A 58,628-nucleotide genomic window follows, 5' to 3' on the forward strand; every position below is an offset into this window, starting at 1 on the left:
TATTTTCTTTCTCCTTGACAGTTTATGAACGCAGGCTTCCATTCTGGAAGTTGGGCGAGCTCATCTGGGTCAGGGAGTGGCCAATACAAGTGGCGAGTCAAGGAATCTACATCTACCATCACCACCAGATCAAGATTGAGGACGAAGGATCCATTCCCGTTCGAGTCAGAGAGTGGAGAGGAGGACCCGGAGTCATCAACAGAAACAGAGCATTCCGAGACCGAGGAGGAGGAGGACCCGAATATGGCTCATCTAGTAGACCCTGATCCGGAGATAGGGTCACTCACCGCACATCTCGACGGTGAACCCGCCCATGCTATAGTCTCAAACCCACGCCGGAGGTCGATTGATATCAAAACGAATGTACTCGGAGTTCTACCTACGTTCTCTGGACGAAGGAACGAATGCCCTTATGAATTTTTGAACGAGTTCAGTAAACTATGCAGCATTCAAAAGCGACCCAACGAGGCGACGGAGGAGGACTACCGTCTACGAGCAATCCCGTTTGCTCTCAAAGGGGAGGCGAATACTTGGTTGCTAAGGCTCTCACCGGACTCGATCAACACATGGAAGGACTTTAAACTAGAGTTTTTGGATTACTTTTTCCCGTCCAACAAGACGAATGCCTTGAAGAAGGAGATTCAGGAGTGCAAGCAGGAATACGATGAGTCTCTGAGTTCTTATTGGTCCCGGTTCAAGGGGCTGCTGGATGCTTGTCCGAACCACAGGATGATAGAAGCGGAGACCTACTATCTGTTCTACGAAGGTGCAAATCCTGAATCAAAGGACTTGATGAACTCCTCGAGCGGGGGAAATTTTACCAAGAATAAAGCAAGTGAAGCTAGGGAAACTTTGGGAAGGCTGATCGAGGCGAAGAAGGCCTATGATAACCCGCGAAGCATATTGAGGAGAGGGTCAGCCAATGCAGTAATGGAACAAGATGACAAGAAGGTGGAAGATAGGATCGATAAACTGGAGAAAGCCTTGCTAAATGCAATTGAGAAATACAATCCGCATGCTCCAGTGGAAATTGAGAAACCCCCTGGTCAAGAGGAAAGGCAACTTCAACCATACTACAGTCAGCCCTGCGAAGGGGAGTGCCAAGCTCAGGCAAATTCGATGGGAAGTTGGAATCCCGACGGAAGTTGGAACCAAGGAAGACAGAGGGATGCTCCATGGAGGACTCACCCAAACTTTAGGTGGACTGACCATGATCAAGGCCAGCCACCCCCACTTCAGCTCACGAATTATGCACACCCTCCGGAGAGGCAATCCAACTGGTCAGGGAAAGGTCAAGAGGGGCAATTGCAGCTGGGGTACAGGAATCAGGACCATACTAATTGGGGAAATAGGAATCAGAACAATCCAGGGAGCTCCTATGTGCCACCTCATCAGAGAAACAACCAAGGGAACTACCAGAATTCCCAACCAAATCATCAAGGGAATCAAGGGTCTGGTAACCAGTACAACAACCATCAAGGAAATCAAGGGTCTAACAACCAATACAACAATCATCAAGGGAATTATCGTCAGAACCAAGGTCAAGGACCAAATTCTAATCAATTCAACTCCAGAGCCACAGAGGAGTTTGGATGACATGGTCCACGACCTAGTGAATTCACAGCAGTTCATGCAGAATAACCTGCACTCCAACAATGACGTGGTGCACAAATTACAAGACGCTCAGTCTGAACATAAAGCCGCCATGGATATGATGGCAAAGCAACTGTCCCAGATCGCAGTCTCCTTGAATGAGATGCGGGGAAATGAAGGGAAACTTCCTGCCACCGTCAAACCGCCAGACCGAGCAAACATTAGTCAAATCACCTTGAGATCTGGGCGGGGTTATGAAGGACCGACGTTGGAAATTGATGAGGAAGTGCCTATGCAGGCTAGTGAAGGAAAAAAGAGTCAGCTGCATCAAGAGGATAGCTCTAGACCCAGGGAAATCCTTGTTCAGGAAGACCTCCAGAAGGGAGATTTAGGGGGATCCCTACCTCGACCAAGAGACCCATTCTTCCTAGACCCAGAACCTGAAGAAGTGAGCAAGGAAGGAAACAGGGGAGTTGATGAAACCCAGGCTGGGACTTCCACAAATGCAGTAAAGCGAGCAAAGCCATTTCCATACCGAGGGGAAGCGAAGAAGAAAAAGGATGATACAGAGGATCTCATGGAGATTTTTAGCAAGTTGGAAATCAACCTGCCATTCTTGCAAGCCCTAAAAATGCCTGCTTTCAGCAAGTTCATCAAGGAGTTCATTGCAGGGAAGACCAAGCCAGATGGGAAGATTGTGATCGGGGAGAATGTGTCTGCTGTGATACAAAAGAGAAGGATGCCCTCAAAATGCACCGACCCAGGTATGTTCACATTACCCATCTCTCTAGAGGACATCAAAGTCGAGCATGCTATGTGTGATCTAGGGGCGTCTTTTAGGGAGACCATTTTTGCTTACCGCTAAGACCATTATCGATGTCTTCGGGGAGATTATAAGTATACTTTTAGCATAGATGAGGGGATGAAAAGGCCTTTAGATGTTGAGAATCTCTATGCTATTGATGTTATTAACCCCCTAGTCCAAGAATATCTTGAGACGGAATTGATACAGGAACAAATCGACAACTCAGAGTTGAGTCATTCGATTGACAGAGAAGTTGTAGGATGGTGTGCAGCAATGAACACAACAGAATTGACAGATGAGGAACTCACGGAGGCCATTATGGAGTTTTGCAGAAGTCCCGAGTCAGCCAAATCTAAGGGATCGGCTCACGTGGCTAGTCTGGAGAAATCTCCTGGGTCTGGGAAGGAGGCATTACCAGAAATTGCGGACAAAAATCCCTTGCCCCAGGAGACGAATGGAACAAAGAAGGAACTGAAGACACTTCCACCAGGCCTCAAGTACGCTTACTTGGAGGAGAATGAGACATTTCCGGTAATAGTCAACAGTAACCTGACCAAGGAGCAAGAGAAGGGGTTATTGGAAGTCATCAAAAGAAACAAGAAAGCAATAGGGTGGACTCTCTCGGATTTGGTAGGAATAAGTCCTGATCTTTGTATGCACCACATTCGTTTAGAAGAAGGTGCGAAGGCTCATCGAGATGCACAACGGAAACTGAATCCGAACATGCGAGAGGAGGTCCTAAAGGAGGTGTTAAAATTGCTTGCTCTAGGGATTATCTACTCCATTCCGGACAGTGAGTGGGTCAGTCCTGTCCATATGGTGCCAAAAAAGTCTGGAATACAGGTTGTTAAGAATGAAAAGAATGAGCTGGTGCCCACTAGACTAGTGACAGGGTGGAGGATGTGCATCGACTACAGGAAGTTGAACGAAGCCACGAAGAAGGATCATTTCCCTCTACCTTTTATTGATCAGATTAGGGGTGGCAAATCGTGCGTGTCGGGTCGTTATCGTGTCGACACAATAACGACACGAATACGATAACAACAAACACGAACACGACCCGTTAAGAAAACCTCAAACACGAACACGAATACGACCCGCTACCCTCAGACACGAACACGACACGGACACGACACGAACCCATTAACGACACGAACCGTTTCGGGTCAACACGACACGAACCCATTAATGACACGAAAATAAGTATTGAAAAATAAAAATAATAAGAATAATAATATTAAAATATTATGTGTTAATAAGAATAATAATATTAAAATATTATGTGTTAACGGATAACACGAACACGACACGAACACGCATTGTTAACGGATAACACGAACCCGACACGAACACGACACGAACACGACACGAAATTTTCGTGTCCTTAATGGGTCGACCCGATAAGGACACGAACACGATAAGCTCTGACCCAAACCCATTAATTTCGTGCCGGTTCGTGTCGTGTTATCGTGTCGTGTCAAAAATTGCCAGTCCTAGATCGATGCTAGAAAGACTGGCTGGCAAGCAGTACTTTTGTTTCCTTGATGGATACAGTGGCTATTTCCAAATCTACGTTAATCCAGAGGACCAAGGGAAAACCACATTCACGTGCCCCTTTGGTACCTATGCATACCGAAGAATGCCGTTTGGATTGTGTAATGCACCAGGAACTTTCCAGCGGTGTATGATGAGCATTTTTTCGGATCTGCTGGAAGTATGCATTGAGATATTCATGGACGATTTCACCGTATACGGGAACTCATTTGATACTTGTTTGGCCAGCCTTGATCTAGTGTTACAGAGATGCCAAGAGAAGCATTTAGTATTGAATTTCGAGAAATGCCATTTCATGGTGACTGAAGGCATTGTCCTGGGTCACGTGGTTTCTGAGAGAGGTATACAAGTAGACAAAGCAAAGGTGGATGTGATATCAAAGTTACCATACCCTACGAACCAAAAAGAGGTGAGAGGCTTCCTAGGTCATGCAGGGTTTTATAGGAGGTTTATCAAGGATTTCGCAAAAATCGCGCAACCACTCACTCGGTTGTTAAACAATGATGTGGAATTCGTCTTTGACGAAGGATGCAAAAAGGCATTCCAGTTGCTTAAGGACAGGTTAGTGTCAGCACCGATTATCAGAGCGCCAGACTGGAACCATCCTTTCGAGATAATGTGTGACGCGAGTGATTTTGCTGTGGGAGCTGTCCTAGGACAGAAAATTGATGGAAAAAGCTATGATCTTCTATGCTTCCAAGACGCTGAATCAGGCTCAGAAGAATTATGACACCACGGAGAAGGAAATGTTGGCTGTCGTATACTCGTTTGAGAAATTCCGACCCTACCTCCTTGGGTCGAGGGTTATAGTCTTCACGGATCACGCAGCAATAAAGTACTTACTGGCTAAGAAGGAGTCTAAGCCGAGATTAATCCGATGGGTGTTACTCTTGCAGGAGTTTGATTGGGAAGTAAGAGACAAAAGAGGAACGGAGAATAGAGTAGCCGATCACTTGAGCAGAATACATCAAGGGAAAACAGAAGAGGCCATACCCGATGCCTTCCCCGAGGAGCATTTGTACTTTCTGGAGAAATTTCCTAAACCACTTAATTGGGAAGCAGTTTTAGCTTTAACCGGTCTAGGGGAATCGGATAAAGGGAAGCGCACACTGAACGCAGAACCATGGTTTGCTGACTTAGCCAACTACTTGGTCACGGGAGAAGTGCCAAGTTCAGATGAAGTTTCCCGGGCCCAGAGGATGAAAATTAAAAGCGAAGCCAAATATTACTTTTGGGACGACCCTTACCTGTGGAAAATGTGCTCAAATCAAGTGATTAGACGCTGCATTCCCGAATGGGAACAAAAAGATGTGTTAATTCATTGCCACACTTTGGCATGTGGAGGTCACTTTGGACCAAGGAAGACAGCGAGGAAAGTTCTGGACAGCGGTTTTTATTGGCCGACGCTGAATAGGGATGCCTTTGAGTTCTGCCAATGTTGCGAGAGGTACCAACAGACAGGGGGAATTTCAAGGAGGGACGAGATGCCTCAGGTCCCGGTGATCATGTGTGAAATTTTTGATTTGTGGGGAATGGACTTTATGGGACCGTTCCCATCTGTTAGAGTTTGTATACTAGAAATCACCTTTCGAGTGATTGAATACTGTTAAAACTCTTATTTTATTTTCCAAATGAATAAAAAGATTATTTTTGTCATAATGTTGTTATATTTTACATTTAATGGATGTTAATTGCATATTTAAATGTATAAGTAATTTAACAAAGTCTAAGTCTTTGTTTTAGTAGACCGGTTGTGGGCGTCGTCCACTTTAAAGTAACACGGTCAGTTCTAAACAAAGAAAAAGAATTATTTCACAACCTAGATAGGCTTAGACTACCTATCGTGAAAGGTTGCAATGTCAGTCCGATTATTTCTAAGCCTTACTGAAATAAGATGACGTTGGTGTGGTATAGCACTGAATGGATCTAACAAGCGAGACAGTCTTTATGCTATCTACTGAAAGACGAGGTCTCGTAAATTATTTCTCAATCAATGTACGTTAGCATTGAGCATACGGTATTGATTATGCACTACTTTGACTTACCAAATGGTGCGGGTTTTTCGTAACCCAATAAGCCTGGTATATTGGGTAGTGGTGATTAGTATCTAGCGGTGCTAGGATTGCTATTATGTTGAATCGTGCGCGAGGTGAGTCTTGTTTGATAACATCCTCAAGAGAAGCTTGAAATAAGGTTTTATTATTCGGAACCTAGCTAGTTGGAGTTTAATTACTCTATGAATAATAAATAAGATTTTCTTGCTGAGTCCTCTCTTGGAATAAATAAGATATTAATTAATTAAGTCCATAGCAGACAATAATTAATTAATGGATGTTTCTATCTTAAGTGCGGGAAATAAATATAAAGTATTGGAAACCCGAAGTACTTGTAATTTCGGATTTGGATGGGGAGTGCAGTATTACTTCTGTAGTGGCTGCTCGTAATATTCCAATTTTAAGCTTATATTAAATTGGGTTTAATTTAATTAGTAAAAAGCTAATTGGAGGAGCCCATATCCAAAGCCTTCCATAGATCCCTGTCTGGGCCCAATATGTGACTTATTATAAATAGGAGAATAAAGGAGACAGAAAATATACTTGATTTTCTCTCAAAATTTTCGGCCCTCTCTATTCCTAGTAGAGGTCGAATTTTTCTCCTCCGTGGGAAAGGATTTCTGTCTTCTCTATTTAAGTCCTAGTGCGCTGGTGAGATCAGCCCACCCTGATATCAGTTCACAGTCCGGGAACCAGTCAGAAGATCCGTGGTTTTGTACTAAAGATCTTCACGAGGAGAAGGCGCTAGCTATCTTCGATTCTTTGGAGAATCATCAAGGTATAATGGCTAAACCCTAGAACAGCATGTTTTAGATTTCATTTAATTTAAAGCATGTGATTATTTGAGTTATGAGCATGATACGTGAGATGATTACGCGAATAGAATTTGTCTAAATAATCCGCTAAATAGATCTGATTATTATGTAATTGATTTATGTATGCGCTTCCGCTGCCAACCCCTTCACCATCATCTTGTGGGAACACGTATATATTGGTTGCAGTAGACTATGTGTCCAAGTGGATAGAAGCTAAGGCCACCACAACATGCGAATCGAAGGAGGTGGCAAAATTTTTGAAGGCCAATATTTTCAACAGATATGGAGTTCCTCGGGCCATCGTCTCGGATCAGGGAACTCATTTCTGTAATCGCACCATCGAGGCTCTGATGAAGAAATATGGTGTTCACCATAGAGTGTCGACTCCGTACCATCCTCAGTCTAATGGCCAGGCAGAGATTTCTAATCACGAGATCAAGGCGATATTAGAGAAAACAGTTAATCCGTCAAGGAAGGACTGGAGCAAGATGTGCCACTTACCTGTTGGTATTGAGCACAAGGCGTACTGGGCAGTGAAAGAGTTGAACATGAAGCCGATAGCTTGCGAAGAAGAGAAGAAGTTGCAATTGCAAGAATTGGAGGAACTTCGGCTGGAGTCATTTGAGTCTGCCATGTGGTACAAAGAAAGGACGAAGTTATGGCATGATAAGAATCTCCGGGTCAAGGAACTTCATGTGGGACAGAAGGTGCTCCTTTTTCAATCGCGACTCAAGCTAATGCCAGGAAAATTGAAGTCTAAATGGATCGGCCCATATACCATCGTCGGCATCCGCGCAAACGGAGCAGTGGAGATCCAGGGAAGTGCTCCTAACTCTGTCCCTTTTCTTGTCAATGGTCATAGAGTGAAAGTCTATAGGGATAATTCCGAGTTGTGTGTGGTGGACGAAGTTCCACTACATGCACTCCCAACTATCGCCTAGACGGACGAGGAGGAATTCTCGATAAATTCCTGGGTCAAGTAATAGGTTAACAATTTTAAAAATACAAACTGAACCAGGGAATCTCGGGAATACTCTAAAGAAGTGTGTAAATAGTTTAATTATTTTTCAAACTAAAGAAAATCCAAAAATATTTTCGAAGCACCAGACTCCGAAGGAAACCGATACTTTATACTCTAACCTTGACCTGGGAGTCTGGAACCTTCAATTTTTTTAATTGTATAAGTATAGGATCATGATCAAGGGAATCATCTAGAGGAGAATCTGAAGGAAGAAGTCAAGGAAAGCTTGAAGGAAGAGGTCAAGGAGGGACGGAGATAATTTGAATTTCAAAATCTACCGATAATTATGGAAGTTGTACGGTTGCTTACATCATGCCTGCAACTGCACCATCCTTTCATCAGAAAAGCAACCGTCGCTTCTCTCTCTCCAATAATCCCAAATCGACGAAAAACTGAATTTACTCTCCCTTCTCTCTACTTTCATTCTCTCTCTAGAAAACAAACCCTAACCCAAATTCGACCCAGATTTTTTTTTGTCAATTTCAGATCTGCAGTGATGGATTCAACCCAACTCACCGGAAGTTCACAAAGAACGGTGTACGACCCAGCCCTGTTAGCGGAATTGACGCAGAAATTGGGGAGCGTCGAGAAAGCAAAAGAAGTATATGCCATGTTCTCCGCTAGCCTAATGACGTCCGCGCCGGTCGTACCACCACTGACGATTCCGGCAGACTCGGCTGCACAACCGGCGAATCTTCGTGGAAACAGGCCGCAAGATTTTGGATCTCAACATGCAGAAACCGCTTCACAGGAGGTGGTGCACGAACGGCCGGGGGAGGATAGACCGACAAACGGCGGAACAGATGAAGAGACAGAGAAGCAAGGTAACGAGAACCCTAATTTTGAGGGAAAGGAAGATGGTGAGGGGGAAACCCTTGTTTTAGATGAAGTTGTGGAGGGGGAAACCCCTATTGTGGACAGTACGATTGAGGGGGAAACCCCTATTGTGAAGGATGTTGCTGAGGGGGAAACCCTTATGGAAACTGGGGATGAGACCCCAACTGATTTCAGGTGTGCGACCCCTGAACTCGTGGAAGAGTGGGCGACCCCAATTGGTGTCTGGGGGGAGAACCCCATTTATATTGAGGGGGCGACCCCGATAGTGGAACATGAGGGGGAAACCCCGGAAAAGTTGTTGGAAGAAGCAGATCTACTTGCGACTGGAGTACCGGAGCCCGAGGGAGGGCTGAAATTGATTGTGGACCTGGTGGGTGACCAGGAGGAAGATGAACCCAAGATAGACGAGAGGGCAGAAAGGAGGCGCACTAGGAGGAGTCTCCTCGATGAAGTCGATGACTTAGTTCCTGATGCTGCGGAGGCAGAGGAACGCCGCCTGGCCAAGGAAAGGGCGAGAAAAGGGAAGGCGGCGGCGACCTCATCTACTCGGTCAAGGAAAGCTCCCTCCATCAAGGAGGTCGAGGAGACCCTTTCCCCTATGACCGAGGATCCCTTTGTCGAGGAACAAGACGAGCCTATCCCTGAGCACGACTATGAATCTGAAGAAGCTGAAGAAGAGCCTATTCTAGGACGTCCAGAGGTCTGGTTGACTAAAGAGCTGCTAGAGGAGATGAGGCAGTTCGACGATCAAGCAAGGGAGTTTTTCTCCACCTTTCGTTTAAAAAACACCACTAATCTTGACGCGGATTCAATAACGTTCAGGCTTTTTAATGAAGAATATGAGATGAGCATCCAGGAATGGTCTCTGCGGATGGGATTGTTTACCCAAGCCGAGGATGAAGAGGGGGCATGGAATGACAGGATGATCGGTGTGCCGAAGAATACACCGGGTTTCAAAGTACAAACGGCATGGGAACTGATCACTCACCCCAAGGCGGGAACGTTTAAATCCAGCTACTCCAAAGCCTCCCACATCGAAGACCGAATTCTCCGCTTTGCTCAGACGTTTGTCAGTTACAACTTGATGGGAACCGCTAATTCAGCTCTTACAACTACCGACCTCTACTTCACATGGTGCATGGCGAAAGGCGTGAAGGTGCACCTAGGCTATTGGCTGGCTCAGGCGTGCCACCAAATGACGAGCAACCCTGCGCATCATATGTATACCTGCCACCTCCTCGGCGCCTACCTCCAACGGAACATAGAAATGAAGATTGCCAAGGCCGCTCCATTGGTAGTCATGTGCGACCCCCCAGAGGTGTTCAGTGTTGATTATTTTTTCAACAAGGGGTTGCTGCAGACTCATGGCGCCAAGACCCTCTTCTACTCGTTAGGAGACAAGGTCAAAGCAGAGCCTGAGGAAGCCGAGGAAGCCATGCCAAGTGAAGAGGTTGAAGAGCTACGAAAGGAAGTCCAGGATGTGAAGAAGGAGATGCAGTTGATGAGGAAGGAAATGATAAAGGAACTTGGTGGGATCAGAAAGGAATTGAACGGGAATCGGGAGGAAGTGAAGACCCTGAGGGGCAACATTGCAGATTTGGCGGTGAAGTGCGCCAAGCAAAATGATCGAATGACGGAAGCGGTGGAGCTTTCAATGAAGATGTTGAAGTGGTTGCAGCAGACACTCCCCTTGACCCAGTCGAAGGTAACTCCTGGGTCCAGCAGTGAGGTCAAGCAGCCCATCCAGAGCAGTCCCTCCGTCAAGCAACCGCAGCAATCGCTCAAGCAGTTGATCTCCCCGCCCGTTCCCAAACAAGTTCCAGCCCCATCTAAATCAAAGTCTATAGTGAGGAAGCCAGTACCCGAACAGCCAGCACATGAAGAGGAAGAGCTGGAGCAGCCAGCAAAGAAGAAAGTAAAGATGACCCGACCCGGAATCCCACCTCAGTCTGGCTCTCGAGGGAGCAAGCCCCAGAAGTAAATCACCCCCCATGACCAAGTAACTTTTAATTTTCTTGCTTTCCGTTATCTGTTTTTTTTTATATATTATTTTGTTACCTTTTTGTGTTCTGTAGCTTGTCTGTGTCTTCTCCCACTTAGCCCACTGCGTGGTCTAAGTGTGAGAAGTTTGTATTTTCTGTTTGATGTGTTTTTCTCCCACTTAGCCCAATGTTTGGTCTAAGTGTGAGAAGTTTTTGTTTTTATAAACTATTGATATTGTTGCATTGATTTCTCTATTTCCCCCCTTCCGACGATGGCTTGGAGACAAGCTTGAGTGAAGTGGGAGGGGGAGAGGAGTCAATGCATGAATTTGTCTGCATGTTAAGAGTCTTTAGGTCTAAGTTTTGTTGTGTCGCATGAGCCAGTGAATATAATACGACATGATTCTCTTGGTGAAAGTAATTGAAAGTAGGAGGCATTTCAACTTAGAAGCTTTTTCCTTTAATAAGCCAAGTCAATCTGAGTAAAGTGAGAACGATGGAGGATGCCTTTGCTTACTTAGTTGTGAAGCCCTACTATAATAGCGAGTTATAAGCCTTAAATAACTTCGACCTAACACATGTTTAAGGGCCGCCACTGAATGCTTAGGGAGAAGAGTTATGAAGGAGAAAAAAATAGGAAATTGGGTTATGAAGGTATAAGCTGGACGAAGTCCAGGGTAAGGTGTTATAAGCTGAACGAAGTCCAGAAGAGAGGAGGAAATGGAGGAATAAGCTGGACAAAGTCCAGAGAAAAAATATAATAATAAAAAAAAAAAAAGAGAAAAAAGAAAAAAAAAAAAAAAAAAAAAAAGAGGAGAAAATAAAAAATATATAAGGAGGAATAATTTGGACGAAGTCAGAGGGGAAGTTGTCTAAAGGGCGGGAACAATAATAGCTGACCCAGGAAAAAGGAGGAACTCTCATAACCCGACGCTTCAGGTGGTGTGGCAATAACTTAAGAGAGAATCGATCCTAACATCCCTAGTGAGGAATGAGTGATCGAGTGAATCCAACAATTGGGTAAGTAAAAGGGCTATCTTGACGAGCTGACAGATTGGCTAGGTAGAGGAAGGGAAAAGGCCTATTTGGAGGAGTGCAGCCTGTTGGATTGACCTTAATCTTGTGGGGACGGTTGCCAAAAAGTTGAAGCTAGCTCATGCATATGTGTTTATGTGTTTTTTTAAACTGTTTTAGTTTTAAATTGTGTCTAGGTCTAGGAGTCTGTCTAGAGTCTAAAGAGTCGGTCAGGGGATAACCTTGCTTGAAATTCGCCTTATTCCTTTTTTTCTTGTCTTTATACTTGAGGACAAGTATGGTTTAAGTGTGAGCAGTTTGATAAGGTTAATTTCATGCATCGGTTATATGGTGAAAAGCGTTACATTTTTTGGGTCTAACACGGTTTATAAGCCAGGTGTGTGACAGAATCGCTAGATCAAGGAGGTGCTGAAGGAAACAATCTAGCGAAGAAATGAAGTAAAAATGAGCAGAATCTAAGGAAAAAGAAGGCGTGAAGGAGGGAGTCAGTAGCTGAGGGCAACAAAGTCTATCTATACCTCGATGGCCCCACTCCAACGCCTATAAATAGAAGAGCATGCAACACACGATCAGGACTTTTTTTCGCTCACTCTTAGCTCACACACACAACACACACTTGGGAATGGGAGATTTTGGGTAGTTTCAGTTCCGAAGGGGTTTATTTCTTCAGAATTTCAATCGCAACACCGTCCGCTTGAGGGCGAAGATACAATCTCTTTAAATTTTAGTTTGTTTTGCACTTTTACGGTCGAACTTCACTTTAGGGAGTCGATTCGGTTGTTGATGCTACTGATTATCTATTCACTTCTGTTTGTTTGCGTTTATCTGTGATATTTCAAGTTGATCCACGTAGACCTTGCTGTTGAGAGTTTATTTTTTTTACAAGTTTTATGTCGATCTCTGTTTTTGCTGCGGTGGTACTCGATCTGGGAATTTGGTGATAGATCTGTGGTTTGTTGATTGATTGGAGGTTGTTGTTTGAATCTGAAGTTATGAAATGTTTCTTTTGGTTAGATTTTGTGTCGGACGCTTGGATCCGGAGTGGATTTAGCGTCTGAGGTTGGATCCGAAGTGAGGAGGTTGAGTTGTGCATGGATTTTGAGTTTTCCGCTCGCTTTCTGTTTTACTTCGTCTAGCATCTGTAGATCTGTTTGGTTCTTCATTGTTACTCATTAAAATGGTTTAGATTTAGTCTACTCTGTTCCGATTTGGTTCATGTTGTTTTTATTCTGAGTTTTTACGCAATTTGGTTGAAGAAGATGATGTCGCTGTTCGTTAGTACCAGAGTTAGTTGTTTGCCAGCTTTTCGTCCGTACTCTGCTTTTTCAGTCATGGTCCCCACAGTCAGTTTGTTTCCCAAGTCTAGGTAATTAGAGTAGTTTCTTAGATCTAGTGATTGTTCGGGTAATTTTCGTGCATGCTTTTGTTGTTTCGCCTAGGTCTAGCTGTTAGCGTAGCAGTTTTAAATTCTCAAGTTAAGTTTATTTTCCTCAACCCAAGAAAAATGCGTGGCAGCAGCCAACCCCAAAAACAAGTCCAAATCCTTGAACATGATTATTACGCATCCATCTCTGTGGGATCGATCCCTACTTCCCTATGCTAGGTTTAGTAAAGTGGTTGAGGGTTTTTTAAAGAGTGCTCTGTGTGTCCGACGACCAACGAGTTCCTAGACGGCGTGATCTAGAGGATTTGCTGGACCAAGGAAACCTGTTATATTCTTTCTGTGTGCACAGCGTGTTTACACACCAATAGCTCTTTTCAATCGGCGAGCGGGATTTTATTTTATTTTTTCGAAACTCTATATATATGCGATTTTAACGTCATTTTCATTTGCACCACTTGTTTTTACGAGTTTCTCTATTTCTTAATTTCTGTACAAGATCAACATCTCGAAATAGAGAACAACAACTACTATACTACAGTGACGTGCGGGTCGGCTACTCCCACGGTACCCGTGGGAAGTGGATGGAATCCGATAGGCTGGTACTACAATATGTACCCGTGGCCAGGGATGATGCCGGGGATGGCACCCGAGGGTAGTAGTATGCCGGTTTGGCAGGGCATGCAGGGGGTGCCGGGCATGCAGAGGATGCTGGTGATGCCGGGGATGCCGGGCCTGCAGCAGGGATGGCAGCCGAGGATGCAGGGGGTGCCGGGGGGGAGGAAAATGTCTATCGCCCCAGTCTTGACTTTTTTACTACGTCTTCCCACACATCGACCCTAGTGGAGACTCAATTCACTGGAGATGACACTTTCTCCCTAGAGGAGTTGTTAGGACAAGTCGATCGATACGACGACACTCGCATTCATACAGGGGGAGTAGGTCGGGGTCGGGGCGAACCGAAGAAGAAAAGGGGCAACGGCAAAAGGGTGGTCAGCGAGTCGTCGCAGCCGGCTGATGACGAGAACGTCAGGCTGTCCAAGGCTTGGGTGACTGTTTGCGATGATCCTCTCCAGTCGAACAATCAGAAGATCGGCAACTTGTGGCTAAGATTGCAGCAACCTATAAGACACATTGCCCACATGGGAAGCCACACAGCGGGGAGGAGTGCCGAAAGTAGTGGGACCGAATCGGGGTTGCGGTCTCCCGATTTTGCGGGGTAGTACGCCAACAACCTCGCATGAAGACCAACGGCCAAACTAACGACGATGTCAGGAGGATGGCGGAGGCGCAATTCCCCTTGACGAATGTTTATAAGGAGTTCACCTTCTGGAACTGCTATGAGGTGCTGATGGATTCTGAGAAGTTTCGGGCGGATGTCGAAGTTGGCTGGCCGAAGAAGCGGCGGCTGAACCTCGCCGGTGACTACAGCAGCAGCGGTGGTTCCCACGAGCTCCCCAAAGATGCTCAGGAGTTCCCGTCCCCTCCATCGTTTGCTCGCCGCACCCGCCCGGTTGGTCAAAGGACGGCGCAACGAGCCCGTTCAAGGGGAGTCACCCAGGGGTCCCAGGAGGTCCAGTCGGCATCCCCCCCTACTGGCAAGTCGACAGCCGAGCTCGCCGAACTCGCACGTCAACAAACGGCGATGAACATGTGGAAAATCGTCAATCAATGGAAGGCGGCAGATGACCCTGTGGAGAATGGGTTCTTTATGAGCTCCTTCAAAGTATGTAGGCCGATTTGGACCACGCACGTAGGGCCATGGGAGACGAGGGGGACTCAGCTGCGCCAGATTTGGGGTTCCCGAGTAGCGGCGACGGTGGTGACGAGGAGTGAGACGAGGATCGTGACATGAAGCAGGATGGTGTTTATTTTTTTAAAAAAATTATGTATTTTTTTTTTGTACTTTTTTTAATTTATAATAAAATTATCGCATTTTCCCGTATTTGTGTCGTAAATTTAATTCCTTAATTTGCGTGATTGTAATTTATTTATTTTTTATAATTTTGCGGGTCTATGGCTAGGCTATTGCTTGTCCAGTTTCTTGTCCTGATGATGTGGCAGGAGGAGTTTTTGGCTAGGCTATGGCTGGCCTATGGCTGACCTAAAGCCATTGAATATGCTCGAATAAGATTATAAAAAAAAAATTGTACTCGAGATGTGGGATGGCGTAAGCCTATAGGCGTCTTCCCAAGAGTAGCTTTAACTTTTTCAAGATCTACAGGTTCCATTCTCTCTCCTTTTCCTTTCTTCCTCATTCCTCAATGTTGCACACAAACAAATTCACTCAGTCACATTTCTGGGGCGGCCATGAAGAATATTGGTCCGGCGCCAGCCAAGCCCCGCTGGAGCGGCGGCTTGGCCTACGCTAGGTCCATCCCTGGGTATTTTCATTTTATAGTCTATAAATAAAATAAAAAATCGAGCATTGATTTTTAATGAATTTATTTAGAATCAAACAAATATATAAAATAAAACATGCATGCGTCGAACGAGATGTTGCTCCTATAAGGTATGTAGTATGTAGCATATCATTTAAATAATTTCACATTTTATTCACAATTCCTCCTATAAGCTTATCAACTGTAACTCCAAATAATGTCGCATTTGATTTCTATAATAAGTTTAATTAATCAAACAAAATATGTAAAATAAAATAAAAAACGCTAAACATACGTTGAATGAAGATGATACTCATAGAGCTCACACAAGGTTTACAGCATAACATTATACAAACTTTATATATATTGCTAGACTTTTTAGATTTAAAATATGTTAGATTATCAAATATTTTCTACTTCAAGTATTGAACATCTTTGTATACATGGTATTATAGGAATACCCTAACGACTTTATGGGCCTTGTTCGATCTTTTAGGGGTCATCTTTTCCAACTTCGTAGTGAAATTTGTAGAACATTCGAAACAGTCTCTTGACGGATTGATGGATCGCCAGGATGGGGGCTAAGTCGGAGCCTAAATGCAGGACAACTCGGATGAAAGTGGTCACAATTTCAGCCTACTCCAGGGCACACAACCAGGCTGCTAGGTCGCTTCTCAGCTTGTTTGCAGCATTTTTGAACGTCACAGTGGCTTGGGTTAATTTTTCTTTTTTCTATGCAATTTAGAAATTTCGCTACTGTAGTTTAAGAATTTAAATTATATTTTAATTTTTAATTTCTCTCATATATTTTTAGAAAGTTAAATTATGAAATTTGGGAATTTCACCAATGTAATTTGGAAATTAAATTATACTTCATCCTGTCCCTAGATATCCCATATTTGACCAGTCGGATTCAAAAAAAAAAAAACTGAATGAAATTGAGTGGAAAAAGTTAAGTGGAATGTGCACCCTACTTTTATAGTATTAGTTTTTTAATAATAGCAAAATGTTGAATATGGATCTGGAGTTTTCGAGCCAGCCAGCGGTCCGCTGCACATCAGCCAGCAACCGCTGGCCACCATCGACTGCCGCCCCTGTAGAATCCGCTTCGAAAAATAGAACTGAAAAGAATAACACGTCCAGCTACCGCTGGAGTGTGCGCAATGACCATTGTTCGAGAGTTAGAAGCTACTGAGTTGATTGCCAGCGACCACTAAACAACGTGCAGGCGCCGACTGGGAAAATGCGACGCACAGAAATTGCCTTTTTTTCTCCAAGACTTACCATACTATGCCAAAGATTTACCATATCTAGGCACATGACTTAAAGGCTATAAATACCCCTCAAAGCTTCATCAAATGTACCTTTTGCTAATTAATTAACAGAGCTTAATATTTGAGAGTTCTTTCCCTTGTTCATCAAAGATCCAAGACATCTGAAGTGAGGATTCAATAGAAGATCAAGACTATATCATTCAACCTTTGGGTTTTATTGTTTTAGTTCTTATGTTTCCAACTTTTTCCCTACAAATTATATTTTTAGATTATTTAATCATGTGTAACTAAACTCACAGAATTCTAAGGATGTGTTAGTAACGACTTTGGTTTATACAGTTCCTATTTATTTAATGTCCATTTTTTTCATTACTTCGCATCTATTCTAAGTGTTGGATAATGTTAGAGTTTTGTATACTAGAAATCACCTTTCGAGTCTTTAAAACCTCTTATTTTATTTTCCAAGGAATAAAACATGTTATTTTGTCATAATGGTGTTAAGTTTACATTTAATGGTTGTTTTTACATGTTTAAATATATAAGAAAACATAATAAGTCAAAGTCTATGTTTTAGTAGACCAGTTGTGCATCCACTTTAAGATAACATGGTCGGTTCTAAACAAAGAGAAAAAAGAATTTCACAACCCAGATAGACTTTGACTACCTATCGTGAAAAGTTGCAATGTCAATGCGTATATTTCCAAGCCTTAACGAAATAAGATGACATTAGTGTGTTACAGCACTGAACGGATCTAACAGCAGGACAAGTCTTTATGCTATCTACTAAAAGACGAAGATCTTGATAAACTACCATTTTTTAATCAATATATTTAGCATTGAGCATACGTTATTGATTATGCATTACATTGATTTATCAAATTGTGTGGGTTTTTCACAACCCAAGAACCTTATATTTTGGATAGTGGTAATTAATATCTAGCAGTGTTGGGATTGTTATTATGTTGAATCGCGCCCCAGGAGAGTCTGGCTTGATAATATCATCAAGAGGAGCTCGAAATAAAATTTTATTATTCGGAACCTAGCTAGTTGGAATTTAATTATTCCATGAATATTAAATTAGCATTTCTTGCTGAGTCCACTCGTGGAGTAAATAAAACACTATTAATTAATTAAGTCCATAACAGACTTCAATTAATTAATGGGTATTTAAATCTTAAGCGCGGAAAATAATTATGTAAATGAAGAAACCCGGATTACTTGAAATTTCGGATTTGAATGGGTAAATCAATATTATTACTGTAGTGGCTGATAATAACATTTCCAATCCAAGCTTATATTAAATTGGGATTCAATTTAATTAGATAAAAGCTTAATTGTGTGTGGCCTGCATTCAAACTTCCATAGATTCCTGATTGGGCCCAATGTGTAACTTAATATAAATAGAAGAATAAATGAGAGACGTAGATAACTTTTTCTCTACAATTTTCGTTCCTCTCTCTCTCAGAATAGGGGTTGAATTTTTTTCCTACTTTGTGTGAGAATTCTGTCATCTTTATTTCAATTCTAATATTTGTTAGTGTTTACTTATAATTTAGATCAAAATAGTACTTTACTCTTTGTTACGTTACAACTACAATGTGCAAAATGTGCATTTGACGTCTTTATAGACAGGTTGTCTTAATTTATGGATGTGTGGTAGTTACTGAGTCATTGATTGAATTTTAAATACAAACCTACCTATGGAGATGAAGTGTACTGAATATTTGCAGACCTCATAAATTGTGGAATTATTTTCTTTGTTACATTACAACTACAATGTGCAAAATGTGCATTTCACGTCTTTATAGACAGGTTGTCTTAATTTATGGATGTGTAGTAGTTACTGAGTCATTGATTGAAAAATAAATACAAACCTACCTATGGAGATGAAGTGTACTGAATATTTGCAGACCTCATAAATTGTGGAATTATTTTTTGTGATCATGGTCCTGTCTGCAGAGTGGCAATGATGTATCAATGTGTATAGTACATATGTTTTCATATAATGATAAAGGGAATATTATGGAACAATGCATGATTTATATTAAAAACAATAAATCATCTATCAACGAATTCGAATTCATGTTCTCCGTCCAAACGTTTTATAATACTTTGCACTACCACAAAATTTTCGAGAAGTGAAGTCATTATAGTAAAACCAATTGAACGTGTATATGCTTCAATTTTTTAGTACTCCTAACAAATTTTAGCTACACCAATAATGCTTATATATATGCTTTTGGTGCACATTAAAGTTCGAAGTAAATTTTATTACTCCGTAATTAATGCACCCTTAAATTACGTCTTTAAAATTTTCGACAATTTTATAATGCACATAACAGTAACTCATACATCATATCACAATTTTAACAAATATTCCTTCTGTCCCAACTTAATTTAATCGTATTTTTTTTGAAATATCACAACTAAGTTGACTCACTTTCTTATTTGATAAAAAACAAAATACTCAATTACTCTTACTTTATTACATCACTTATATTACTCTCTCTTTATAATACTTACTTTACTCTCTCTTTATATCTCATATTTTATTTGTCTCTCCTACTCTTTAACACAATTTATTAATCTTTGTGCTCAAAAATTTTGACTCAACTTAGTTGGAACATAGGAAGTAACACTATTTTTGTGGGTAGTAGAGAACAATTTCTTATCGTTTTTAGAATGATATATTTATTTGTTTCATCATGCCAATCAACATATAAGCTACTTCCTCCATTCCTTATTAATAAAACACTTCTTTGTGGCACGAAGGTTAAGTATAGTATGTTTAATGGATGGTAAATAAAGTAAGAATGAATAAAGAAAGAGAGATGAAGAGAAAATAAAGTAAAAAAAAGAGTGTTACATTTTGCCAAAAATAGATATGACTCAATTATCTTACAACATCCTAAAATAGAAAAATGACTAAATTAACATGGAACAGAGGGAGTATAATGATACGATCATAGGGAATCGTATCGGGAAAACCGGAAGCTTTTTGATGAGGAAGGGACGAATATGGAGCTCGAGAAGAGTTATGGCATGAAGACGGGTGCGAGCATGGTTCACATGAGAGTTCACACGTTCTACCCGAGCCGGGTAGACCCTCACACTAGACCATCCCGGTCGGGTCACTTAACCAAGGGGTGACAGAAGATCCACCCGGGCCGGACGGCTCCATACCAACCTCATCTAGGGAGGGTTCGAAGTTCTGACTTTGTGATTCCAGAGTCGTCACCCAGGTTGGGTGACCTTTGTGACAACCTTACCTTGTCCAGGTCACTTCAACGATCTTTCCATATTTACCAACTTATGTAGTTTTTAATTCCTTGTTTAGGGACTAGTATAAATAGACCAGACCCCTTAGTGATTTTGCACATTAGACTTTGATAAATTGAAATTGTATCTCATTTGTGAGTTTTTCTCCTAAAGAGAATCTATCTAATTCCAACTTAATTTGAAGGTTGCTTGTTTCATTTTATAGATTTAACCATAGTTTTTGTATCCATGGAGTAGTGGAGCCATAGAGTGATCTAGCATGGTGAAAGTTGCCTAGGATCGCATTTATTGTTTTGGAGGAGTCTTGAGGTTCCAAGTTAGATCTTTCATCATATACAGTTCTCACATCTCCTTCCTTTCATCCAATCCTTTGGGATCTAGGTTTTGTGCCCGGATCCAATTTATCCTTTGGGATCTAGCATGGTGAAAGTTGCCTAGGCATGCCATTATTGTTTTGGAGGAGATGTTGATGTTCCAATTTAGATCTCTCATCGTATACGCTTCTCCCATCTTTTTCCATCCATCCATTCCTTCGGAATCTAGTTTTTGTGCCTAGATCCAATTTATCCTATTTTGTTTGTTATTAATTAGAGATCAATCACTAGTTGGCATGTCTTGGGAAATTATTATGGATCCCCTTATAATATAATCATGGCGGAATCTATTGTAATGATACTATTTCGCCATTGTTCGCTATCAAAATTTAGTGGCTGAAACATATTTGCCAGTAGGTAGGTATATAATGCAAACTCATACTCCCTCCGTCCCAATAAATATGAAACGTTTGCTTTTCGGCACAAGATTTTATGTAGTGTTGTTTTATGAGTTAAAGAAGAGAAAGTAAAGTAAGAGAGAGGGAAAAGTAGAGATAAAGTTATTTCTATTTTAAGAAATGTTTCATTTTTAATGGGACAAATCTAGAAAAAGGAAAACGTTTCATTTCTAGTGGGACGAGAGGGAGTATATTGTACAAACTCCAAATTATGATCTGGACCATTAAAAAATATCAACAAATGACAAAATAGTAGCAACAGAAAATGTCAACACAGTATCAACACGCATCGATCGTTGACATTGTGTTGACATTTTCTGTTGCTGCTATTTTGTCATCTGTTGATATTTTTTAATGGTCTAAATCATAGTTTGAAGTTTGTACAATATTTAGAGTTTGCATTTGATCACATTCTTTCTGCCTGTAATAGTGTCAGAAATAAGTCTTCTAATCCATCACTATTTCCAATTTCTAATCGCAGAATTTCTCAAACTATTTTCTGTGGCAAAAAATCCGCCACTAATATATACTGACAAAAAAATTGTTGTGATTCACTTCTACGACTAATCCGCCACTAAATCCTTATGTTGGCGGAAGTTTGAGATTTAGTAGGTAAATATCTGCCGCTATTTGGTGATTTTTTTTTATAGTTAGAGCTTGAATAAAGTTGTACCTTAAGCTAGCTTATACGATGCACTACAAAAAGAGGACATTCAGTGAGCACCCTGTTTTTTAGAAGGAATACCTCAATTATTAGAATGAAGAAATTGAGAACCCAAACTAATTGTGAGTGGGGAGGTTTTGTGTAACATAAAATACAACAAACATTTGTTACATTTGTATTCAGTGAACGTACATTTGTCCCATTTATTCATACACATTGAACGGAAATAGAAATAGTACTCCAAAAATAATAGACTGATTTTGGGTCCAAACTAAAACACACATAGAAATACGAGACACGCGAACACTCACCCACACACACACATATGTAGCAGATCTTAGCCGATCACGGGAGTCTTAATGACATCACCGTCGTCGTCCACAAATACCCACACACGAGTGCAATCGAAATTCCCGATGATGGGTTGTTGTTCTGGAAACACAATGATGGCAGTCACCAATGAGTTTTCTGCCTCGATCACATGTTTAGCCTGTATACTGAAAGTCCCCACCAGCTCTGGCCACGAGCTCTTTCCTAAACATACATACCATCAAATTAATTAGTTGAATATTTGAAGCCATATTCACTTACTTTTATTACATTTACCTTGACAAATACTCGTCATTGTAGTTGATTGAACTAAACTGATGATGATATAGGAAAATTGGTTTGTGGGGTTTCTAGTGTTAACACGAAAGGGGTATTTATAGGGAAAAAATGCAATCACAATGACACAATGTGCATGCAAAACGTGGCTTATCTTCTTTTCTTTCTCTGTGCTCTCAATAGGTATCTTCATTTTGTGGACTATAAATAAAATAAAAAATCGAGCATTGAATTTTAAGAATTTATTAGAATCAAAAACAAAATATATAAAATAAAGCAAACAATGCTAAACGTGCATGCGTCGAAAGAAAATGTTGTTCACACAAGGAGCTCTCATAAGGTATGTGCTATGTAGCATATCATTCAAATAATTTCACATTTTATTCACAATTCCTCTTGTATGCTTATCAGCTATACCTCCAAATAATGTCACATTTTATTTGCTAAGATATCTATAATAAAATTGTTGAAAAGTAAATTGTGGAAAATAAAAGACACTAAAAGTTTTATTTGACTACATAGTATTAGACTTGAATTGTTATTTGTTGATACATAGTACATAGGTATTTATAGGACTCCACTCTAGATATAAATGTAACTAGGAACTATACTATGCTATCCTCTTTCCAATACACTAGGGACTCACATATTCTCTTTCCAACATACTTGGGACTCACATATTCTCTTTCAAACACACCCCTCAAGTTAGTTATTGAGTTTTTTCGATTCTTAACTTACACGATCTTCACTTTGATAAATAGTTTATATCTGTATTCATGAATCCTTTAATTTTCATTGATAGTTTATGCTCGTATCATAGAGCTTCTTCAATTCATCATTGATATTTTATACTTGTATCAAGGAGTTATTTTTACTTCATTGAACGTTTAGACTCATTTTAAGGAACTTCTTCATTTTTCTTCATTGAAAGTTTAGGCTCTTATCAAGGAGCTCTTCAAGTTTTGATTCACAGTTTTAACTCGTGCCCGGGAACTAGTCTAAACTATTTTTACTACTATTTAGGAGCCATCTTATATAGTTTTTGATCTTTTTCCTTCTTCACACAATTCTTCAGTCACTAACAGAGTTGATTGAATTTTCTTCATAATTTGTGGGCCTTTCTTCCTTCCCTAATTTGCTATCTTCTCTGCTGCCTTTCTTCACATTCTCTCCGGTCATCAGACTTACATTACCAGCAAGCATACAATCATAGCCTATCGCAGTCGGGTTTCCACCGCCGTTGCCATCGCCTTGTGCTACCACCGCCGCTCGGTGCTGGCACAGAGTTGGCGCCTTACTGCCTTCGCCCAGCCTCCTCGCCACCAGCGCCGCTGCGACGCCCTCTCGCCGTCTAATGTTTCAGGCATTTGCTCAGTCATCAGTCGGCACTTTCCCGACCATTGTGCGCCCCCGTCTCCGGCTCTTCTCCGTTGACGATGACCACAACCTTTAATTTCTGGGTGGCTCCCTCGACGCCCTCATCGAGCACACCACTGTTTGGTTTGAACCATTAGAAATCCCACTAGTTTGAGATTAATTTTTCACTTTGGTTTATTTAGGCAGATTCTTGGCTGTATATTTGGGAGGGTTTTGGTCTCTTTTTTTTTCCATAGATACAGGTCGATCCATACAAAAGGACCCAATCTGCTCACCTACTATATTAAAAAGTAGACTGCGGAAAATAAAAGATACTAAAAGTTTTATTGACTACATTGTAGTATTAGACTTGAATTGTTATTTGTTGATACATAGTATTCCCTCCGTCCCAACTAAGTTAGTGCAAAACTTTTAGACACGGAGATTAAGAAATTGTGTTAAATAGATTAAATAAAATAGGAAAGAGAAAAAAGTAGGAGAGATAAAGAGAAAGTAAAATAAATGATGAGATAAAGTAAGAGTGATTGAATGTTTATTTTTTGTCGAAAAGGAAAATGACTCAACTTAGTTGGGACGGAGGGAATACATAGATATTTATAAGACTATAGATATAAATGTACCTGGGAACTATATTATGTTATCTTCTTTCCAATACACTTGGGACTCACATATTCTTTTTCCAACATACTTAAGACTCACATATTCTCTTTCTAACATAAAGAGCTCTCATAAGGTATGTAGTATGTAGCATGTAGCATGTCATATATCATTCAAATAATTTCGCATTGTATTCACAATTCCTCCTGTAAGCTTATCAACTATACCTCCAAATAATGTCGCATTTTATTCCCTAAGATATATCTATAATACCTGAAGGCGCTTGTTAGGATGGACCAGCTGGGATATCCTAACTTCGCTTCCGACGCAGAGATGTGGATTGATTTTGACTTTAGAGTGGTTCTTATTGTTTTTCAATTGGTTCTTCCATTTGTTCATATTTTAGTTTTGATAGCATGGAGGATCCCGACTTGTGGGATCTTTAGTTTGTCCTATCATGTTCTTGCTTTGGATCCATAGTCACTTTTGGGCAAGGATCACGTTTTGGAACGTTATATTTTGATTTTATTCACGGCTTGGGGTCTCCCTAAATCCCCCGCCCACTATGAGTTTTTCGATTAAAAAAATAAAAATAAAAATATCTATAATAATTTAATTAATCAAACAAAATATGTAAAATAAAATAAAAAAATGCTAAATATGCTTTGAACGAAGATGATACCCACAGAAGTCACATAAGGTACATTACATATCATTTCCATGTGAATGAGATAGTTGAAATTATAGACATTAAATTTGTGGACACATTAAAAAATTAGTCATTTACTTTGTATATGTGATTGGTATATAGCGGTGGATCCAGACGCCGGAAATGAAGGGGCTAAATTTAATGTTTTTAATATTAAATATAATTTAATATTATTTTTAATAATAAAATAAATAATATTATATTAATATTTAAGTAGCACTAGTTTTGTTAGTAAAATATAAATATGCATTAGTTTGAAAATATGTACTTATTATTTATCTAAAAATATAAACTTATTGTAATACATTAAAAATCATTGTAATATTATATACAAAAGTGATATAAGTAAAGTGGAGTAGTAAATATAAAGATTACATAAATACCTGAAAATGTTCAATTTTTTTACATAGAGAATGAGATCAAATATGGATCACAAATTATAAGTACTTTAGAAAAAAATATTAACATAAGTATTATATATGATTTTTAACTAAAAAATCAGTATAACAAAATAATACTATATGAAAATTACTAAGAGTTTTGATTTCATAAAGTATTTAAAGGTTTTATTTTGGTAATAAGAACAAATATTAATTGATAAAATAAAAAAGTAAAGAATGAAAAAAATAAATTTTTCTTGAGGGTTGAATTTTGGACCTCTTAGTTAAAAGCCTAATAACTAAATCATTGGACTATACATTTTATATTATATTTATTGAAAAAAATATATTTCTACACTCCACGAAGAGGAGAGAAATACTATTTTCAGCTAGATTCGAGGAAAAAATTTTGGCTCTCTGATGGATGGGAGGGGTGATCGGCCCCCTCTTGCCCCCCTAGATCGGCCAGTGTTGGTGTACACTATACATACCTACAAACTTTAGATATATTGCTAGTCTTTTTAGATGTAACACATGTTCGATTATCAAATATTTTTCTACTTCGAGTATTGAATATCTTCATATATATATACATGATATTATGGGAAATCCCTAGCGAGTTTATGGGAATCGTGAATTTAATTTTTTAGGGGTGACCTTTTCCAACTTCATAGTGAAATTTGTAGAGCATTCGAAACAGTCTTGATGGGTCGCTAGGATGGGGGTTAAGTTGGAGCCTAAATGCAGGAAGGACAACTCGGTTGGAAGCGGTCGCGATTTCAGCCTACTACGGGGCAGACAACCGGGATCGGATTCGGGCGCTTGTTTGCAGCATTACTTTGAACGTCACAGTGGCCTGAATTAATTTTTCTCTTTTCTATGCAATTTAGGAATTTCGCTACTAGAGTTTAAGAATTTAACTTATATTTATTTTTTAATTTCGCTTATAGTATAATAGTAGGTTAAATTATGAAATCTGGGAATTTGACTAATGTAATTTAAGCTTATAGAAGAAGGCATGTGAATAAAATGTGAAATTATTTGAATGATATACTATATACCTCATGTGAACTCCTTATGTGAGCATCGTCCTTGTTCGAGCATGTATGTTGAAAGTTGATTTTTTATACTCCCTCTGTCCCATAGAAATATGTCATTTGGAGTTGGCATGGATTTTAATGTGTAATTGGAAATTTGTAGTGGATGGTGGCACCCATAAATGATAAAGTAAAAATGAGGGAGAAAAAGATTTCTATAAATGGATATGGACTATTTCTATGGGACATATAGATTACATATTTTGTTTGATTCTATTTATTCTTATAATTCAAAGCTCGTTTCATTTATTTTATACATTTATTAAAATTAAACAAAATATATAAAACAAAATAAAAACCGCTAAATATGAATTTAACAAGCAGGGACAGAACCAGAAAAATTAATTTGCCGGTGCTGAAATTCATATACTCCCTCCGTTTTTTAAAAATAAGGACATTTGAAACGGCACGGGTTTTAATGCACAATTTGGTAAAGTAAGAGAGATAGAGGGAAAAATTGGTAAAGTAAGAGAGAAAAAAAATTTTGTAAAGTAGGAGAGAGAGAAAAAAAAAAGTAATTGAATTAATATTAGTGGGTTATGGACCCACTTTATTAGGGAGGTGTAAATGGCATAAATGGTAAATAAATCGATATATAAGGGTGTAAAGATTTCCAAAATTAGAAAATTTGAAAGTTGTTATTTTTAAAGAACGGACTAAAATGATAAAAGTTGCTATTTTTAAAAAACGGAGGGAGTATAATACTAGTATTATTAAAATATTTAAAATAATAGTAATAAAATTATTGTATACTAGTATATAATTTGATTTATTGTTTGGTTTAATTTTTAAAAATCGAATCAAACCAATAAATAAAAATACGCACTCAAATTTAGAAGAACTAATATTATACTATTTGAAATTTGAAAACAAGTTATGATGAAAATAGAGAAATATTTTATTTGTCCTTTAAAATAAGAACTGTTTTCATTTCGTCCGTGAAAATACTACTCCCTCCGTACGTTACATTTTTTTTTTAGTTTGTCCCAAAAAAATGTCATATTTTCATTTTTTTAAAAAAGTTCTCTCTTATATTAATATAAAAGTTATATTTTATCTCTCTATATAACATACAAAATAAAAGCTCTTAAAATTTCGTATCATTCCACAAATGTGATATATTTTGCGGAATGGTGTGAGTATTAAATTAAAGATAGTGATTGAAATTATAATGACTGCAAACTTAATATTCTAAGAATTAAAATCTGGACGACTCTTGATTTAAAAAATATAAATAAATGTGAAGAATAAAAAAGTAAACTAAAGAAGGGAGTGAAACATGAAAAAGAATTTATCGTCTGATGTTGTGGCATGTGGGGCTAAAATATTTAAACTTGGGTTTGTTTTAGAACGTGCAAATTGTATATAAAGTCATAAATTTTTAAAATAGTTTAGTCTTTTTGAATTTTAAATGTTGTATGAAAAGTTATGAATTTTATTAGATTGTGTAAAAATTCTATTTAATCCGACTCGATAAATTTTCGACACAAACTTATCCTACGTGGCGCCAGAGGTGTGACTTGACATCTAATTATAATATTGCTTATAATATTATTAAAAAAAAAAAAGAATGAGTTGATCAACTAATTATTTTTCAGAGAATGATAAAAAATTAATTCCCTAGGCTGTTCAGGGGTTATGGCCATTCCATCAAACACATGCATCTCAAGACAACAAACCATGTCCCATTCCATCTTATGCATGTGTTGCTTCCTAAATCAACTAGACCATAGAGGCTCGTAGAAATGGTCCAAATCTCTTTCTCCTCAATTACTCCAGCTCGCAACAGAAAGGTAACATCCAAATTGGGTTAAAAACAAAGTCAAGTGGAACCTGAATTCTACTTTTATATATTAATTTTATAATAAATGTGAAAAGAATAAATTAGTGTATTGTGAAGCCTATTATTCAAATAGTAAAATGCATGTAAGTGTGATAAGTATTGACGAACAACAAAGAAAACTAGGGAGTAACAAATAATGACGGACAAAGGAAGTAGAATTTTAAATTTTTAAATTGGTCTAATTTGAATCAGATATACATAAAATAAACAAGTTAGGTAAGAATTATACTAAAAAAGTCATGGATGTGTAATACAAGTTAAAATATTCTTATGGCTCGTTTAATAAGTTAGTAATGCCTAGATATAGATACTTGTATGACTATTTCTAAGTGTTTGATATCATAGTTAACCTATTATGTCAGCCCGTGGTTTTCTCTATGGCCCATCCGAGCCCGCAAATTTTTCCTTAAAATACAAAGATATGTATCTCACAAATTTGGTCGGATAGCATTTCTACCTCATTTATTATGATTTATTAATACAAAATCTAGATAATTTCTTGTCTACCAAACAACAACGAAAAAACCTTCAACCGAGCTTATCTTGACACGAAGCCCGCATTTCTTATCTTATTTAACAATTCTTGTTATATCTCGTCTTTCTTATCAAACGAACCCTTATAGTCCAGCTAGAGGTATTAGCAGTACTCCCTCTATTCGTTGATAATAGACGCATTTCTTTTTGGCACGGAGTTTAAGAATAGTGTGTTAAATGGATGATGAATATAGTAAGCGAGATAAAAAGATAATAAAGTAAAAGAGAGTTACTTTTTGTCAAAAATAGAAACTACTCAATTATCTTGGAACTTCTCAAAATAATAAAATGAGTCTATTAACATGAAACGGAGGGACTATTAATTTAGTCGTTGGCGCCATATTCTCTTCTCTAGCTTGCAACTAGCCAATCATGTCCCAGTTTCTTGACTTTGATTAATTTATATAGACTTTTGCCAATTCATTTCATTTCAACTGCTAATTATTTTTCTGCAAGTCGTTGCTCAAAAATGTCCATCTCCGAAAAGCTTCTCCTAATCGAACCTCAAGAGCTCACCTTCTGCTGTCAGTAATTCCATTTTATGCTTTGCTGTTTAATTAATTTGATTTTTTCAGTTTCTTGAATTGTTGATTTTTGTTTGTGTGTTTTGGTTTGCTCAGTTGAGTTAATGAAAAATGCATCTTGCGGGATTCGATTGTGTAGCAACTCCTCAAGGCATGTTGCTTTTAAGGTAAAAATCAAATTTGGATTTCTTTCATTTCCATTATAATACTCCCTCCGACCTAACTTAATTGTCACTCTTGGAGTGGGCACGGGTTTTAAGAAAGATAAAGAAAAGTCGGTTGGAGAAGTTAGTGGAACGTGAGACTCATATTCTTATATTGATTTTATAATAAAATATGAGTGAAGTGAGTTAGTGGAACGTGAGACCTACTTGTCATTTATGGTTTAAAAAAAATGAAGTGTGACAATTAAGTTGGGACGGAGGGAGTAACTACTACTACTATATGTATGTATATATGTCTCAGTTTCATAATATTTGTCAGGTTATGACTACAAGTCCAGAAAAGTACTTTGTTAAACCAAATAATGGAATTCTTTCACCTGGAACAACTTGTCACGTTGAAGGTGCACCATAAATTAAACATGTTCATTTTTATATTTTAGATAATATATATAGAGAAGTTTAGTCTTAATTTTGGTTTAAATTAATACCACAATCATGTTTCGATTAAGAACTTTCCCTTCTTGGTTGATTATATTGTAATGGACCTCAGGATTTCAAATCTGTAACTGTTAAGTTCCTACTTTGAGAAACGAAAGCAGAAAAAATGTTGATTTTGACCCAAAAAGAGGCAATTTCCGAAGCAAGGAATTGTTGGAAAGTACATTTGAAACGCATGTCGAATGTTGTTGTTCCTTTACAGACCTTTTCCTTTTGTTATTTCTAGTTTGAGTGTTTTGCAGTTATTATGCGCGCTCCAGAGGAGGTCCCTCCAAACATGGAGTGCAAGGATAAGTTTCTGATAAAGAGTGTTCTAGCAAGTCCTGATGACACAGTAGCTAGAACACAGAAACTGGTAATTAACTAACATCTCTACTTGTAGAAATCTGTGTCTTTTCCAAGTAACTCTTATCTAAATTTTTTAGAGTTTGATGATATATTATAGACATTTGGATTGCCATTTTCTTTCTTATAGTTCAACAACAGAGCACATGCCGTTGGAGATTACAAATTGAGGGTTGTATATGTTCTTCCTCAACAGCAGCAAAGATCAGGAGGAGGCTCTTCAATAAATGGACAAATCTTGAAAAAAAGAAGTTCGAATAGTACTAAGGTTAGTTCGCTTCTCTGTAAATATTTTCTTCGATGTTTTGTGTACATTTGTCTTAATACTTATCTTATCTCCATGTTACATGTGATGCAGCTTGGGTGGCTTGGTGACAATCTGTACATGAAGGCCATCTCTGTTCTGTTTCTGAGTTTGATCTTTTTGTACCTCATCATGAGGATACTCCCAGTGATATGGTGAATAAATCATCTGTTGTCTGCCAACCATGCACGATTCTAGTTTTGTACATCAGTGATGATCTAACGTCTTTTCCGTGCAGGAGTTGGATGTTTGTGGTGACATTTTTTGTAATAAAGATGGCAAAGAGGCTGGTTTCGGATTCAGTTGAGGATTGGGTAGTCAAGACTCTCGTCTATATCTGTCTTCATTTCTTTACAGTTGTTTTCCAGCGTAAGAGAAGCAGATCCGGCCTTGAAACTCAAGTTCCCGTCGGATGATTCGTGTTATATATGTGAAGTGAAAATGGAAAGGTGAAAATATGTCTGTGTTTCCATGATTTTTAGTTCTTGTTGGCTTGTCCAAATCCAAGTGCTTGTATCTGCTTTTGTTCTTCATCAAAGGAAAGGGTATATACATATAACTCTAAATTCCAAATAATTTCCACTGTATACTGTGCTTAAGTATGTAATTAGATTTCAAACTATTAGCATTGTATAAGAAATGTCCCTTGCTTAATTTTTTTCTTTTTTCTGGAATCTTGATGTGGCTCGTGGAATGCTTTCCTTTTTATTTTTCATATGACGTGAAATAAACTACACCATTCTATGTCATGATACTAACCATGCGGAAGCGCCAACACTGCCATTAAAAAGAGAAGCAACGACGTGAGTCAAATTCTGGACGTTCGATTAGACTTGACCCACCCAGAGAGGAACGTGCCCACGAGGGCAGACATTCTCATGTCTGCCCATTCCTCTAGCTATCATTTCGCGCATACGCTTTGCGCTCATGGCTTAACAAATTAAAGAGGAACAAAAGAACTCTCTCTCAGAATAATAATCTTTCTCGGCGTACAATGAAGAAAATAGCTTCTACATTTCAGGATGCAATAAAGGTGGTTAATTTTTGTTTTTTAATGCCAAGTCTTGAGGTCATGCACCTTGATGCTATTTATAATAGTTATTTAAATGGTGGACTAGTGACAGTACCCAAAAACCTCGACTTCTGTTGTATTATTATCTCTGATGGTAATACAAAGAAGTAAAATTAGTTGCAAGAGATCATAATTTAACACTCCATCTCTATATGAAAATTATGAAAATTAGTTTAATTATTCAATTTTAATATATTCACCAAATAGTCTAATCTTTAAAACCATTTCCCTGAAGTAGAAGAGATGATAATTATTGGTGAATGACGGGAAAATAACAATGCTTTTGAGTACTTAATCTCATTTTAAACCATTGATATTTTCTCTTTTGAGTACTTAGGCTGAAAATAACAATGTTAAGGAAATGGTTTTGAGTGGACTATGATATGCAAACCAGAAATTATCATGATGTACATGCCGGCTCTAATTGCTCGAACGAGGCCAAATGATTGAACCAAGAACCCGAGCACACAACTTGCCACTGAAGAATTTTGTAGTTTCTTCTGCCCACTGGCTGCTTACTGCACTTCTCCCTTGACAATGACTTGTTATACTTATATGCATAGATGTCGAATGTAAATTTCTTGGATCCCGTACAAGAAGGCTCTCGCTGTTTCAATTGTTCCATGAATACATGACGTTAGCTGCACAACCTGCCATCTTGTGAAATAAGAGTGAATACACCCCAGATTTGCATCACCTGCCATAACCTGGAACTGGAAAAAGAAGAGCACTTAACCAAGGCTGAAGGCATCCTAAGATAAAAGATCTAAAACATCACATAAGAGAGAGATTCGCAGCAAATAGAAGAACTTGCTTTCCCGAATAAGCCATGTCAAATCAAGCTGTGCTGCCTATTCTTGATTTGTGAGATTGTGACAACTATTATTTATTGCTAGTACAAAGAACAGTCATGTGTAAATATAAACCATTTCAATAGAAATAAAATAAAGTGTGCCTTGTGATATTAGAGAGAATGAAATTAAATACCCCCTCCATCCCATCCTGATTGACACATTTTGCTTTTTTGAAAGTCCCACTCTAATTAACACATTTTGAAATGGAGTGAAGGCGGAAATAAAACAAGAACTGGAATTTAATATCAAAAGAAGAACAATCCACCAAAGAGGCCCAAGATAATCCTTCGAAACTGCCTATGGTTGATACCGTCCTAAAAAACTTTATTTTCCGAGATATCTAGCTCTTCTTAAGAGGAGCTATTTATAGGGATCCTACGAACTCTAATCTAGGAAAGTGAATCAACATATACACAAACAAGGAATCAAATCCTTGCCATTTAAAGTAATCTTTCAACAATCTCCATAATAATGAAAATAATCTCAAGAGATAATGGAGATCATTAGCTTGACCTCTATCAAAATTCCGAAAATGGAAACATCATTATCTCCACTTTATTCACCTTCACTTAACTCACAAAACAAAACTACATAAAAATCCCTTGTCGAATAAGAAATGCTCCACTCACAGTGGGATAGAGGGAGCAATGGATTAATGGAAGGGATTAAGCAGCATTGATTTCATCCATACACTTTTGGCCTGATATTAATTGCATGTTACACGCACATAAACCAATAACCAACTTTAGTAATTAACCCTAACCAAATTAATTATAAGCAGCTGGTAGTTTATCTACCCTAATAATTATTTTTAAATGGATTCAGAGCTGTTGCGTTTATGTAAGATTGTATACATCTGTGTCCAAATTACCAGCATCTCTGCAATAGTAAGCATTTACTGTAGGAATGACTTGATGTGTGGAAATTCCTGGAAGTATATAAACTAGTACTAATTTTCTAGTATAAATAATTAATGTAAATATTGAAGAAGTATATCCTAAATAAAAAATCAAACACCTGCTACAGCACAAATGCTGCTCGGCTCTAAAGCACATACACAAATTTCACAGGCAAATAAAAACACAAAAACCATAACACGATAACACCAGACACTGCTCCAGGATTGAACTTATACATTATGCAAAGTCTTTAGAGTCCAAACATAGCACCAGCAAATACACAGTAACAAGAAAATACAAAGATTTTTCAGCATAGGGGTATTCACTCCTATATCAGTAGTTATTCAAACAAATCATGCCAGCTACACTATGCTACACAATGTATCAACACCATGGCATATAAGCTTCTCAATCACTCAGCATATAAACATAGTCCTTAAGTCGTATTTAAATAGAGTGTTTTATGATCAAGAACAGCATGCTTGCACCTGACGAATTAACAAATTAGGCATTCTACTTAATGCATCTCCACCAATCAGAATCTAAAATCTTGCTACTGAAAACCCCCATCCCAACATTCAAATGCTGAACAGATAAATAGAAAATTCAATACTCTGCTAATCCAAATTTGCAAGAAATTACCTCATCTCCTCCGGGAAGAAAAACCCCCATCTTTCTTATGCTTCATCATCAACAAAGCCCTTTCTCTCTCCTTCTCCTTCCTCTCTCTATTCAGCCTCTCCTCCCTCAACTCCTCAATTGTTTTTTTACCACCACCAGAGCTCCTCTTCTTCTCCTTACGCCTCTGTTCTTCATCACCGTCGTCGTCGTCCCCATCAGCAACCCTCTTCGCCATATACCACGGCAATTTAACGCCTTTCCCAGCAACTCCGTACCCAAATTTATGATTCTCATCCTCCGGCCCCACAACCCTAACCTCCTCCTTCTTCAGCCTCTTATTCTTATCATCATCCCTCGCAAATCTGCTTCTCTTTTCACTTTTCTTCTCATCGCCGGGCTTGATCGGGTCGAAAATCCTGATTCCTTCGAACAAATTAATGTGCTTTGAATCAGACGCCGAATTTGAGGGCTCGGCAATTGATACAGCAGGAGCAGGAGCAGGAGCAGGAGCAGGAGCAGGAGCAGGGGCAGGGGCAGGAGCGGGTGCAGTTTCGACAGAGGGTTTTTCGTCGGCTTCGGGTGGATGTTGGCTGGGTAGGCCACGAGCCTGACGGAGCTTCTCGAGGCGAAGCTCGGTGTCGCGGCGGCGAGATTGCTCGCGCTTGAGCTGTTCCTCCTTGGCGGCGGCTACCTCGTCGAGGCGGACCTTCTCCCGATTATCGAAGTTGTAGACATTCCACTTCTTCTGCGGGAGGATGTTCAATCCACCGTGACCTCCCATGATCGCTCAACGGAATTTGGAAGGAAAATCGTTGCTATAAACAAATCAAATTAGGGCTTCTGGTTAAATTTCGCAAAAGGATAAAAAAATATATATATACTCCCTCTCCATTTCGCCATAGTTGAGGGGAAACTTTTTGGCACGGAGTTTTAAAAATGAATATTGGGTGTACTAAATAAGGTGACGTTCGGTTGCTATGACTAATTATCATAGGACTATCCATCTAGAATTAAGTTGTGTGATTATTTTAGTTGGAGGGGGAAGCTATGACTAATTATCATGAGACTATCCAGGATTAAGTTGTGGGGGTCAATCTTAGAAACCAAACATGATACATATTTAATCATGAGATTTAGTCTTGCAAACCGAATACTTCCTAAATAGATAAAAAAGTAAAAGAGAGGAAACGATAGAGAGAATAAAATATAAAGTGAATAAAATAGAGAGAATAAAGTAAGAGAAAGTAAAGTAAAAAAGAGAAAAAAGTTACCATATATAGAAATGACTCAACTATAAATAAACTTCCCGAATTGAAAAAATGACTCAACTATGACAAAATGGAGGGAGTATATTTCTTATACGGAGAATAAGTTATGAAAGTAAAAGGAAGGTTTTCTGGATATTGGTCTAAAATCTCGCAATTAGCTATTGGTCTACATTTCACAAATTAGACGTATGCACTGATTACGTACCGTACGAGATTTTAGGAAGTTTTATTTTGTGGGTTAAATAGAGTGAAATAATTTTTATACTAATATAAGAGAGAATTTTTTCTAAAAATGGAAATGTGATCTTTTGTGGGACAAACTAAAAAAAAGTGTGACATATATTATGAAACGGAGGGAGTACTATGAATAATTTTTTTTAATATTTTATATTGAAAATTAATTTATAATAATTAATTTTACTGTCAATTTAAAAAAAAATCTTTTTTTATATACTAGTATCAAAAATATTAAAATTAAAAATGATACTTCCTCGTCCAGAAAAGTAAAAAGACAAAATAACTAAAGTATTATTAGAGCATCCACAATGGGACGGACGATGCATCGTCCGCCCCTTAGTCCTCTATTGCAGCAACCCGCCCTAAGCCCATTCCTTAGTCCGCGGACTATGCATCGTCCGCGGACTATGCACACATTTTTGCATAGTCCGGCCTATAGTCCGCCCCATTGCAGGGGGGACGGATTATAGGGCGGACTATGGACACACTTTTCTCTCTTTTTTTTCTTTTTTTTTTTTATATTTTCTTCTATATATATCACCAATTTTTTACTTCATTTCACACATTTCACATTACTCTCTTCCCCATCTCAATTTCTCTCTAAATTCAATAATGAATTTCGACGATTTCCATATTTGCAAGCATAAAATATAAAAAATAGAAAATAAATACTGACAATAATATATGCCTTTAATTTGTGGTGCTTTTATATTTTTATTCTTGCTAATTGATATATTTGCAAATATAAAAAAATAGGATTAATGAATTTTTGTAGTGTTTAAATATTCAAATAATAAGTAAAATGCTTAGGGCGGGGCTTAGGGCGGGCTATAGTCCGCCTCATTACAGGTGGAAGAGTTGGAGGATAAAATGCTGATATGGCGGTGCATAAGGCGAGGCTTAGGGCGTCGTATAGTCCGCCCCATTGTGGATGCCCTTAATGGAATATGAAATTCAATTTGTATATTGGTTGTATAATATAATGTGAGTGGAGTAGGTTAGTGGAATGTGCAACCTACTTACTGCTATGATAAAAATGAAGTTTGATTTTTATTATAGCACGGACCAAAATGGAAAAGTGTGATTCATATTGTGGAACGTAGGAAATACATGAGAGAGGGAAAAGATAATGAAAGTAACATTGAGCGTGTATGCAAATTAACGGTGTATAATTGATTAAAAAATTTTCATATTTAAACTGTATCGGATCATGCAAATTTCCCAAACTACCCGACCTGACGATATATTTCCATTAAAAACTTATCCCACGTGGCATGCCGGAGGTGTGACTTGACCAAATTTCTGACTGGACACAAAACGACGTCGTTTTATGTTTTTTTTATTATTGAACCTTCTTTACACATTGTCGATTTCATCCCTAAACCGTTTGTCGACGATTTCACTCTTGTCGATTATATTTTCCGTCGATTGAATGGGGGTTGCGCTTTCGAAATTAGCCAAAAAGAGGTTTTATTACCTGAGTTCAGTAATTTTGCCAAGTCACGCCTCCGGCACGCCACTTGGGATAAGTCATTAACTGAAATATGTCGTCAAGTCGGGTAGTTTGGGAAATTTGCACGATCCGATAAAGTTTATTACTTTAGGTGCAACTTTTATAATTTATGGGAAAAAACCAAACTTTATCTATTGTTTGTGACATTTTAGACAATTTATTTTATTTTATTTTTTTTATTAAGGATTGTACAGTTGTACTCGTGTATAAACTAATTGTTCTTCCGAATCTGAAGCCGTTGGTGCGTCGGATGAATGGCGACTCCGTCGAATTTCTACAAGAATCCCTCATATGCGTACAACAAGAAATTAAACCTAAATTCCGTCCTTCAAAATCTCAACTGTAACTTCCAATTCCACAACTTTCACCTTCCTCTGTTTCTATCATTCTATTGATTGATTCTTCTTCAATTTTCAGCTTACAATATTGTCACCGGCAATACTCCTTCGGAAGAGCCACTCACCACTCCGCAAAGAAAGCGACGGCGTGAGCCGAGGCCGCTGCCGCCGCCGCCTCAGTCAGTTGTCGTTAAAGAATATGATGGCCCCATGTCCCACCAGGAGTACATTGAAAAACGGAGGTCAGTTTATTGGTTAATTTTGCTACCATCATGATCTCATGAATGGATTGTTTGTTGATGAAAATGCTGATTGTTGTATTGATTGTGGTCAATCTTTCATTTTAGTTGTTTAATTTCGTGTTGTTGCTATTAAATTAATTACTTCTGGATGAACAGGGACGAAGCTAATGCATCCCAACCATACCAACAGTTAACTGCTGATGTGCTGGTGATGTCAACTGTCTATTTTACTTCTGCTGATTTTGTGTATCCTTTTTTCTTCTGTTTGGTTCTAATTGCAAATTGATGAGATTTTTTCTTTACAGGAAAATTCAAGCTCAGCTTTAAAGTTAGTGGGTTACGAGAGTAAGTTTGTTCTTCCCAATTCTACATTTGAGAGTCTGATTTCTACGTATGATGCTAAATATCTTAATTGGGTCATTTTGCTGGTACCAGAGTAATAAAAAATACTATTGGCTATATTCACACTTCTATTCCATAGTTCATTGAGAGCAAGAACCACTAGATCACTTAGCTAGCAACAAAAAAACTCGGCATGATATCTTTGATTTGCTTTCAGACTGAATTTGGTCGAGGTATCTAAGTTGCCCTGAATTAGCATTATGCATGCCATGAACATTTATGCAAGTTTAGGAATCTGCGTGATTTATGGTAAAGTGGTGTCATGGATCCTGAAAAACCGTTTTGCACCAGCACCACTATGATGTTTTAATTGACATGTGAATTATGAAAAAATTTCTAGAACTTGTTAAGATTTTACTAGTTCTGTGCCGGAATTTTATGTTATTTCTTTTATTACGTATACTTTGAGCAAGTTAGTAGCTTCCTCTTATTTGTATAAGTGCACTTGCATTTTTGCAACTTAGAAACATGTATTGTAATCTCCATAAGGAATGTTCAAATGTGCAGGCGATGAAAGTAGTTCTTCTGATTGTAAAGAGGACCGAGGTACTTCAAATGTTTCGCAAGAGCCCTCCAATCCTAGCAGTGAAATGCAGTACTTTCCAGTTTCTGGTTAGAAGCAAATCCTGAACAGATTTAACAGTATTGAACTACATGTGAATCTGATATGAAATAAAAGATGTAGATCGAAATGCAGCTTATAAGATTGTTTACTGAGTAATAATGCTAAACCTGAAATTTATTAGCATCACCAGAATGAATTTCTAATTTAAATGATCATTGGTCTTTACCAATTCAGTCACATGAATATTTTTCCCATAAAATTTAGATCTCCTAATTTCAGGACAATTCTCTAGGCAGATGATGGTTAATATGCTGTATCTTGAGGTGATAAGATCTGTTGAGTTCATTAGTAGACCATGAGGAGATCAATTTTGCTGCTTATTATTTATGTAGAAGTTCTTTCTATAGCAAGGAAACCATTTATTTTGCTTTAGTGATTGAGCAAGTGAATGTACTGTGCATTGGAATTGGTGAAACCTGAATCCTTGAGACCTCTGAAATGACTATCAGATACATATATAATGTGCTGGTGCCTGGTTTTTTTCTCTATGCAATTAAAAGTTCTATAGTCAAGTGAATTTACTATTTCTGGAGTTGGTGTGAAAGTTCTGTTGTGACAGAATAGAGCAATTGTGTAATCGAGACAATGAGAAACGTAAAGAGACACATAATTCAAGGCACTAACAAGTTCATATGTCAATAACTTACTGTAATCTAAACTATTTCCTGCTAAAACTTGTGCATATGGGGACAAAATCAATGCAGTATTGCTCATAATGAGTTATTGATCTCTTATGTGGACCACTAATTAATTGATCTCTGACTTTCTTAGCTAGCACAGAGGAAGCTGATCATATCAAGACACAATATGAACAGAGGTATCCTGCTCCAGGAGAACCTGTATGCGTTATATGTGGAAATTATGGGGAGTACATATGCAATGAGGTGAGGCATCTAGGATTTTACTTTGCTTTTGTGTCCTCTTGGAATAACTTTTAGTACCTGATTAAGTTTGTGATCTTTTGTCATTGTAGACTGATGACGATATATGCAGCATGGAGTGCAAAGCTCAACTTCTTCAGAGGATTAAGTTCCAAAAGGTTCTTCTTTCTCTTGGTCTAACAATACACTCATTATTTTGTTTCATTATCTTCCTTTCGAGTTTTGACTTAAAACCTACTTCCAGGGCCCCCAAGGTGAGCAACTCCAAGTTGTGCCATTATCTACACGTCGATGTACATTGGAGGTGCCTGAATCTGGAGGGGACACATGGGATTATGATAGGCATCGCTGGTCAAAGAAGATATCTGGGCTTTGCACTTATGAATGGTATAATCAGCTATTTATGCGCTTTTGTGAAAATATGCAAGCAGTTAATGTCCGATTCGCCAAGACTCAGATGTTGAACTTCTATTGAGTCTGGATCTCATACTGGGAAATTTTCTCTGTTGTAGTTGGAAGTGCAAGAAGCCTGGGCATCTTCCAGAAGACTGCTTGATGTTGACATCTAGTGAATCCTGTCGAGCAGGCGAGGCATGCAACCAGTTCTTTTCTCATGATTGAAATCATAACTTTTTGTTTGAGCATTTTATTAATCATGGAATGTTTCTTTGCAGGTTGCTATGGTACAAAACAGATCCAATACAGTATCCAGAGATCTTCTTGATTTGTACAGAAGGTCCTTGTGTGCATAATTTGCTCTCATGTTCTGTTGATAAAATTTCTTCTGTTGTCCTTACTTTCTGGATGTGAAGTAGGGCTTGTTGCAAACTCACAACACACCTTTTCTTCTGCCAATGTCTATGACATCTGATTAAGTTGACACATGTCTAGGTGAATGGTCAGCATGAAAAGTCTTTATCTTATAAGCTGGACCGCATGCAATCTAGTAGTACATGAAATTTGAGATGAAATTTCCCAGTCCACAATTAGTGTCCATTGTAAAACTGTGTCCATTTTTCTGAGTTTGGAATGTTTGTTAAAATTATACTACATTATTTAATATTTTTTGGTTACATAACTTGAAAATCGAATACGACGCTGAGTAGGACACCAATTGTGTACCAGAGATCTTCACATCATACCATTTATCATATAAAATGAAAAAGTGGCTTGACAATTCTACTTGCATCTCGATTATTTTAGCTAGAATAGGAAAATAAACAGAGAAACCACTGGTTTTCAGTGTCTATGAGGAAGCACGCTGAACTAGCTGATTATATATTTTCGTTAGATAGTTAGAAACTTAGAATTGAGTTTGAATGATACATATGACATGCTGTCTGTATCTGCAGATGCCACCAAATTGGGAAGAATTTCTTGAACGCAAGGTGTAACACATGTCGTGGATCAACCACTTTGGCTGCTTGTCTAGGCTGTAAGAATAACTTTTGTGATTGGTAAGCTCTTTAACTTGTTCCAATCTCTTCTCTTTATTCAACAAATGTCGTGGATCAACTTGGTTGGTGTGCATTAATATTTCTTTATTGCACTGGATGATAAACAAGGTTCTTTTCATCATTAGTATATACTCCCTCCGTCCACGAATAAGAGTCCCGTTCACTTTTTTGCACTTGTTTTGTGAAAATAATTATAAATAGTTAAAGTGGAGAAATGATAAAGTAAGATAGAGAATAATGTAAATAAGAGTCTTGTCTACATTATTCTCTATCTTACTTTATCATTTCTCCACTTTAACTATTTATTATTATTTTTACAAAACAAGTGCAAAAAAGTGAACGGGACTCTTATTCGTGGACGGAGGGAGTACATCTTGACTAGTTGAAGAATGCAGAAGAATATTAGCAATAGTTCTCTAGGTATGGGAATATACATATATCATCTTAATCTGTCTGGTAATATTCATCAGTTGTGCTTTCCTATATTTTCACCTGGTATGAGAAACAAAAATGCATCATTCTCTCGGTCATCTATTAATAGGCTTCTCACTTCTTTTTATAAATTTAGACGTGTTTATTTTAATCAAACTGATTGATGGAAGCCAATTTTACTACCTCTCATTCCTCATTCTTGCATATTGTTTTGTTCTAGCTATTCTGCAATTATTTCAACCCATGGTACAATCAATCAATATGGAGAATATGAACCCGTATCTGCTATATTTTCAATTATTTATAAGAATTACTCATACTCATCGTCAAGGGCTCACGTGATTTGTTTGATGGCCTTTTTCATCTTTACAGCTTCCACAAATTATTTTCTATATGTATTACTTGAAGAGAATGAGTGATGGCCTTGAGTTTTCAGTGCAGGTCATCTGGCTGAACACATCACAGAAAATCCAATACATCAACAATTTTATTCGTATAAACTTAACCGTCTGGTAAGAATTTATTTTACTTTTTTAAATTTTTCTGAGAATCAGTTTGGGTATCTTGGAGGGTGAGTTCCATCATGCTGGGGTTGAGAGATCTAGGAATTCTCTATCAGAAGCTATGCAAATCTAATTTGTATCTATTTATGTTTATGGTTGCTATGGAAATCATGCTTGTAGAATATTGCCAGTGCACCACATTTGCATGATTTTAGAGGAGTTTGTGCATATAATTTGATCTTATCAAATATCAAGTAAATGAGGCGCACACACATAAAGTTAATGTTTTATAATGAAGTGAATGAGAAACACATGCTGATAAATTTCTAGTCAATATCTTCTTTTCTTGCCATTTATTGGTGCAATATGGTGTGAATATATGGAACTGAATCTAGTAATTTCGCCGGAACACTCATATAACGGGAAGAACGGAAAAGAAATAAGGACTTAACCGTCTTAGAAATTTAACCTTGTACTCCCCCTGTATTTTAAAAATAGCAACTATTTCCAATTTTATCCGTCCCATAAAATTATGCACTTTCTAGTTTAGGAAACTTTTTTCTTCCTAATGAGGTGGGATCCATTCTCCACTAACAATCCTTCAATCACTTTTTCTATCTATCTATCTCTTACTTTACCAATTGTGCATTAAAACTGTGCTATTTCAAAAGTTGCTACCGTTAAAGGACGGAGAGAGTATGAAATAGCTGATGATTAATATCACCATAACACAATTCACCTTTCTGCTTGAATTGCGGACAGAGATTGTACGACGCTTTATCTTTAGTTTATGGCTCATAGTGTTACTACAGGCTAAGAGGATGGAAAGAACACAGCTATTTTAGACAAAAAAAATAGTTGCACTACTCTATGTGTTTCTTTTGCTGCTCATCTTTCTTTCTTTTCTTTTCTTTTTCCTTTTTTTTTTTTGCTTGGATGACCGCTACTAGTTATTAACTCTTTTTTTCATCACAGGTTAAATGTTGTAAGTCAACTTGCCGGGTGACTAGTATCAAGGATCTCTTAGCTTGTCATTATTGTTTTGATAAAGCTTTTGACAAGTTCTATGATATGTACTCCGCAACGTGGTAAGTGATGCTCCAACCAAACCTGCTGCATATTTGCATAAGCTCCTTCGTTTCTTGTTTCACGTTACCACTCTTTGCAAGAAACAAATGTTTTACGAATTGATTCCCTTGTGATAAACTTGTTATCTGCTTTGAGTTTCCTGAATCTGGGAAAGGTCGCCTTCAACCTCTAGTTTCAGATCGTATTCATCATCCCACAATGTAAAAGAAAATTGTCAAATCATGGAATTGACTCCCAAGAGATATAAGGAAAAACATGTTTATGTCTGATTTCATGATTCCCTCCAATTTCATTTCAGGATCATATATGCCTAACCCAAAAGCATAAGATTAACTTGTAATATTTCTCTCAGGCTCTCGTCGTGATCTCTAGCCATCTTTAAAGGATTGAATACTGACAAATGCAATTTTGCTTGTAGGAAACCTGCTGGACTATCAATCATTGTGAACTCTATCTGCTGTGAAGATCACTTTGAGTGGTTTGTGATTGCTTGCTACTAATATTGCCAACATGTTTTATCTCAGAGTTTTCAGCTTCTGATAAAACAATATTGATTTCTCAGGCATCGGATGAACTGTTTGAACGCAAATGTTGAAGATAACGCCTATATTTTAAAGAATAAAAACGTCAGGGACAAGAAAGGTGCGCAGCTGAGTGATTTTATCTTTTGAAGGTGGAAGTCAGTGGATTTTTGAATGTATGGAGAAGATGAAGGTCCAGTTATTGTACTGTCTCTTGTAGAGGATGAGGAAGGGTGACAATTGATTATCAATCATGTGTAATGCACCTTGAGCCTGAGGGATCGACCGGCCTGTGATCCAATGCTCGTCTATTGTTTATCAATAGCATGTAAAGTGTTTATACTGCTAAAGTATAAGGAACTGACCTTATTACTTTTATTCTCGATAATTATTCGTAGATGCAAGATTTTGAGACAAATAAACTCTATGCCTTTCGATTGCAATTTGCAGGAATTATGTATTCTAAGACAGTTAAACACACCTGCAATGTCAATCTATTAGAAGAAAACACTACATTCCTTACTCGCAATCTTGAAAAAGTGCCAGGAATTCTGACTTGCTATACTTTGTGGATGTTTCTATATTTAGAAATGTGTCATTTAGAGTAGAATATATCTCAGAAAGAAAAATGTATTCACCTTCAAACAAACAAGAAGAAATGGCACTAATTTTTGACATTTCAAATTGTTCAGTTTTCCGTTTATATTTCTTGCTAGTCCTTGAAATCATAGAAGACTCAGCACTTTTCATTAAATAAATAGAGAAATAAATATAGAATAAAATAGATGAAGAATAAAATAAGAGAGATGATTTTTTTACTAAAAAAAAATGATTCACTTAACCGAACATTCAAAAAAAAAAAATGTGACTCAGTTTATCTTGGGACTATTGCTTAAAATATGTTAGGAGTAGTATTTGTATCTGCATGGAAAACTGTACCAAAAACTGAATACGAGATGACAATTTTACCCCTTTCTTTATTCAATTCCCCAAATTACACATATTAAAGGAAAGAGGTATGAAGTTAAATCATTATTGGAATTATCAAATTGCAGCTCCCGAAACAAGGTTTAAATTTGGAAAACTGAACACGTAGTACACACTTCAATTCGGTGGCCCATCCTTTTCGTAAATGGCACCATGTTCCAGTTCGTGTCATTCACTGCAGCAAAAAAGGTGGTTAGTCGCCTTAGCGGCCGCTTAATCCGACCCGATATCATGTGAGGGGACTCAATCAGGATATACAGTAACCATTAAGGAGAAGTCTTTACTCACTAGTTGCCAGAAGCCCATTTTCCAAGGTCTTACACTTGAGCCTGAAAGATGAAAGCAACTACAAAAAGGCAATTCCATCGCCTTAGCGGCCCCCACACTCCAGCCCGACATTATGTGAGGAGACTCAATTAGGATATACAGTAGCCCGTTAAGGGGAGGCCTTAACTCACTGGCCGCCAGAAGTCCATCTCCCAATGCCACACGCTTGAGCCTGAGAGATGAAAGCAACTACACGACAGCAGTAAGATTTGAACCCAGGCTCATTGTAGCAAGATCTGCCCCTCCGTTACCAACGGCGCTATCCTTGTAGGCAAAAACTGTGTTTGGGTAAAATTTTTATAATGACTGGTTCTACCGCATGCGGCCCTATATTCCTGAAACTCTCATCCGGCCTAGACCTACGGATTAGTTACCGCTTGCCCTCACGTGTACGAGAAATATTTTGAAACTAACAATTGATTGAGTAAGTGAAGACTTCCCTCCTCTGAACAAAGTGGAGTGTTCATTCACAAAGTTAGATAGTGTCTAAAATTAATGTCTCCATTTGCATTTTATTCCAAAGTATGCGTCACATCAAATTTAGATCCAAAAGTTGTAAAAGTTCAAATGCGTCATCATTGACAATTTAGGGGCAGTAGTTCGTCTTTGCACATCTTGATAATGTCGTGTTACGTAAATTTCTTTCTTAAAGATGTAAAATAAATTTTAAAATACTATCCCAATTTAATTAAAGACGCTTCTTTTCAACACTTCGAAAATAAAGTTTAGTGAATTCAATAATAATAAAATAAAGACAAGATAAATATATTAATTAATAAAATTGTTTTTAGTCTAAAGAAAATGAGACTAATTCAATTGGAAATCTAAAAAGTTGTTTCTTGAATAGAAGAATTTCTCCAGCAGATTTTGAAAAAAGTAAGTATCACACATTCATAATAGAAAAATACTCCCTCCGTCCCCCATTAAGAGTCACACTCTTCCATTTCGGTCCGTCCTCAATTAAGAGTCACACTTTAATTTTACCATAAATAGTAAGTAGGTCCCACATTACACTAATTCAATTCACTCACATTTTATTATAAAACCAATATAAAAAAATGGGTCCCACATTCCACTAACTTTTTTAACCAACTTTTCTTTACATTTCTTAAAATCCGTGTCCGGTCAAAGAGTGACTCCTAATAGGGGACAGGGGGAGTATACAAGATGAAAAGTCAATCGTGACTCAACAAACTTTACGTAGTCCCATTCTCATTCACGATTCCAACTCTCCTTTTTTTTAGTTCCACTCAAGATGTTTATTTTCTACATATAAAAATAAATCTTTCGTCCCTCTCTCTTCATTAAAATATTTAACTATTTCTTTTTCTCTTTATTTATTTCACCTAAAAATTCCTCTTAAAATCTCATACCACTTAAAAATATGGACATCTTGAAAAGAATGGAAGTAATATATTATTATAAAAAGAAAAAAGTTAGAGCAAATAATAATTTTTCTTGACTAAAATAATTGCTTCTTCCAATATATTAAAGATAATGTCTTGTTTGAGTAAACGTCATCATCAATGTCATCAACTATGGATGCATCTGAAATTAAATAATTGGAGTTTCAACATTCAACACGCTCCACTCATCCCAAACAACTTCAATACCACAATATTTATTCAACAATCAAACCAAATTTGAGTGAATAATCGATCCAGAGACTAGACCAGGTGAGTCTACATGGGCAAGATCGGCTGCACCATCAATGGAATACTGGATGACTCGAGATTCAACGAGCCGATGCCGTGGATCGGCCTCTACGTCGTAGCAGCATCCGCAGCTTGTGCCATAGCTATGGCCTTAGACGCCTTCCACAGCTTCCGCTACAGGAAGTTCTGGTTCCCTTGCAAGTTCTTCGCTCTCAACGCAACGACTCTCACTCTCATAGGCGTCGCGGTCAAGCTCGCGGTTGATCTCAACACGTCGATGCCCCAGGCCCATGATCAGCTGGCAAAGCTCAGCAGCACCGCCTTCATCTGCACGACCATAGGAAACTCCATGCCTTCATTAGGAGCCATGGAGACTAAAGAGCTCATGATGAATGTGGTGGCTCTTGGGATCCTTGTTGTTACTGTCATCGTCAACGTCTGCATCCAGATGGGCACCGGGGTCATCTACGTGTTCTGGTACGAGCATGCGGTCATGATGTCTCTGATGGTCGTGTTATTCGCGATCGTGATCTCTTCATCACTTGCGATTCCTGCAACCAAGTGTGTGTTGGATATTAAGTACAGCAAGAAGTATTTAGTGGCAATGAAGGAACGCGAAACGACCAGTTGCAATGGCTCGATAACTCGGATTATGAGAGATGATCTGGCTAGGCATTGGATGATGGCGCATACCTGCAGCCCTCAGTTCGTGATGGGGCGTTTGGCAACTTGCACTGCGTCAGGGGCGTTCTGCCTCCTCACCGCGGTTACTCTGGGAGAGGCTGTGCTTCGTAGCTACCTGATGCCATGGGAATTCAGATTCTGTGAAGGGGAATCGGACTACAAGTGGTCGACTACATTGATACTGGCGACTCAGGCAGCTGCGGTCGTGGGAGGCACAATTGCCCCTGCAACAAGATGGTTCATAGCAATTAAGTTTAGGTGCCCGAAGAGAATGAAACATGGAAGCAAACACGGGTTATTATCAGTAGAGGGTTACTGGGTTCATAAGCTGTACCAACTCAGAGCGCTTCCGCTGGATTTGACAATATGCGGCCGAAGCAGTAGAAAGCTTGTGCACACCGTAAAGGACAAGGTATTTGGTTTATGCATTTTCATCCAGAAAGCAATGGTGATCTTGAGCAAGATAGTCGGGCGAATATCAATCATCATTGTTATCCAGTTAATAAAAATACATCGTTGCTGCAAGAAACTTGTTGGGTTGGTTAAATGCCACAATGCAATTGTGAACTCTGATACAGATTCGGATTCCAGAGGCAATTGCAAACTGGATCTCAGCAGTTATGTTCTGCACCTCGAAGGAGAGGATGAACTGGTAGACGTGATGATGGAAAATGACAGGGACGCCATTGGACACTGGGTTAGAATGGGGAGACGAAAGCAGCCAAGATACCTCACAGAACTAATGGAGACTCTCAATCCATCAAGAGGATTTGACGGGGTACATAAATTTGACAGCTACAAGGTTCCTTCATTGGAATCTGAAGAACCTCCCTACAGCTGGGCTCTTCCTCTGGTGACACTGACGAGTATTGCAGTTGCAACTAGTAACACCGACTTTGAATCCCTAAAAGGGCTGATGAAATCTGTGCATCAAGGCCTTAAATATGTTAGATTCATAGAAAACAACCTTGATGCTAATGAAGACTTGACAAATGTCAGGAAAGCAGCAGAGATGGTGTGGGGAGGGGTTGACCTTCACTACAGGTGGCTCGACGTGGATCTCCGTCAGTTGGCACTGCAGGAAAAGAGCCCAAGAGACACAATTCAAGAGCTTTCAGACATAGCAAAGAACATTTTTTCAGAGTTGAGACAGAATGACACACTTGGTTGTTTAAAGTACACTCCTTCAAAGTGGCCCGTCAAGGTTTTGGCTGCAAATTCGATGTACAGAATATGCCAAACCCTTCTGCTTGCAACTGAAAATAGATCAAATGAATGCAGTAAGGCAATGTTGGAGAATCTTACCGCCATGATCACTGACATAATAGGCGCTTGCCTTACCAACTTGCAGCATGCCATATCAATAAAATGCCATCAGAGTTCCATTGAACAGAGAGAGGAAAGCGTTCGTGGTGCTATTCTTCTACTAGGCAAAACAGAAAAGATATTGGAGATTCTTAGCTCCTGCTCCTCCTCCCTGAGTTCAAATCCAAACAAAATGGCATGCATTAATAAATGGCGTGCAGTGGGCAAGGAGAATGATTTGCTACGTCAAGAGTCTTGTACAACAAGTAGTTCTTCTCCTGACTTATGTCTCAACATCGATTAGAATAAAATAGTAGAGGAGTATGTATAGAGGCATATCATTTTGCGTGTTGATCGGGATCAATATTTATAGTTTACACATTTATATAAATACATAAAGTTGCTGTTTAGCTTTGTGCATGAATAGGATGAGCTTCTAAAACTGAATGTGAAAATCAGTATCATTTAAGGCAAGTAAAGAAACTTCCCTGTCACTTTATCAAATGCTAGGTAAGAACACCATTTAATTACATAAGCAAGTTAATTCTATCTCATAGTAAAGCTGGTTCACCATGAATATCAGATACATATATATAGGTTAAAAGATGCTAAGACTAAGCCAACAAAATCTGAGATAGGATATAAAACATATAAGCAACCATGACTTGTGATTCAGAAGCAGTTTCAATTTTCTTTAATTTTAGAAACTAATTAATTTCATATAAAGGAAAATATCTGAAACTTGAAAGCACCTTTCTATAGCATTTAACCTGCATGAAAAGCGAACATCCTTCAAAAAACATACTTCCTCCATCCCACTCTAAGTGACACATTTACCTTTTTGGGATGTCCCAGTCTAAAACACACATTTATTAAAATGAAAACATCACTCTCTCTAGTCTCTACTTTCTCCTCTTACTTTATTCTCACTCCACTTAACTCACAAAACAACACTGCATAAAATCCCGTGAATAAGAAATGCTCCACTTAGAGTGGGATGGGGGGAGTATTTACTAGTTAATGAGCAAATATTTCCACAGACACACATGACAATATACTAAAGCCTCAAAACATCATTTCCATACCATGAATCAATGAATTTGACACCCCAAAATTTAAAGCATGACAAGTTTCTTCCAGAGGTGAACTGTTGGCCAGTCTACAGACTGAAACTGTTCCATAAGGATACGTAAGCAAAAAACAAATTATAGATGATAATAGTCTCAAGAGTTAATCTGTGTTCTCAAGGTAAACCCTTCTTCTTTTCATGTCCAACTCCCCTTACCAGTAGGAGATAATTTTGAACCACAACAATGAAATTGTAACCAATTAGCTAATGCATTTCCCCATGTCCTTGCTATCTTCAGCCTTCAGATTCCTATTTTGTCATCCAAATCCAAGCTAATAAGATTAGAAAGAAGTAGGGTGAAAACAGAGATGTTTTGTGCACATGCTTATCTATTTCAATAGCATAACTTTTCATTGCCCTAAGCATGTGCATCACTTTAGGAAGAATTACCAGAAACTGTAGGCTGATACCTTACATAGCTCATTAACACTCCAGGTGACAGAGCTATAACCTAGCTTTTAGTTTGGCGATTCTTAATACTAGAAGCAAAACATAGACCAATTTCAAGGACAGGAGTCGTGAAAGGAAAACACGGCATCTCCAGGAAAGAGCCAAAAACTTTGTGTTTAACAATAAGATTATGGCAACTCCAGGAAAGAGCCAAGAACTTTCGAGTCAAATATACATTTTCACCAATCCAAAACTAAAAAGAACAGAGTCGTGAAAGGAAAACACAGCATCAGAGAAGATCTCAAAGGGATGATATATGAGCAAAAGAAGTGTCATTCCTTAGAACTCTACACAACAAGTGGCAAGCAGTAATATCATTACCTTCTTAGAGTATCACTGTAATTTAGATAAGAATCACCAATAGCACAATGCTGAACCATGATGACGAACAACCAATTTCAAAGTATAGGCTAAACATCGGCTCCAATACAAAGGTTTCTTATCATTTATCCTTACAGAATCAACTTGGCATTAGAGCAACACCATTAAACATATTGCATTTGCAGGTAAAGGAATCACCAAAAGCTCAATGCTGAACCATGATGACGAACAACCGATGCCAAAGTATAGGCTAAACATTGGCTCCAATACAAAGATTTCTTATCATTTATCCTTACAGAATCATTTTGGCACTAAAGCAACACCATTAAAATATTGCAGGTAAAGGAATCACCAAAAGCTCAGTGCTGAACCACAAACAACCTTTGTCATACAGAAACAAGTTAAAATATCAATGTTAGATCGCCAAACAACAAAAAGAAACAACCAGGTAATCCAAGTTTTCATCCAACCAATTACGATGGAATCAACTCACTCCCCAGCAAATTATAGATTTCCTTCACAATTTCTAAATCAACACAAAAATAAATTAATTGACCCTCAATACTCAACATTGAACACAGTAACCACCAAAATCTTCTTTATAAACACCTCAAAAGTTTTCAAGCCCTAATCTAAAAAAATAAAAGTGAAGCCCTTCAATTGCACAAGGGTATCTAAATTGTAGGTATAAAAAATAAAAATCAGATCGAAAATAATATGAATTGTGGTTTATTCATCATCGTCGCGCTTCTTAGGCTTGCGGTAATTCTCCTCGATGTGCTTGGCGATGACAAGGCTAGTGTTGAAAAGCTTCCGAACATTAGGAACGTTGTAATTCTGGGCTATGTAAAGTCCGCAAGCTGTCCCCACAATGAATGAGAAGCCGCTCTTTATGATCCCCATTTCTTCTTCGACTCTTCTCTGCAGACGACAGATAGTTATAGTCAACAATTCTTGCTGGGGAAGAAAACTCACCAATTCAATCGAAATTGACTCAGGGATTGGTTATTTAGTTTCCTCTCAAACAAGCAATCCAATTATATTTAAATACTTAAATCGGATTTAAGATGCAAAAATTAGGTTTTTCGTTTCACCACAGACAGAAAGTTGTATACTGCGACATCCCAAGTAATATTTCAAATATTTTACCAATGTTTCCTCTCATTCCCCTTTCATCCTACAGGAATAAATACTCTTTCATTTTTACTCCATTCTACAAGAATATGTACTTTCTAATTTTATAAAGTCGTTTCTCTCTAAGGTTGGACTCATTCTCCACTAACAATACTTCAATTACTTTTTTTCTCTACCTCTATCTTATTTTACCAATTGTACATTAAAATCTGTGTCGAACCCAAAGTTCATATTCTTTGGAGACGGGGGGAGTATTGAACCTTTCAAAATGATACTCCATCTGTTCACTCATAATTACGGCGGAATTTTTTGGCACAAAGCTTAAGAAAATAATATTTATTTGTTTAGTGTGATAAGTAAATTGATAAAAGGAGTAAAAGAGGAGAAAGTGAGAGAATAGAATAGAAAGTAAATAAAGTAAATGAAATAAAGTAAGAGAGCGTAAAATAAGAGTGAGAAATAGTGTTACTATATATAGCTATGAAGCAGCTTTCCAAAATGAAAAAATTATTCAATTATGAAGCAGCGTAGGGATTAAAAAAGTTTCAAATTTGTAGTATAAATAACTCTCTATTTTTAAGTCTTCATTTGGCCATTTTTAGATCAACTTAAAATATAAATAAAATTTTTTGTATAATTTATGCATAACTTAGAAACTTTTGATACTAATTTAAAGAGTGAAACATTTTGTATGTACGTGATAATTGTCATTTGGAGTATAATTTTTGGTTGGTTTCTGAAAAGGATATTATTTATGAAAATTATTTTTTATATTTAAAATTTAATTTTCATAAGTAAATTAATACTACTAAAATTTCATAATACTCTATCTTTATTTGTTGGCCTATGAATTGTATGGAATTATTCTTGAATGTTTCTCTTTTATAGAGATATCCTTAAATATTTCTTAGTAATACTTCATTTTTAATATTGGAATAAATAATGTTGAAGTATTCTCTTTTATAACTAAATATTTAGATCATTCATTCATTTTTTGATATAATTATTTTGTTTGTGTTCTCTTTCTCCTTATTTTCTATTATAATTCACTATGGTCATCTTCGTCTTTATTTCTTTTGTAGAATTCTTTTTGTAAGAAAATTTTATAGCAAATTATAACATTAATTAGAGCAATTCAATAAAACTTGAATGTTGCAAGTTGCTCATAATATGTATTCTCTTTGTCCCTCGGTATTAGAGACGTATTTTGGCAAGGGATACAAGAAAAATTCTTTTAAGTGAGTTAAGTAAAAGGAGAATAAAGTAGAACGGAAAAATAAGAATGAGTAAAGTAAGTAATAAAAAATGTAATGATTTTTTTTCAAAAAAGGAATAACTCCGCTATAGTGAAACAACACAAAAAGGAATGCAATTCAGCTATAAATGGACGGAGGAAGTATAAAGTGACGGAGTGAGTATACTACCCCCGTCCTATAAAAATAAAGACATTATTCATTTTGGGATGTTCCATAAAAATATCCCCTTCCATTTTTGGTAACTTCTTTTTCTCTAACAAGATGGGCCACACTATCCACTAATAATACTATAATTATTTTTTCTTTTTATCTCTATGTTACTTAACCAATCCTGTTTAATATACAATACTTAGTTTATTTTTCATTTCAAGAAGGTGGTGTTCGGTTTGCAAGATAAAATAATGCGAAGATACAATCTAGGATTAAGTTGTGAGATTATTTTAGTCATAGGGGGTTGGCTATGACTAATTATCACATGATTATCCATCTAGGATTGAGTTGTGGGGTTTAATCTCATGAACCAAACACACAACAAATTTGATCTCGGATACAATCTTGCAAACCGAATACCCTCCTAGAGTAGTTAGAGTCCAATTGCTCAACTCAAGAGTTGCAAGTGCAACCAATAACCCAACTTAAAGCAAGATGGCATCATTAACAACTTTTCCGAACAAAAATAACGTTAACAAGTTGACTAACTTCTCGTAGGATCAACAACCCTAGTTGTACATTGGGTAATTGGAATCATAAATCTTAACTTGGCTTGGTCTTTAACAACGACGACGAATATAAACCTGATCAAGTTTAGTCGTTCTTGCTGAGGATATGGTGTGTAAATCTCTTTAACATTCTTTTAGTTCATTATGAATATTTTAAAGTTGTTTTATTTTGTTTGATTTTTTATTTTTTTTTGGTTTATCCCAACCCACTTACATTTCCACCCAGAAATCGCAAGGCCAGAGAGACAACAGAAGGGGAAGATGAGAAGCCAAAGAAGGATTATGAGTTGCCCAGCCTAGTGAACCATCTCTTTGGAATTTTGTGAGGCATATGGAGGAAGATTCTCCAAACCTGATAGAGTTGAAAGCCATGAACAACCATACCCAAGATAAATTGGGACTGTTGAGTGTGTTACATAAATACTAGTACATGCTAAAATATGAAGATCCCTACAACTTTCTAAGTGAATTTGAAGTTGTATAAGGTCAAAAGAAGACAACGAGAGTGTCAGAAGAAGACCTGATCCGCTCACACTTTTTGGAGAGGCCAATCCATGGTATACTATCCTATCAACTAGTTACATAGAGAGTTGAGTCGAGATGAAGAAGCTCTTTTCGGAGTTTTTCTTTCCATTAGTCGAGACAAATTCCTTAACAAAATATATGTATCAAGTTCCTCGCTATCACAATTCACACTTTAAGCAATACATAAAAATCATAACAAGTAGAATATGAAACTAAAAAATCATTTTATTTTTCAAGTAAAAATACTCTCGCAAAATAAAATATAAAAAATAAAATTATGATTTAATAATATATGCATAAAGAATTTCATTCCAAACGTCGGGAACTCCAGGAAGACACCAATGGCAACAATCTGACCTGTTGGGATCTCTATCTTTGAGATGTACATCTTTCCAATCTCTTGTATAAACTGATTGATAGGCATCTTGCCTATAACTTGATAATTGTGTTATATTCAAATATTGAACATTTACACCTCTTTCTTTAAGCTTTTCTATGGTAGATTCAACTGCATTCATCATAAGTTTTGGATGACTTTGCCAATAAATATCATCAAATGTCGGCTCTGTTTTATTGTTGCATCCAACAGTATTACCCCAAGGTGTTAATCTGTAATGTATGCATATTTAGCGCAAACCATACATAACAACTAAAAATTTATGCATATTTAGCACAAACTATGCATAACAATTAATGCATGTAATTATATATATATATATATATATATATATATATATATATATATATATATATTATTAAAAGGTACCCGATTGATTGAGGCGATGCACTAGTAAAAAATATCCTGGTTTTATTTCGATTGATATGATATTCCAACCAGTTTGCCCAAGTATCTATAGCAATTTCATATGGACGTCCCGATGACTTCACTTTTTGGTAAACTGCATTAGGATCTTCAAATGAACCCCACCTAACATCGACATATAAATAATATAAAAAAGATGTGAGAAACAATCCTATTTCAAATTATCACAATAAAACTACACTATATATTATTAAACTCAATATTTTTACGTTAAATGCAAGATACATTCAACTAGTTCATACATAAAATCTAATGTTCTAGCTAGAACAAATTTCTCACAGGATTGTCATTTTCGGAAGCCACCACGCAAATGTGTCAAATATTAGTATATCTGCATCATTCCAATTGATCCCATGCTTTTCTATAGACTTAATCCGCACTGTATGTTGATTTTGGTTGTGCCTGTACACATCGTCACCGTCCGACTCCACAAGATACGGGGACCAATAAAATCCAATGGTCGCGTTGTAATCCTTCACACACACAATAACAGTCAGAATAAATGAAAAATATATTAAAAATAAAAACTGAAAAGAAATAAAAGATTTTGCACATCATATTTACCTCGACATGCAATTTTAATAGGTTTCCGTCCAACACGATAGTTTTATTTGTGGTTGGTGGAAGATCTGGTTCAATCATACACATTAAGGATGTCCATTGATTTTGATTCAAGGAGTCTCCTACAAATATAAGCCTTTTATTCCTTAATATCTCCAACAACGCAGTTCCATTAAACCTAATTTAACAAAAAATACTCGTAACATAGTCTAACACAAACGAACATTTGTCAAAGAAAACCATAATCCAACACAAATAGACGTTTTTCCAAGAAAACAAATGTATGTATTATTTAGTTACCTAGGAAGATCACAATGATGAGGTTGCCATCTCCAATTCTGATATTTCAAATCCTCTCTTCCATATCTCTCACAGGTAAGGTCATTCCCAATGAAAGTACAATCTTTCTCTTTATAAAGAGGGTATGAAATGTTGTCGTATATCCATCTTCCAGAAGCCAAATTGCAGCCATTTTGAGTTGCATTTTGTTGTATTTTGGAGAAAATAAAGTTGTCTGAGCTTACAACGAATTCAGTTTTATCTAGTCGAATATAAGATGCAACAGTGATAGCCAACATGATTAGTGTTGGGAAGTAAAAGAAATTTACCATTTCCTTCAATCTTGCACTCATTATTTTCTCCTTTAGTCTTGTGAAAATATTAAGTTTTAATTGGATTGATATACATTCAAACATTACATTATATGTTAGGTACCTAGGTGGATTTATATGATGCAAGGGGTGTAGGCCATGTGTTAATGTGGTGAAAAATGTTATTGAATGTTATTTAATTGGTGAGCTTATTTGACTTTAGAAAAATCTTCTTTCTGATACTATACCATAATATCGAAGTATAGATTAATTTTTAAAAATTATGTATTTATAACGAAATCTAAATTTCCCATTTTCGTTATCACTTTAGGTCATTACATATAGAAAATTTCACCATATATGTTTAACCCCGTCGTTAACTTTAGAAAGTAATTAAATTTGATATTGCACGTGACATTAATACATTATTGAGGGAACACGTAAGTGAAACATAAGATACATTCATTTTAATGAACTTTTATCTCCCATCAAAACAAAATTAAATTATGTTCAAAATTTTTCATTGAAATTTGATGTTGGCGAGCGTAACTTGAACGTATTAAACACTCAAGTCCGATCGCAATAATTCAAAATTTTGGACTCGTCAATTTTGGGGTTGTAGCCTTGTAGGTGCATTTCTGGGGTCATGGATTTAGGAATGTTCAGTTATTATTTGTAGGTGGATTGTAAAATGCTGGCATGCTCCTATATAAGTAGTATTACAAACTGTTACCAAATATGTGTATAATTGTAGTTCGTATATACCGTAATTTACGGTGTACACCGAAATTTCATATAAAAAACTTCATGTCATTTTCATACTGAAATCTTTCTATCACGTAGCATACCATACCGAAAATCACGATATACCAAAAATTTGGTACTTTTGCTATTTTTTGCATGATAAATTCGGTATACCGGTATTTCGATATTTCCCCTTCTAATCAACACTAGAAACCGTTCATAATAGGTATTCGCATATATCATGGATCTATTGACATACCTACAATTAGTGGCGAAGCCACGTTAGGGCTAGGGGGCCCATGGTCCACCACCAATTTGTATAATTTCTATATAATACTACGTATTAATTTAGTAGCGCAGTGCCTTTCACTTAGGTCAGAGGATCAACTCTCCTTAGCTATATTTTCTCCTCTTTCTCCTTTTGCCTTTTGTGTTATGCATTGCCCTAGTATTTTCTCGACTTTCTCCTCTTGCATTTTGTGTTATGCGTTGCCGCAGTAAATTTATATTGATATTAAAAATTATTTTAAGATCATTTAATAACAATCTTTGCCATCTAAGAATAAATATATAAATACACTTTGTTGTTTACATATTTAATGAAACTTATAATTCAACTATAAATACATCATATAAATATGTTGGTTCTTTTGATTTCGATGATGTTTTTAACGTTAACCAGTGTATGTATTCCTAGTTTATATTGATCATCATGCAAGTATTTCTTTCTCATAGCATTTACTATTAACTGTCATTTGGGCCCTCTAACATTATAATTTTGGGCTTCGCCTCTGCCTACAATGTAGAAGAAGGACGTGTTTCTTGATTTTATTATTATTTCTAGAATTTCGTGCCGACCGAAGAAGGAGTCATCTTCCATGGGACGGAGGTAATACTTAAATAAAATCACTACACATAGATACACAAACTCACCCACACACACACACTTTTATGTACTCCCTCCGTCCCAAGATATTAGATCCATATACCATTTTGGGGTGTCCCAACTCCCAACATACTTGAGTCATTTATTTTTATGGTAAAAATTTATTTTATTACCAACTCCATTTACACCACAAACAACATCTCCTAAATTCATGTGCCCAAAAGAAAGAGATCTAATATCTTGGGACGGAAGGAGTATATATTTTCCATGCACAAAAATACTCCCATGCACACACACACATTTATTACACATGCACACCCTTAAACTAACCATTTATATTTAAGACAATAAGGTATGATTTCTATCAAAACTCATTCTTATATCAAAACGTCAAGCATTTCTGGTCATGCTTAGTCTGTTATTTCTTGATTGATTAATGATATGGAATAGTCCACACATATTCCCTTCGTCCCCCATTTTTTGTCCATTTTTGCCAGTTTCATCCATTCCTATATGTTGTCCACTTTTACTTTTTACTATAAATAATAAGTAGGTTTCACACTGACTCATTCCACTCATATTTTATTATACAACTAATATATAAAAATGGGATCCACATTCCACTAACTTTTTCAACTGACTTTTATTTATATTTCTTAAAACTCGTGCCCAACACAAACTGGACTAAATATGGGCGACGGTGGGAGTATATAGTATGTGGATACAATAATATCCTACCCAAAATAAAGTGAATCGAATTATCTAAGTAAATACAAAAAAGATATGCTAAATCAACACTAACTAAATAATAAGATCCGAGGGATATTCCTAAAGATATGCTTGTATCAATATTTCAATTATTTTTTTCTTTTTATTTCTCTTATACTTTGCTAATTTTGAATTTAAATTTTTGTCATCCCAAAGTCACTATTTTTATAAGATATTTCTCTTATACTTTACTAATTTTGAATTTAAATTTTTGTCATCCCAAAGTCACTATTTTTATAAGATGAAGTAAGTATTAAATAATAACCATTGTTAGCTTAATCATTCAAAACGAAATAACTTTAAATGATTTTTACCTAACCATGCTAATTCCACCCTAGCTGCCAAATAGACCCTTAGATACACCAGAGTTTAAAACAAATTAAAA

At 37.3% G+C, this 58,628-nt stretch overlaps 6 protein-coding genes across 12 annotated transcripts; 3 read left to right on the forward strand and 3 right to left on the reverse strand.

Moving 5' to 3' along the window:
* Window positions 1-29,036: 29,036 nt before the first annotated feature.
* LOC125197304 (vesicle-associated protein 2-1-like) lies at window positions 29,037-31,099 on the forward strand. 2 transcript variants are annotated; one of them, XM_048096031.1, is made up of 7 exons: window positions 29,037-29,114; window positions 29,211-29,281; window positions 29,598-29,679; window positions 30,019-30,131; window positions 30,252-30,389; window positions 30,480-30,580; window positions 30,664-31,099. In XM_048096031.1, the coding sequence occupies exons 1-7, from the start codon at window positions 29,060-29,062 to the stop codon at window positions 30,839-30,841; spliced, it is 738 nt and encodes a 245-aa protein (XP_047951988.1). In that variant the 5' UTR covers window positions 29,037-29,059; the 3' UTR covers window positions 30,842-31,099. The 2 variants fall into 2 exon arrangements, with proteins under 2 accessions (XP_047951988.1, XP_047951989.1); XM_048096032.1 differs by lacking the exon at window positions 29,598-29,679 and having other exon boundaries at window positions 30,003-30,131.
* Window positions 31,100-31,778: 679 nt separating this feature from the next.
* Window positions 31,779-34,701, reverse strand: LOC125197341 (uncharacterized protein At3g61260). Of its 2 annotated transcripts, none has more exons than XM_048096076.1 (2): window positions 33,893-34,701; window positions 31,779-32,204 (listed from the first exon to the last, which is right to left on the reverse strand). In XM_048096076.1, exon 1 carries the CDS (start codon window positions 34,650-34,652, stop codon window positions 33,894-33,896), a length of 759 nt encoding a protein of 252 aa, XP_047952033.1. In that variant the 5' UTR covers window positions 34,653-34,701; the 3' UTR covers window positions 31,779-32,204; window position 33,893. The 2 variants fall into 2 exon arrangements, with proteins under 2 accessions (XP_047952033.1, XP_047952032.1); XM_048096075.1 differs by having other exon boundaries at window positions 31,779-32,210.
* Window positions 34,702-37,090: 2,389 nt separating this feature from the next.
* On the forward strand, window positions 37,091-43,857 carry LOC125191732. Of its 5 annotated transcripts, XR_007171221.1 has the most exons (16): window positions 37,091-37,231; window positions 37,307-37,469; window positions 37,626-37,677; window positions 37,775-37,814; window positions 38,379-38,483; window positions 39,268-39,380; window positions 39,470-39,535; window positions 39,622-39,764; window positions 39,890-39,968; window positions 40,052-40,113; window positions 40,730-40,834; window positions 41,703-41,778; window positions 42,745-42,857; window positions 43,157-43,194; window positions 43,277-43,336; window positions 43,421-43,481. XR_007171221.1 is itself a non-coding variant. In XM_048089136.1 (15 exons), exons 1-15 carry the CDS (start codon window positions 37,144-37,146, stop codon window positions 43,527-43,529), a joined length of 1,374 nt encoding a protein of 457 aa, XP_047945093.1. In that variant the 5' UTR covers window positions 37,091-37,143; the 3' UTR covers window positions 43,530-43,857. The 5 variants fall into 5 exon arrangements, 1 of the variants encoding a protein (XP_047945093.1); XM_048089136.1 differs by lacking the exon at window positions 43,157-43,194 and having other exon boundaries at window positions 43,421-43,857; XR_007171224.1 differs by lacking the exons at window positions 43,157-43,194; window positions 43,277-43,336; window positions 43,421-43,481 and adding an exon at window positions 41,161-41,254 and having other exon boundaries at window positions 41,708-41,778; window positions 42,745-42,792.
* Window positions 43,858-46,379: 2,522 nt separating this feature from the next.
* Window positions 46,380-48,747, forward strand: LOC125193362. Its single transcript, XM_048091134.1, has one exon. It carries the CDS (start codon window positions 46,380-46,382, stop codon window positions 48,639-48,641), a length of 2,262 nt encoding a protein of 753 aa, XP_047947091.1. The 3' UTR covers window positions 48,642-48,747.
* Window positions 48,748-50,808: 2,061 nt separating this feature from the next.
* LOC125193364 lies at window positions 50,809-51,324 on the reverse strand. The gene has a single exon (XM_048091135.1). The coding sequence runs from the start codon at window positions 51,138-51,140 to the stop codon at window positions 50,967-50,969; it is 174 nt and encodes a 57-aa protein (XP_047947092.1). The 5' UTR covers window positions 51,141-51,324; the 3' UTR covers window positions 50,809-50,966.
* A 2,822-nt stretch (window positions 51,325-54,146) lies between these two features.
* LOC125194682 (protein trichome birefringence-like 34) lies at window positions 54,147-55,833 on the reverse strand. The gene is made up of 5 exons (XM_048092926.1): window positions 55,556-55,833; window positions 55,259-55,433; window positions 54,974-55,167; window positions 54,638-54,799; window positions 54,147-54,480 (listed from the first exon to the last, which is right to left on the reverse strand). Exons 1-5 carry the CDS (start codon window positions 55,831-55,833, stop codon window positions 54,147-54,149), a joined length of 1,143 nt encoding a protein of 380 aa, XP_047948883.1.
* Between the last annotated feature and the right edge of the window lie 2,795 nt (window positions 55,834-58,628).

The sequence above is a fragment of the Salvia hispanica genome, chromosome 6, assembly GCF_023119035.1.
Source record: "Salvia hispanica cultivar TCC Black 2014 chromosome 6, UniMelb_Shisp_WGS_1.0, whole genome shotgun sequence".
In the NCBI taxonomy this organism is placed as follows: Eukaryota; Viridiplantae; Streptophyta; class Magnoliopsida; order Lamiales; family Lamiaceae; genus Salvia; species Salvia hispanica.

What these genes read in the sequence shown, in the direction of transcription:
- LOC125197304 (XM_048096031.1), top strand. Translation starts at nt 29,060, where the DNA reads ATGTCCATCTCCGAAAAGCTTCTCCTAATCGAACCTCAAGAGCTCACC. An exon ending in TAGCTAGAACACAGAAACTG is followed by an intron (nt 30,132 to 30,251) that starts GTAATTAACTAA and finishes TCTTTCTTATAG; the next exon opens with TTCAACAACAGAGCACATGC. An exon ending in AGGATACTCCCAGTGATATG is followed by an intron (nt 30,581 to 30,663) that starts GTGAATAAATCA and finishes TTTTCCGTGCAG; the next exon opens with GAGTTGGATGTTTGTGGTGA.
- LOC125194682 (XM_048092926.1), bottom strand. Translation starts at nt 55,833, where the DNA reads ATGTTGGCTATCACTGTTGCATCTTATATTCGACTAGATAAAACTGAA. An exon ending in CTTCCGAAAATGACAATCCT is followed by an intron (nt 54,800 to 54,973) that starts GTGAGAAATTTG and finishes TGTCGATGTTAG; the next exon opens with GTGGGGTTCATTTGAAGATC. An exon ending in GCATCGCCTCAATCAATCGG is followed by an intron (nt 54,481 to 54,637) that starts GTACCTTTTAAT and finishes CATACATTACAG; the next exon opens with ATTAACACCTTGGGGTAATA.
- LOC125197341 (XM_048096076.1), bottom strand. Translation starts at nt 34,652, where the DNA reads ATGGGAGGTCACGGTGGATTGAACATCCTCCCGCAGAAGAAGTGGAAT.
- LOC125193362 (XM_048091134.1), top strand. Translation starts at nt 46,380, where the DNA reads ATGGGCAAGATCGGCTGCACCATCAATGGAATACTGGATGACTCGAGA.
- LOC125191732 (XM_048089136.1), top strand. Translation starts at nt 37,144, where the DNA reads ATGGCGACTCCGTCGAATTTCTACAAGAATCCCTCATATGCGTACAAC. An exon ending in GGGAGTACATATGCAATGAG is followed by an intron (nt 39,381 to 39,469) that starts GTGAGGCATCTA and finishes TTGTCATTGTAG; the next exon opens with ACTGATGACGATATATGCAG. An exon ending in AGAGGATTAAGTTCCAAAAG is followed by an intron (nt 39,536 to 39,621) that starts GTTCTTCTTTCT and finishes ACCTACTTCCAG; the next exon opens with GGCCCCCAAGGTGAGCAACT.
- LOC125193364 (XM_048091135.1), bottom strand. Translation starts at nt 51,140, where the DNA reads ATGGGGATCATAAAGAGCGGCTTCTCATTCATTGTGGGGACAGCTTGC.